At 39.1% G+C, this 66,918-nt stretch overlaps 4 protein-coding genes across 6 annotated transcripts; 2 read left to right on the forward strand and 2 right to left on the reverse strand.

Moving 5' to 3' along the window:
- Window positions 1-2,013: 2,013 nt before the first annotated feature.
- Window positions 2,014-21,550, reverse strand: reps1 (RALBP1 associated Eps domain containing 1). Of its 3 annotated transcripts, none has more exons than XM_053336931.1 (19): window positions 20,774-21,550; window positions 18,025-18,148; window positions 13,950-14,179; window positions 13,163-13,325; window positions 12,550-12,680; window positions 10,622-10,787; window positions 10,453-10,516; window positions 9,582-9,736; window positions 8,101-8,222; window positions 7,497-7,577; window positions 6,218-6,305; window positions 5,539-5,640; window positions 4,905-4,965; window positions 4,350-4,548; window positions 4,007-4,201; window positions 2,893-2,982; window positions 2,640-2,794; window positions 2,434-2,539; window positions 2,014-2,339 (listed from the first exon to the last, which is right to left on the reverse strand). In XM_053336931.1, exons 1-19 carry the CDS (start codon window positions 20,924-20,926, stop codon window positions 2,271-2,273), a joined length of 2,454 nt encoding a protein of 817 aa, XP_053192906.1. In that variant the 5' UTR covers window positions 20,927-21,550; the 3' UTR covers window positions 2,014-2,270. The 3 variants fall into 3 exon arrangements, with proteins under 3 accessions (XP_053192906.1, XP_053192907.1, XP_053192905.1); XM_053336932.1 differs by having other exon boundaries at window positions 12,616-12,680; window positions 13,163-13,328; XM_053336930.1 differs by having other exon boundaries at window positions 13,163-13,328.
- Window positions 21,551-27,135: 5,585 nt separating this feature from the next.
- On the forward strand, window positions 27,136-31,700 carry abracl (ABRA C-terminal like). The gene is made up of 2 exons (XM_053337237.1): window positions 27,136-27,198; window positions 29,149-31,700. Exons 1-2 carry the CDS (start codon window positions 27,138-27,140, stop codon window positions 29,331-29,333), a joined length of 246 nt encoding a protein of 81 aa, XP_053193212.1. The 5' UTR covers window positions 27,136-27,137; the 3' UTR covers window positions 29,334-31,700.
- A 3,213-nt stretch (window positions 31,701-34,913) lies between these two features.
- Window positions 34,914-46,507, forward strand: heca (hdc homolog, cell cycle regulator). The gene is made up of 5 exons (XM_053337232.1): window positions 34,914-35,256; window positions 38,202-39,267; window positions 41,489-41,655; window positions 45,068-45,222; window positions 45,495-46,507. Exons 1-5 carry the CDS (start codon window positions 35,118-35,120, stop codon window positions 45,657-45,659), a joined length of 1,692 nt encoding a protein of 563 aa, XP_053193207.1. The 5' UTR covers window positions 34,914-35,117; the 3' UTR covers window positions 45,660-46,507.
- Window positions 46,508-46,520: 13 nt separating this feature from the next.
- Window positions 46,521-50,715, reverse strand: mtif3 (mitochondrial translational initiation factor 3). Its single transcript, XM_053337233.1, has 4 exons — window positions 50,669-50,715; window positions 49,039-49,498; window positions 48,671-48,822; window positions 46,521-47,761 (listed from the first exon to the last, which is right to left on the reverse strand). Exons 2-4 carry the CDS (start codon window positions 49,493-49,495, stop codon window positions 47,513-47,515), a joined length of 858 nt encoding a protein of 285 aa, XP_053193208.1. The 5' UTR covers window positions 49,496-49,498; window positions 50,669-50,715; the 3' UTR covers window positions 46,521-47,512.
- Window positions 50,716-66,918: the final 16,203 nt, after the last annotated feature.

Below are 66,918 nucleotides of genomic sequence, written 5' to 3' on the forward strand. Positions count from 1 at the left end.
AAAAAAAAAATAGAAAAGAAATAAGAAGTGGGTTAAAGTTCAAAGTGCAGTTGGGTCATTCAGGTCTCCCATTCTATTGACTGGTCTCCGACTTTAATCCTGTTAAACTTCATCTACACCCAGAAAGGGTCATATAAATCATGTAGATTTCGGGGTGCCCTGATGCAACACTGATCTGGAGTTAACTTCCCTCTGGAGGCGGGACTGGGGAGGAGGGGGCGGGAAATAAACTGCTTGTCAGTACCAACAAAAAAACCAAAAAAACAAAATAAAAGGCAAAATGAATCACAAACATACAGTAGATGGTGTTCTGGAAGATCTAAGATACAAAAAGAAACAGAGTATACTGTTGCACACAGTTGCTACTATCATAGTACAAACAGCTAAGTACAGTTGGTCTGTGGAGATGTAGCGCCCCCGTACTTGCATAGTGCTGACTGTCCGACTGGAGGATGGAAACTCTATCCGCACCATCAGTTTGGATCTGTGCACGTTTGCCGATCGGGAAAGAAAAAGAAAAAAAAACAAAAAAAAAAAAAAAACTTCTCCCTGATCAGCAACACAATTCTTCATAAATGCCGCCTCCTGCAGTCGAGCAGCTGAAATACCTTTCAAACCTTCAAGTGAACGTATTGTTTTGCTTCTTTTTTTTTCTCTCTGTACAGGTGGAGTTAATAACCACTGCAATTGAGAATGAGTTTTTTTTTTTAAAGAAAAGCTGAAATGTTGATCCGCAGCTGTGTTTGGGAGGAAAAAGAGAACAAAAATGGAGGAAAAAAAAACCTGTAGGAAAGGAAAAAGAAGTTGCGTTTTTCTTTTTTCTTTTTTTTTTAACACAGCCCAAGTAGAGGCGAGAGAGCAGAGTGAGAGTTCAGTCATTTTGGCATAAGGTTAAACCATTCAGTCACATTAATCCCCAAACACTGTAACATGAAGGAAAAAAAACAAAAACACACTCACACATACAGAGAAAAGACGACAAAGCGCATTCGTTCACTGCATGATGCCGTCAAATGCGTACACACACACACACACACACGAACACGTAGACTTCAAGAGGGGGATTGTGGGGAGTATTAAGAGGGAGGTGGGCTGAATTCATGTCACAGGATGAGTCGAAAGGCCTTCACCGTGATGATTGGGCCAATAAAGGCCTTGCACAAACACACACACACACACACACACACACACACACCACAATAGTCCTGTCCAGAAATAGCCCGGTATATTCACTCTAATAGAGAGAGACCGTTCACACCAAACTCCATTTAAAAAAAAGGCTGTTTTAGTGTTTCTTTGCTCAGTGGCAAAAGCAGATACCTGGTTTTAATATGTGTTGTAACATGTCTCTTAAGATCCCACAATTCTTGTCCAGTTTTAAAATAGCTGTTTATGAGAAGACGATTAAAGGAACAGTTAGACAATTTGGAAAAATACTTTCTTTTCCAAGACTTAAACTAGAAGATGAACACCGCTTTGCCGGTAAAGCCACAAATTATCGTTTTTATACTTCTTCTGTACGGATTAAAACAAACAAAATACAACTAAGGCTAATCTCATTCAAACTACAATTAAAGCACATGAAAGTGACACTGAGCTTCTCATCTTTAACTCTCAGTAAGTATATTTCCAAAAAAGTTACACTGCTCCTTTAAAAGTTATCCAACAAGCTCTTTTTTAAAACAGGAGTTTGGTGTGACATTGTTTCTGCCCCGCCTAAGAGAGAATAACCATACTGGTGCTAGCCTCAAGTAAGTCACTTAACAGGAGCACAAACACAGTAACGGTCACACATACACACACACTCCGCCTCTCTTCTTCAGTCACTCAGAGAGTAAAGTAATCAGACACCAGCGTTTTTTTGTCTTCAGACCAAACTCGCAGTAGGAGCATCCTGTCCGCCGCTCCTCGCCATTTCTCAGACAGCTGTCGTCCTCGCCTTCACGTCTCTTTAGAGAATAATCGAAAAGTGCCAGTTTGTAAAAGTCACGCCCCCCCCTTCCCTTCCCACACTCCTCTCGCTCCCTCCCCCCCTGTGGTAAGACTGTGCTCTCGGTCCTTCGGGGGTCGACGATTGATAAGTATTCGATTTAGCGAGAGCTTTAACGGAACGGCCGGCGGCAGGTCGGAGCCTCCGGGGGAAAGCCGGGATGATGGAAGGAGGTAGGGAGGGAGGGATGGAGGAGGATGAGGGAGGAGGAGGGGGGAGGGGAGTCACACGGAGGGTCCAGCTTTGCTTCAGATGAACTACACAGTCTCCTCATTGTTGGTTAAAGATGAGAGAAAGGTCTGAGCTGCTCCAGCTGGACTTCCAGAGATATCCTCTCTTCAAGCAGATCCTAAAAAAAGAAAAGAAAAATCATGAGTGACTTTTCTTTTTTGCCAAAGAGGGAACAAAGAGACAGAAAGCATTTTTGGGTATAACCTTCATACCTTCAGCTGCTGCTGCAGTTCACTATTAAGTCGTGCCAACACTGTGTTTGTCTCCTTGTTTCTTCTGATTGAAGCTTGAATCGCCTTTTTGTCTTTTCCTACTGACCTGAGGACACACACACACACACACACACACACACGTCTTTCACACACAAATACAGATGCTAATGATGAACAAACTCATTAAACCAGCACCAGTTTCCTACCTGGGGATGGAAGGCTGAGTAGCCAGGACAGCAGCTATGACGTTTGATTTCTGAGGACCGTGCTGCTCGTCTTCTGGTCGTAGCTCATCTTCGGACTTCAACCTCCGACGCACAGGTTTCGGGGGAGGAGCTAGCGGGCCGGACGAGCCCTTCACCTGATGGGAACACAAAAACCACAAAACTGTCATATTTCTTTTATCCTTCATTTCAAGTCATCTGTGTGTGTGTGTTTTTTCAGAGGATGGTGACATACAGAGTTGACAGTGGTTGAAGTTCTTTCGTCTGCTTGGCTATCGCTCTTCACTGTTCTCAAAGGGCCGGCGCCCTCCGATGTCTTTTCCACCTGTGGACACAACAAGAAAAAGACATGACATGGTAAACTCTCAACTCTGCACTTAAATAACCCTCCAGACTACAACTTCTGACAGTCAGCTATAGAATGATGACTTTTGTGTGAAGAATTGGTGAGATTCATATGGGAGTTTAAAGGATAAGATCGGCAATTTTACTTATTGTCAACAAACCCAAAAATTTACTTGTTAAGTATTGTGTGAGTATTCTAAACCTGACACAGAAATCTGTCTTTGTCCAAGAAAAAGTCAAACTACTGCAATAGATAACATGCTCCTTCACCACAAAAAAAAATGGTCATGATAGCTTGTTCAGAAATGACTCCAAAGACCCCATCAGATTTGTTGAAGATAAGAAACATACAGAAAATCACATGCCAAATCCTTTAACTCCAAAATTCCAACATCATCACCAATGACTACCACCACCACACTTATTTTAGTGTCCAATGCACAACTGTTTTTGGCCTTTACATTATATTGCTACAGCTCATATTGTTTTAGTGAGATCACACGTTTAAAGTTACTGTATTGTGATCTAATCTTTAATTATGCTAAACCATAATGTCCTCAGTTGGTTTTCTTGATGGGAAAAAAAACCCTGTAATCCATTGCGTAACTATAATGGCCTTGAAGCTTAATGACATAATATTTTATCATCCCTTTATATTGCCAGATTTCTTTTCAATAGCCTTCAATCTCATCTGCTGAATGATAAATGGCAGAACATTTATCCCTATAATTTTATCCTAGCAAGAAATATGTGAACTATACAGCTGTAGGCCTGTGTGACTTGCCGAATTCAAAGCTGTAAATAAAACTCAGGTGCTAATGTAGCAGATTAGGATGCATAGCCCTCTGTTTCACTTTTCACAAAGCACTGATTGAATGATATGAATACTCAAAAGTAGAGGGGGAATATTGGACTTGTCTGGTTTGCAGAGTTATCAATAAATCAGTGAATGTTTGCCATCAACAGCTTAGAAGTAGAGGCAAACACTTCAGATAAGCACCTACCTGTCCGGGCTCGCTGTGTTTGTCAACCTCCGGCAGGCTGGAAGGCTGTTCGGATGCAGCGAAGGCCTGAAACTGACTGAAGTCAGCAAAATTGGGCTGCTGGGGGATCTGCTGGGGAGAGGTGGTGGTGAGGGCGGCGCCACCTCCAGGTGTGCCCTCAGTCTCTACACGATGCCCAGTATGTGGTGCCGATGTCTAAAAGGAGAGGACAGAGTAGACTGAAGGCCTTTAGACTGTCAAGATAATTCACTTTCAACTTTCTGTACCTGAATGCATCATTGGTGGGGGTTGACGAGTTGAGTGTGAATGTAAGATGACTTTAAAGCGCTGTTTCCTCTCTCACCTGTGTAGGGAGCGGTCGAGGAGGCACAGCCGGCGGGTAAGCTATCGTAGAGGGTTGCTGTTGTCCGGCGGCAGTTGCGGCGGAGAAGGTGCGGTTCATGTCCAGAGACGAGGAGCGGGAGTGAGAGGGGTGAGGCCGCGGCGGAGGGGGAGGCGGGGCTGTCACTTTCAGAGCTTCTGGAGACGCCCCCGACTGAGACCTGAACACAAATATTCATGTTTTTCAGATAGAGTACACATTTTTACACCACCTGTGAGCAATCAGAATGTGTGTTAATCCAAGTGGAAAGACAGTAAACGATACTATCTCTTTATCTATATCTACTGGAGATATGCTAATCAGGTGTTGAGATGTCTTACGTTCACCATGTGTCACAGCCAATCAATGTAATATGTATATATTCTGTAGGATTAGGAGGGAAACTGGTGCTCAGGTTACTTCCTATGTTGCTTTTTTGCTCCTTGTTCATCTAATGTCTCTTTCTCACTCATTTTTGTTTTGCGCACTCTTTTTTGTTTTGTGTTGCTCAAATGACATCAAACCACAGCCACTAACCTTTGTCTTGTGATTGGCTCCTGGTCTGAGGTGAAGGAGTCAGAGCTGCTGTAACCATCACCTTAATGGAGAAAGAAAACAAGCCTATTAAAACATGGTCAAAGTACATATATGTAAATAATTAATGACCCATCCACAAGTAGAAATACAGTATCAACATGATGACAACACTGAGTGGTTATTAAACTCATTGCAATTTATGACTCATCTGAAAAGAACAGCAAAACATTTCTTCTGACGTGTATAGCTCTAATAGACTAAATCTTTCTTTCTGTATCATGCTGCTAAATGTACTCAAGCAAATTCTTTCTTCCATTTTTTCCCTGTTTTTTTTAAAAGGGAGTTTTAACTTATTCAAAGCAAGGTGATAAGGACAAACGATCGTGTACAGTGTGCAGACTGTAAAGCCCACATGAGGCAAATCTCTTCATTTCTGACACTGGGTTATACAAATAAAACTGGCTTGATAACTTGTCGTGGTACCAATGTATTCACTTCAGGCATACTGATGAACATAAACCCAATTTACAATTTAAAGGGTTTTTTTGGAAAGTTTCTAAACAGCGTGCACATACGGAAGTAAATCTTGACTTCATCGTGAGTGCTCTTGTACATCAGCTCATTGTTTACTCACCTACAGTGTTGGCAGGTACAAACTTCATGGCTGCAGGTATGGTGGCTTCTTCGGAAAGTTCTGGAGGTTTGGCCAGCAGTGGACTGGTTGGGTGGTTGTGGTCTGAGGATTTGAGAAATAACAGGTAAGTCAAATACTGCAGCCAGTTATGTTAATTAACAATTTGCAAGTCATATTATCAGTGTGAACTCAAAGTATCTTCAGTTGCAGCTAATAAGCCTAAGCTCCAGCATATTAAAGATTAAAAAAAAAAAATCCTGCCTGATGTTTATGAATACTGACGACATGCTTCTGCCGTCATTACCTGTCAAGCACTGCAATGCAAACTCAGCAAAGGCACACATTGTTGTGAGCATCAACATGCGCTCCTGTACTGACTGTACTGTCAGACCAAACGTGCTTTCACATCTGTCCTCTGCTACACTGGTGGAGTCTCTTTCAGTGTGGTTTCTAAAGCAAGTTTTAAAGTGTTTTAAATCACACACACACATTTTCAAGCATCTTTCAACAACATCCCTAAAAACCAACGGATGAATCTCTGGAAAATCCTGATTTATGAGTTCATAGCTGTATACAAGAACAGTGACAGAAGGCGTTTGTCCAAACACACACAACGAGTGTGATTCATTTAGTTGTGAATGATGTGGACAGTCAGCCATGTGGCCAGAGGCTGTCTCACCGCTGCCAGTCCTCTTCAGCTCCATTTCCTGCATGTGGATCTTACTGGGCGTCATCCGGATGGGAACTGGGTGGACGATGGCGGTGTCCTGGAGGAAAGACATAGAGAGAGGGGGAAAAAAAGAGAGATGGGAAGTGAGACAGACAGATTGATGAAGGGAGATGGACAAGTTTCCCTAAAAGGAGGAGTGATTTGTGGTCCACAATAGGGCTGTAACTGTTGATTTATCGGTCGTTCATTTTCTCAATCGGAGCGAGACAATTTTGGCATTTTCTGTTAGAAATTCCTCAACTGATGAATTGACTAATCGTGTAAACCCTAACTCATCAGTTTACTTTGTCACATCTTGTCTGATACATAACAGCACTGCCTGGTGCATCAAATTCAAACACACTGAAGAATCACCTGAAGACACACCCTTTCATTAGCAGACATATATAATAGTGACATTGTGCAGTACTCTTATTGCTAAGTATTCTAATTGTAGTAGTAGATTGTGTCATATGTGGGCAGTGTTTTTAAATGATTTTAACAAGACAAGGCTCTAATGATGTTGTTGAACTGGTGAGCTGTTTTGTTGCAGCACATCTATGCGGTGGGAAAGTATCATAAACATCATTATGTGTTTATTTTACTGGCTGTTTACAAGCGGACAGAGTGACAAAACAAAAGAAAACAAAATTGAAAGAGGAGGTTCACTATAGTCACTATTGTGTATTATTGTTGATTCTGCCCGCTCAGACCTGATTAGATTTTTTTTTTCCCACGCTGGATTTCTGCCCAGAATTACAAAAGCAGGGAGAAGCAATTTCAAACAGTGGTAGTCAGTACTGCAGATTAACTGTGTGGTGCCGTTCCACAGTCATTTACTGCTGAGAGGAAAACAAAAGTCTGCCTGAGGGACAAATAAATAAAAACAACTACAATGATCCAACATCATCGCACTTTTTTTTTTACATCATGTACTTACATCATTGCCACTATATGGAAAGATTTATCTGTCACATTCTGCAAAGTGTACTATTGAAACGTGGATGTCACTGTAGGAAAAAAAAAGGTGATGTCCAATAGAAGCTAAGCCAGCCAAATCACAACACACACTTGCCACTGCTGATGCAGCGGACTGCACTTTGAAAGATCATCATGCATAGATAGAGTGACAGAGAGAGAGAGATAGATAGAGAGAGAGGGAGGGAGAGAGACAGAGAGAGAGAGATCCAGAGAGGGTTAATGTCTGTTCATTAATGGTGAAACCATGCATACTAAGTGATTGACTTACAGGGTCAGCTGGTGCAATGTTAGAGTCAAATTGGGTCAGAGTTTGTGAGCTGGAGGAGCGCTCGCTAAACGTCTCCCACTGCTGCAGGAGACAGACAGACAGTGAGAAAAAACATGTCAGTCAGCCAGTGCAGTGACATCACACATTTACATCATCAGTCCGAGCCGCTGTGCTGCCATGATGTGACGTCATCAGTCATCGGTGGTGGATGACTGCTGACCTGACATCATCATCATCATCATCATCAGCAGCAGCAGCAGCAGGCGTGGAAACAAAAAAACAAACATCCAGCAGCATCGCTGACTTTCATACAGAGCGGCAAGCTGCTGCCACCAGGAAGTGAGAGAAGAGGTGCTGAATTATCAGTAATTATGTTTGATAATGAAAAAGATGAAGTGGCAATCAAATCATGATGGATGGATGAAGAAAAAAAAACCAAAAGCAACTTAACCTTATTGAACCCTGAGCAATTAATTAAGATGAATCAAATGCAAACACAGCAAAAAGAAGAAAACAAAAACACACATGGAGCTCACAGTATGAGTGAAAATATAAATAGTGTGTGCGTGTGTGCGTTTGTGTGGTGTGGTGTGCATGTCGGAACCTCGCTGCTCTGGTTCATCTCTGGCCAGGCCTGGTTGAGTGAGGGCATGGAGGGAGACTTGTTGGGGGTGACCTCCACCGGGGAGGCCGAGTAACCGACGTCAGCAGTTGCCTCCGGGACTTCTGTGAACAAAACCATTAAACACAGGTTAACCAGAGAGTCCAAACACACATAATATGATACATGAACTGATAAATCTAACAATTACAAATGGATTTTTTCCCAGAAAGTAGTAATAATAAATAATCCTGTCTACTCAAATACAGTCATGCCCATAATGTTCAAGGATTTGACTAGAGCCCGACTGATACTGGACTTTTTGGAGCCGATACTGAAAATTCCAATATCAGCATATCGGCCAATAATCTGATATACATATGTTTTGCAATGATCTCTCAAATGTGGTTACCAAACATTTACATATTTGATAATTGATTATCGTTTCAGTCATTAAGCAAAAGAGTCAAAAAGGTGCTGGTTCCAGCTTCTCAAATGTAATGTGATATATGTGCTGTGAATGCCATTTTTTCACTATTTTGAATTAACTATTTGAATAAACTAAAGAATTAATGGACTAATTGAGAAAATAATCTGCAGATTAATCAATAATGAGAATCATATCTAGTTGCAGTCCAATTTGAAAAGAATGAATCTTGTTAAGGTTTAGTGCTGCTAGATAACATTTCCTCCTGTGAGTGATTTTCTGCTCAAATGACATCTAAAGTATATTAAAAGGTTTTCACCACTACTAAATACACACTTCTGTCACTGAATCAGCAAAGGAAGACAGCAAATGAATGTTCTTAAATATTTTCGATGTATTTAGAATGAAAGACAATTAAATAAGATTGATAGTACAGAGCTCAGTACAGAGTTGTCACTTCAGGACTGTTCTCTAATTCATAAACATGAAATACTAGCGCTGTGCTGTCAGTGAGAGCACCATCCATTCAGCTTAGTAACATTTTCTGTAAGTAGCTCATGAATAAAGCTGCAGTGTCAAAAAATGCCACTTGTTCTACAGAGGATAAAATACCTAAGTCAAACTTTTTTTGTTGTTGTTGGCATCCTCACAACATTTCAACGAAAAACAAACAAATAAGTATGTTCAATTTGACAATCCGTGACTAGGAATATTTACCTTTTTCCCATTTCAATGTCTGCTCTTCTTAAGAATTATTCATAATGTGTTAGAGATTCAGTCTACACCACGAATGAGCTTTTCTTTGCTTTTACAACATATCTAGAGTAAACAAGCTGGATGTTAAATAAGTCATATTTACATTTATAGTGTGAGCTAATGATTAGATGCCATATCAAAATGGGATCAGAAATGTATTGCCCACTGGAACTCTACATACTGAGAAGCAGGTTTTCTCTCCACAATGACATCACTGTTAGCTTACAGGTTTCATGAGACCTGAGGTGGGGAAAAAAAATGGAAAAAATCATAGAGAGAGAGAGTGGGTGAGGCAGCGTACCTGCTGAGTCATCCAGGTCAATCAGCTTTGGCATCAGGCTCTCAGGCAGCTTCTCTGGGAGGTCATAGCCATTCTTCCTGGCTACGACCAGGTGGAAGGCGGCACAGAACTCGTCCAGGGTCAGCGCTCCGTCTTTATCGAAGTCTGACAGCTCCCTTGAAACACACATTAGACAGTGAGTCTGCATTCCGGATAAAGCATAATGGGCATTCTGTCTTTATTCTCTCCTCTGTATTAACAGATGAGCTCCATGTTCATTATCAGTGCTGTTATAAACTGGTGATACTAGGAGCTACCAGTCCCGCTCAAAAACATGTTGCAACAACCAAAGTTGAAGCTCTCTCCTACACAAATCAACCTGATGGCAGACAGCCTGTGGTTGATAGGCAGTAATTAACTGTACAATGATCCAGGATCCATTTATTCCACTTCAAAACAATAGAAGGTTAGTAAATTAGGGTTTAACTTTATCAGACACCGAAACTCATTATCTTCAATTCATAATTTCAAGTTATTTATCAAGTAGAACCATAAATATTTAATGGTGACAACTTCTGAAATGCAAGAAATGTGAGCTTTTCTTCATTTTGAATTACATATGGAGATAGGTACGAAGTTTAATACATTAATAGCACTTTATTTTGAAAGAACCTCCTTTTGGGAGACTACAAAGTGTCTAAGTCTGTTTTGTTTTTCACTCCAAATGAATAAAGATGATCCTGACAGGTTCTTGCATAATGTCAAATGTACTATACTGGCTCTCCATATCTATATCTATATTTTATATTTATATATAGAAAGTGCTGAACTTTCAAAACAACAGTATCAGCAGAAAGCATAGACAGTAATTGTCAGAACAGCTATGACTCACCAAATATGTGACAGCTCTAAAATCGGTAGTTTTGATTTGGTGAAGAATTCTTTTGCTGCTGAACCTGCAACACACGAACAAGATGAAGATTAATAAATGACTTGGTTTTTCCAGCTGATGTTTTGTGTGTGTCTGTGCTTTTTTTGTATTTTTATTTGTATTTTCCTACCAGGTATAAAGCCGGTAAGGTCTGGCTGGATGGTTTTGAACTGGTTTATATAATACTGCCTCTGCTCGTCCGTGATCTTCCACGGGTCGTCGTAGCAACCGCTGGACTGTCGCTGGATCTCGTTAGTCGTCGCCGCCGAGGCCACCGTTCGTATCGTTGTGCTATCCTGTGAGAAGCGGCGTGGGACATTCACAGAAGGCTTTTAAGAAAGCGGCGTTGATTAAAAAGCAATACACAGGAGTAAGTAAAGCAGTTTATAATAAAACCCTGATTTACTTCAGTTTGGATTGTAAACAATTCAAACTGCAGAGAATGCTCATAAATTTGACTTTTATTGGCTTAAAAACTTCACATAATTAGAGGAAATATAGACAGAGGCTCCACATTATGCAAACATTAACTTTTAACATGTTTAGCTCGGTAAGAATTTAAAAACAAACAAGCGCCATGTCACAGAAGTTACTTGAGTTTGAGTCTTGCAGATAAAGCACTGATATGAAAGCGTTAGCTGACGTTTGAGGCACAGCTGTGGTTTGCACAATATGTCATGCTTCATGTGTGCAATGTAAGACGACGTTTTTTATCTGATCAAAGAAGTTGATGAACCAGAGACGGACTCATAATGTCGTGCACAGTCATGCTCGTAACTTGTTCATCTATACTCACTTCTAATTGTATTATCTCCTCTTGATCACTGGGTGGAAATGTGTTCCTCAGCAACATCATATGTTTGTGATGGGTTTACAACCACAGAGCCTGTTTCTGCCATGTGATTAGCTGTTTGTTCCGCAATCAGTAGTCTGTATTTTATGTCTCTATGTGGATTGAGCAAAGAAAGATTCTACTATTTTAACTGAAAATTACGCATCAGCATTTTTAGTTTGATTCAACGAGTCCAGATTTTGCTAACCATACTAAAGAATTTGAAGCTAACGGCATTTTTTTAAACCATAATTAGTTTTCTCCGGTGTAAATCAGTTGATGAGTTGGTAAACTTGGGTGTTTTCTCCTTGGTGCGGTTTCTTTTCTCACACACACAGAAATCCAATTGAACCAAAATGCATCACTACAAACTATGTAAGAACATTCACTCCTCTCATTGGCCAGATGTTTCTATGGTGGGAAGGTAAACACAGTGAGAAGGTCTTAAAGAAGGTTAGATTTTGGCCAAATGCAATGATTCGCTGCACTAATCATATCAATCAAACTTTAATTATATAGCAGGTAAATGTAGTTCAAAGTAAAATTAAATAAAAAAGAAAGTTTAATATTAGTTAGTCTAAAAAATAGGTTAAAAAGGATTTAAAAGACTTGATAAATTGATAAGAAAATATAAACATAGAATAATAGTAATTATAAAATAACATAAAATAAAGTAGAAACACAATTATAAAACAACATTAAAATAAATCAAATAAAAATAGAATAAAAAGACTATAAATCATTCTTACTCAAAAGCCAGGCTGAACAGGTAGGTTTGGAGTTTACACTTCCAGCTGTTCTCAGATCCTCAGGCAGACTGTTCCAACATAGCATAATAGCTAAAAGTCGTCTCACCATAGGTTTTAGTTTTGCACTTTGGAACAAAGTCAGACCTCAATTCATTCTCTGGCTTAGTGCAAACTTGCAGAGTACACCTAGTAGTTGGGTCAGATCGAGGTCAGATCACATTTCTGCCACAAACAAACCGCTCCAGAGTTTGTTTCTGCTGTGGTTGTTTTGGTCCTCACCAGAGTACGATTGCTGTGTTCAGACCTGCCTAAAACCAAACGCACCAGAGCGAGTCCAATTCAACCGGATTCAGGTCTAAAAACGCTGCAGTAAGTGAGTTCCCCACAAAATATAAGAGAAGTGGTTTATTAGGGATAATCAGTACTTTTAAGTGGCCCTAAAAGTGAGATCGTAAAGCGAAGGCAAGGCTGCCTCACCTGTACTGACGAGGGGTGCATTGCTGGGAGCGTGCTAGATGGCGGGGTGTCTGCTGTGAAACTGACCCAACTTTCCTGTCCTGGTAGAGGGGGCGAGTGCGATGGCCACATCCCGTCACCGGACACTGGAGCTGGAAGGAGGACAGGGACAGTCAATCATACAGTAATGTGCCATAACACAAGTAAAAGAAATGAATATGTTCTAAGTGTTATTAGGAGGAGATTACAGAGATTTTTTTTTTGCAATATTTAAACCGCACCTAGAATTGAATTGAGCAAACGTCCTTTGCAGTATGTATAAGCTGCACATAGCAACTTCTGTTCAATGTCTGTTGTGTTTGTTTTTTTATTATGCCAGTTATTGCTACTACCATTAGTGGTTTACTGAAGTGTAACCCTGCATTCTCCTTGCAATAATCCCCAAAGTGTTGTAGATAATATGTTTTCCTCTAAAAAGTTGATCATTTTTTCAATTACACTCTCTCAAAAAAAGAGGCCAAACATCATTCATCTTGAGGCGTCTTGCTATTGGCTTTAATTCCTAAAAAGATCCTCCTGAAATGAATGTTATTAAGGAACAACTATTACTCAGCAACATGTCAGAGGGTGTTACCCGTTTGTGGTTCTCTGAACTGCGTCCAGACAGCTCCGGTCGCGGCCACTACCGTCTGTCTGTCTACGTTCCCTCCGCTGTGCTGCCGTTTGTGTTTCCTCCAGGAGTGAGGGGAGGTGGGGGGCGACTGGTGAGGGGAGACCACCGGGGACGTCGGCTCGGGCTGCTAAACAGAATCAAAACACGCAAAATATGTATGCAGATTAGTTTTTAGAAAGAGTGTAAACAAGAGGAGATTTTAAAAATAATAGATGTCTTAACAATTTCAAATCTTCAACTGACACACATTTTAATCATCTGAGACAAATAAAGCCAATAAATCCATTAAGTTTTATAACAATCTCTTATCATGCAGCTTGTGAATTAAAAAAAAAACATAATTTCACAATAAATACAACAGACTCAAGGGAGACGTCTGCATACATAACTGACAACACGCTGTTGATGACAAGTCAGCAGCAGCAAACTTCAGAGAGTAATCTGAGCTACAAGCAATGAAACACAAACAGGAAAAAACACAGGAAACGCAGCAAGTATTCCGACAGCATTATCTCGAGTAACTGCTGCCTCCAGCTGTCTGAGGAAATAAAACCTGATAATAGAAAACACATATTTAATGCAGTTATTGCAGAAGTAATTGTGGAAAAATAAAGGATATTTGTATTCATTAATCTACCCTAAGATTAACTCTATATCTTTATTAATACTATAAATGTATGTATATAATGGTTTTTGTTACATAAGTCAAGAATAAATCAGCTGTTTTTAAGTAGACTCCTGCACACACCTGTGTTTCTATGCTGGGTGCCAGGGGCTGGATGACCTCGTGGACAGGAAGCGTGGTGGTTGGAGGGGGACCTTTCTTGTTCTGGAGACCCCTGCCTGGCGGTCTGGGTATTACTGCGGTGGCAGAGGCTGGGTACATCCCTTGATTGTCCGCGTCCTGGTAGAGAGCGGCGTGCCTCGCCTCGGCCTCGTTCTTCCCCACCACGAACCTGGGCAGCGGCAGGTCCTTAACTGGTGAAACAGGAATACATTCACAGGATTAGAGGAAATGATTTCTTTGGTTTTCTCTCACCTTGCATCACCTGCTTTTAGTTCCCTACGTAGAGTAGTGGGACTCTGGGTCCGGCAGCCCAGATTTCCCCTATCTTTTTCTTCTGTTGGTCGGGCCTCCAGACTCCCATAGTTGTGGTTAACTTGTGGTAAAATCTCTGACCTTTAAAACTAATTCTCAGGTATGGCGTCCTCTTTATATATTGCTGGTCACAAGGTTGAGCCATAAGTTTCTTTGTCGTAGCTGTAACATATTTGGGGATTCATCAAACACACTGTTCTGAGCATGTGGAGGTTCGGTGATGTGGTTTCACAACTTTTGGGACTACGGTCACTTGAGTTTGTGGTGGTATCCGGCCTGTTTCAGGTGGTGCTTTTCATGTTCTCACTTAGTCTGTGCATGTTACTTTGTTTTGCTTTAACAGTTTGTTTGCATAGTAGTCCCTTGACAATATCTTGGGTGTTTTGGGTGTCGCCATAACACTTTCATTGCATTGGTGTGTGTCTTGGTGCGTATAATATCACAGTAGTGTTTTATTTTTGGAATATTATATCACCTATATAGCAGCGTTGCGTATGGGGTGTTGTCCTTAGTCATAGGTTCATAGATTTCCTGCTTTTTGGTTGTCAAGAGTTGCTTTTTTAGTAACTGATCCTAAATCGACTGGTTTGCTCTACAATAGTTTCATTTGGAGGATTTTCTTAGTAGCCCAACTCATGACAAGTTGGAAGGAGGTACTAAAGAAAACCTTTGCTAATTGCTGAAAGTTTTGACATTTCAATCAGCAGGCAAGGCAAGAAACAACTGATAAAGAACCAGGTGCTTCTTTGGTGTGGCAAGGACTGTTGCCAGGTGGTGTGGGCGTGCTAGGTGTGGTTATTTCTCCTTAAATCTCCAGAGGCGGATCTTGCCGCACAGGTGAGGCTGAATTAGAGTTGCGTTGGTTATATCTAAAGGAGTAGGAAGTTGATCTTGAGGTAAGAAAGTTTAAAGAAGAGACTAAGCATGTTATATTTGGGGGAAATGGAACTGTGTCTCTGCAGGATCCTCAGCTTTCATCTCATCAATCACCTGTTTCTGATATCAGCAGGAGTATTCACCATGTTCCAATTTTTCATGAGAAGAACGTTGTTGTTCTGTCTAAAGCAGTGGTACCGAAGAAGTAACAGAACTCGGAAAGAACAACAAAGCTTGATTCTCACTTAGCTCGCTTGCCTGATGCTCAGCGTGCAGACATTGGAGTTGATTTAGTCACACAAGCCTCTGTTTTCTGATGTAGCTCCATGCACGGCAGTTTTGCAACATGATATTGATGTAAGTGACTCACACCGGTTAAACAGCATGCACATCATGTTAATCCTGACAGTTTATGTCGCTTTAGAAGAGGGGTTGGGGACAAGATTACTGAGCCCAGTTTGAGCTAGCAGAGTTCTCCCTGTCTCTTGGTTGACAAGTGTGATAAATCTGTACTGATTTTCAAAAAATGAAAGACGTGCCGACACCTGACACTTATCCTTTGCCTAGGATGGAGGACTGTGTTGATGATCGTGCTGGCAGTGCCTCACATATAAGCACACTTGATTTGCTTGAATGGTACTGGCAAGTCCTGTTAACTGACCATGCTAAAGCTGATGATGACTTCTTACAATACACAGTGATGGCCTTCGGGATGTACAATGCGTCCGCTACATTTCAAAGGTTGGTTGATATTGTACTGTCTGGCCTCTCGGTGTGAAGTCTATTGAGATGACTTGGTAATACTGGTTCCAGATGATACCTGCGCTGCTTGCGTGGATTGACTGGCTTTTAAAGGGTGTTTTGCAAAAACGTCTCTAAAGTTGCAGCAGCATTTACTGACCTATTAAAGCCCAAAACTTTAGTTCTTGTGATCTGACAGTTGTCAACATGCTTTACAGCAGATTAAAGCCCTGCTGACTAAAGCTCCTGTGACTGCTGCGACTAACTTTGATCAGCCATTTAAACTGGCAATTGAGCTGTTTTGCTTCAGGATGGTGCTGATGGAGTAGAACACCCAGTGTCCCACTTCTCCAAACGTTCAAACCTAATCAGAGTGCTTACTCTACAACTGAAAAAGAGGCCCTCGCTATGGTTCTATCTTTGGACCATTTTGAGGCAAACAGCAGGTCATCTAATGTTTCTGTCATGATTTATACTGATAATAACATGCTTTTGTGCTTTTAGCAAAGGATGTGTCATACATACCTTAGCTGGTGAGACAGGAAGTCATTCACAGGATTAGAGGAAATATTTCTTTGTTTTTTTTGCTGATGAGTTAACTTTTTGGGAGGGTTAAAAAGGCAAACAACAAAATGGACACAACAATGCCAGGTTCAGCACTGAAAGTAAAACTAAAAGTCCACACTGCTATCATGAACAGCACTGGACATAAATAAATAATCGAATAGGAATGTAGTGGTCAACTTATACTGATGTAGGTGAGGCAATCAGAACAATTACAACTGAGAAAAGCTACTGAGCTCATCAAATGGATGTACTAAAATGCATATAAACCCCACTGAGACATATCTGAATAAATTACCTAAAAGTTTCAGGCGCCTACAGAGTAAAATGATCCAATGTGTGGTAGACCAACAGAACTACATGAACGCAGCAGAAACACAGGACCAGCGTGTGCTATGAAGAAAGCACAAAAGGAACTGAATAAATATTACATTCATATTTTGAATGCGAAACAGTTTCTCTGGATGCTGACTGTTCACCTTTGAAAGCTTTGGCTCCTGAGATGGTTTTTGAATAAAAGAAAGAAAAAAAAAACAGAAGACAAAACAACTTTCTAGTCAACATCCCTGCATGATCAAGGTGACCTCCAGCTCTCCAACAGCACAACATTTAAACCAAATTGCATCTCAGCTGCAGCCTGAAGTATAAACCTAATTTATTACATCCACTGCTGAGACAGCATTCACTCTCGCCTAGACTTTCAGGTTTTTTTATTCAATGTAATGACCATCACATTGTACATCATGTCCATTTTGCTTTGAGGAAGTGGCCTTGGTGCTTCCTTATATTGTTTATCAAATTATGAAATCATTTCAGCAACTTCATGTTGCAATATTTCAAGCCAAAACAAGTAGCTTGTGCTTTTCTGAGAGAAGTCGCCCACAGAAAAACACAACTTTGCAGTCAGACCCTTAAGGGCTTACACTACACACTGTATTTAGCTTGGTTAAATAGAAACCAGTTGAAACAAGCTCTTAATAACAGTAACATAGTAACACAAATGTTACTGCAACCAAAAATGTGCTGTCAAATATATTACGCTTTACGCTCCACCTATTCAAATGGTGTTTGGCGGGCCACATCCAGGCCATGAGCGGTCGCCGAGTGGCCCAATAAACTTGATATAAAATGATTTGTTAACAGTAGTGTGATTGTGTAGCCTAAATAGTTACAGCACTGTGGCTGTGCTATAAAACCTAGAATCAATCAGGAAATAAAATCAGCATGAGAATCATATTCGACCTGTCACTACAGGAACTGCTGATGTGGGTCACGCATGCGCAAGCTGGTCTGCCATCTTGGACAGTCAGGTCCGACAACACCACTTGGACAAACCACATACCCAGATCTCATTAGGTAACACAGACTGCTTTCTTTAGAGTTTGAAAGTAAAAGATCTTCTCAATTGCTCCTTTCTTCCTGTTCCATGAGCATCTCAAAATATTAAGCTATCAATATTTTTGCCAACCTGGATACTTGATTCTGAAGTAAGAAAAAGCTTTTTAAAAAAAAAGGTGCCGAAGAATGATGAGGTTTAACTCACCCGAGTTGAGGCTTTCCACCCTCAAGGGCAGCCCGGACTGGGCGATGGCAATGAGCTTCAGAGCGATGTAGAACTGGCTCCGCCCAAAGTGACCCAGCCGAGTGGCTCCACATAGCTCTGTGATCTAAACCCACACACACACACACGAGGACAAGAAAGAGAGGAAAGAACAGTTAACAACATTGTATTCATGTGAAACTCTGATGTTGAGCATTAGTGAAGATTTAGTCTTCACTCTGACAAATAATGGAAGACGGAGAGACACGGAGGACGGAGGGATGTGGACGAATTAAACAAGACAATAAATATAGGCTTTTCTTTAACAGTAGGCTGAACGACTGATCTGTTCTAACTTTCTTCACCAAATCTATTTCACACCATATAAACCTGAGTTATTAAATATGTCTTTTAGGTGTGCTATGGGGGGGGGGCTCTTTTTGTATTGCACCCGGTAGAAACTCTAGTACGACTTCTGTGGCAGAATGACAAAACTTACAGGATTGAACTTCCCATTGGATCCACAAATTTGCTTATTGGGGAATCTTACAACCAGTAGCGCACATTTAGTGTACAGCAATAATAAGGACGTTTGATTCCCCGTCTCCTTATAGTTAGCTGGATTCTGGAAATGAATAGTTGTAGATGACATATACTCTTAGTCATTAATACATCACCTTTCTAACCTCTACAGACACCTTGCCAAGACTTCTATCAGATTGAATATAAAAATGTTATCAGAATTGTTACACCACTAGTCATCTGAATCAGTCAGGATTGTTTACATTATATCATGTCTTTTTATGCTGTATATATTTGTATATTAATCATTTATTTACTCTTACTTGAGTAAGGTCCTCTTTCAGTTTGGATGTAGGTGGGAAAGGGAGGGGATTTGAAATTGTTTGTGTGAGTTCATCTGTGTATTTTGTGTCTTATGTCAATTCTAAAATTAGAAGATCATATGCCTAAAAAGAAAAAAATCCCCAATCAGCTAAACTGTTTTCTTATTGTTGCACACTAGCAACACTGTAACTCTTCTGCATATTTTGCTCTAAAGTTCTCCTTCTTCTTCTAAATGTGATGCCGCAAAACAGGCACAAGCAACAGTCTCATTTATTCTGTTTGTTGGCAGATGTTCAGCGGGTCTCACCAGTAATAAGCCTGATTATCTGATATTTTGCTGTACTCGACATCATGCTGAGCGAGCTTAGTCCAACGTGGTAGGTGAGGCGGTACGGGGGAACGTACAAATTGTTCGGAAAAAGGTACGCGTAAGTTCAAGTGAGGGTATAGAAGTGTGTTTGAGTGAATAAGACCAATAAATAACCCCCAGGGGGAAGGAGTTGAACTTCATAACATTAGGATGACTTCTCAAGTGCCACAAGACCAACAGCCCGCCACAGCTGACTGATCCCTTTCCTGCTGACAAAGGACTTATTCTGAGTGTGTGTGGACACAAAGCACCCGTCACTTTACTCGGCCTGTTACGACATGACACTGGCCGTGCGTGTCTCACAGGCCGTCCTCAGTGTTCGGCGTGCATTTTGAAAGTGGAGGGATTACAACACTGCTTAATTCTTCCTCCACCACCACACAAGCTCCCCTTGTTGACCTTGAAAAGGATGCTGACTCACAAACTGCAAATATTGGCCTGCCGAGAGACCAGGAGTCGCAAGAATGGGGCTGCTGCCGATTACCAGGCGACTGACGAGCTCAACAGTTAGAAGACAGAACAGGAAAGAAAGGGTGGGTTGGATGCTATGATAATGTGGTGTGACCACAATAATAAACATAGCAATCTAGGGCAGCAATTAACAGTTATTTTCATTATCAAATCACCCAATGATTATTTACTCAATGAGTCAATTAGTTGTTTAGTCTATAAAGTGTCAGAAAATGGTGGAAAATGTTGATAGGTGTTTCCCCGAAGCTCACATAAAGTCAAATGTAATGTTCCACCACCCACAGATCATCAATTAACTATAATAGAAGAGTAAAGACACCAGAATGAATAACATTTAAGAAGCTTGAACAACATTTTCTTCTTAAACACTGACCTGAAACGATTAATCGATTACCAAAATCGTTGGCGACTAATCGATTAATCATTGCAGCTCTACAGCAATCTGACAAAGAAGCACAGCACGTGTTTGGTTCAACATATAGTTACAGGGCTTGTGAAATAAATAAGAACCCAATCAGACATGGAGATTTTTTTTTTCAAAGAGGCATATCAAGTGTGGTGGTAACTTGTGAATGGCAGACTGACAAGTGGACACTGCAACACTGGGGGTCTTGCAGTTCAACCCAGCGGCGAAATAAAACAGCAGATGTTGATTGAATCGGAAGACAGGAAAGAGTGGGCAGTGAGCTTGAAGCAAAAGGGCAAGATTGGCGATTTGATTGTGTAACAACTTGTGCACATCAGACACACGCCAACAAAAGATGAGGAGAAAACATGTCAGCTCGTGTGATGTGTATAAGACCTCCAAATAAGAGTGTAAACGTGCAGCTAAGGTGAACTAAGTGACTGTCTTTTAGGCTGAGGAAGCTAACACTAGCCAGAAGAAGGTGTGTCTCTCTTGCTGCGCAGCGTTGCTAACCACCACAGCTATAACCGTCTAGCTTTTACTGACTGACAGGTCAAGCTCTGACAGCCGGGTTAAGTCTTGTACAACACACGCACACACACACGGCTACGTACCAAACCATAACAGTTTAAAGCTGGCAGCCCGTGTCGCTAGCTTACCTGCAGGACAACTTCGCTGGGTAGCTGGGCCGCCCGGAAAAGGTCAAGAACTCTCCCGTTGGACGCCACTTTCTTGGTGTTGTCCGTGTCGCAGTAAACGAACAAATCCGAGTAATATTTCTGCTCGATATCAGTCAACGTTAGACTTTCCATTGTGGCACCAGTCGAACCTTAAAAAGCGGACTAGTTGGCTGTTGATTAGCGCCCGTAAGCCAATGGCTGGGGCAGGATCCAAAAAATGGGCGAGACTTCAGGATCCCAACTTAGCACAAGCTAACGCTAGCAGCAACAATGTTCGCCGCGTCGAAGTGGCGTCGTCTGCTCCCCTCTTCTCGGTAAAAAGCACTAAAGAGAGCTGAATAACCATGTAGCGAGTCGAATAAGGAATGCTTTCACACAGTTATTTACTTGAGTGAACTTGTTGGGCCAGCCAAGCCAAGTAAGTTAGCCAACAGCTGGCTAAGTAGTGCAGCGAGCTAACAGCTACCTTGAATCAAAGTCAGCGGCACTAACGTTAGGCTAACTAGTGCGTCCGCCTCTTCTGCCCGGATCTACCGCGAGAATCTCACGTTAAGACGCGTCTGCTCCCGTTAATTCCGTGATGGGGGACGGCGCTTCTGCGTTTGGCTACAGACGGATTCCTCTGCGGGGCCGCTACAAGTAAAGTTTCAGGGTCTTCGGGTTCCTTCCTCTAGTAATCATAGCCGCCATTCCTACAGCCGCCGTCAAGCCACCGAGTTGACAGAAGACTTCCGGTGGGGTTTTCCAAATTTGACTGTTTTGGCAAAAATTAAATGAAATGACTCAAGAGACATTTTCACGGGGTGTCTTCCTCTAAGGCTTGCAACCAGGTCAAGTCCCTGATCTTTTTTCACACCAACCTCCTCCACACAGGCATTAAGACATATTAAAAAACAGAATTGGCCAAATTTGACTCTGGTTTTGTGGCTGTCAATATACACATCAATATTCAAAATGTCAAAGAATGACTAGCCTATATAGCTGAAACAGTTTCTGTGGACATTAAACTCACAATACTTTGCTTGAAACAATAATGTGTGTCTGGTGTGGTTTTTCCACATTAGAAGTATGATTTCCACAATAAAATCCTTAAAATTACATTTCCTCCCTCCTTAAAATTAATGTCATTATCTCTGAATATGCAAATACATTTTATTTAAGAAGTTTAATTACTGGACACAAAATGTCTCCTACTTCATTGTAAAGTCCATTCTTAGTGTATGAATATTGGAGGCTTCAAGTTTCAACATCACTATACGTTCAACATAAACAATTATGTTGAATATTCAATCAGGTTGGCTCCACATTAATTTTGATGTCACAAATCATGCTTGTAGTCCCATCCCTAAAAACTCAGATTTAAGTTCAGCACAGAGAAACATTCCTTTTTCAATAGATGAATTTGAAAAATGTCTTTTAGTGTCAAACTCTGTACATACATTCTGCAAGGTGACACTTAAACATCCAACTGTAGGAACATGAAGGAAAACACATTTTTGACACTGATGACCCTCATTAGCCAAAGGTATCATATCTACAAGTGTTGAAAGAGTTTTGACTTCTGGTGTTCCCAGACTTTCAGGGCCCCCCCCATATTCACTATCCACATAGTTTGTGATCATTTGACTGAATGGAGATGTGTCTGGTATGAGGTCTTTCAGGATGGTTCTGCATTGTTGTCTTGCCTGCAAGATTCAAGATGCTGAAGAAGTTTTATAGTCACATGCACAGCAACACAGCAGATGGCAACACTGAGGGCAGTGAAATTTGGCGTCTTCAAGCTCTAGCTCCAATTAGAGTATATGATCAAATATTTATAATTATAAAAAGGGGGTGGGGGAGATACGAGAGAGACAAGTTAATATATATACAAATACACATTGTATTGTCCATTGCTGCACAGGTGCTGTGTTGTACATGGGCGATAAATAGATTAACAGTGTCACCTGTAATGTCTTGCAGAGAAGCCTTGTGTCAAAATTCACATGCTGCATATTGGTAAATAAAATACTGTATGTTCAATCATATTATTACCTGCATGGGTTTGATTGGGTCAATTGGAAAGAGATTATTAGACATTTATCGTTTATTAGGTTGCTCATTCATTGTTGCATAGGTAATAACTACTCTTCCTGGGGCCTATTTTCATTGGTGGCCAGAGCCTAGCAGGTGATTTTATGAGGCATAATAAAGACACATTTTGCAGGGATTCATCATCACCTGTATCCCTCTAAATGTTCAAATGTTATTTACTTACTTAGTAAATAATCAGATAAATAAATTAGACAAACAAGATTAAACAGCTCAATTTATTTTTTCATCCTGTATCCAATAAATATGTCGTTCCTTTAAAAAGACACAGTTGTGCTTTTGTTCTGAAGAAAAACTGAGGAAACTTCCGGTTTTGTGTTGGGTGACTTGATGCCTCATGACGTCACTAGACCTACGGTCCGAGTCAGCGCGAGTTTGCATGGCCTGCAGGGACCCGGATTAGTGATTTCAAAATAAAACCTGCGCTGACAACACGAGCGTGACTTGATAGAGAATACAGAGAATGAATTATTTAGAAATATAAACAAGTATTAAACAGCACCAGCTTGCTATATTGTTCATCTTCATTCACTGTTGTTCCTCCTTGTGTGTCTGATACTTAGCTGCATTCATATATAATGCTTTTATTCACAGTGGAGTGCTTTACAATGTTTATTATGCAAACACCAATAACTTATTGTGCCATAACCTGCTGCTTCTGTGTGTTTGAGACTGATACGGATATGGAAAGTTAACGAAAGTAGCTAAGTATATTTTGGTCAGTATTTGTTTTGTTTTATTTTGTTATGTTTTTTAAGGAACATGACATAACAAACATTTTTTATAAGGATTTTTTAGATTTTCCCAGAGACATTTTACAACATTTTACAACTGAAACTCATATGTGCCCTCTACTGGACAAACTATGTAACAACAACAACGCGGTTACTAGATAACCTCAAACATACTTTTTACATTACTTTTTTATATATATTATATATTATGCATCTGTGATTAAGTTAAATTAGCTAATAATATTCAACAACAACCACCAAGCCAATGTATCAATCAGGCTCTCAAATATGATTCCATATTTTCTAATCAAATTACAAACAGCATAACTTTCATAATTACATTCAAGTTACTTTTTTATACCTGCTTTTTAAAAAATAAAATAAAAGAACACGTGTTTAATATTTTATGTACCATGTATGTAAATGTCATATTGGATTGAAAAGCACACTATGTAGAAAGACATGGCGTTCCTAACAGTGTGATGAAGTCAATGAGAGCATCATATGTGTAAAAGTCAATGGGTCAAAGTAAGAGTGAAGTAAACAACGCAGAGTATACTGGTGAGACAGTTTTAACAGGAAGAGGGATGAAGAGAGGATGAAGAGTGAGGAAGACATGGGCTTAACAGAACAAGAATGGAAGCAAAGGAAAGGATGCTAAAATAGGAGAGGAAGAAGGAGGGAGATTATGGAGAAAAAGGAGGTTCTGTGACAGGAGAACAGAAATGTGGATGAGCAGGTTTCCTAAACAGGTCAGTAGTGACACCACACAAAAAATAAGTCAAAAAAGTGAAAAAATAGTTAAAAATATGCATATTCTAGGTGTTGGTTGCATTTTTTTCTGGTGGCCTGGTATGAAAATCTTTTGGTATTTTTGCAGAGGGACTGGAGTTGTGTTCTTATTGAACATCTGTTTAACAGGCCGTGTCAGACATTCTTGGAGCGCTTAGAAAAGGTAATTTATCTGCAGAAGCAGAGCAGAAGCACAAGACCTCTCCTACCTAATGCCATATATGGGGCCGTGCCCGTGAAAGCATCGCATTGTGTCACGATGAAGTCAGATGAGCTTTCGTGTTGCATTCAGGTACTGCAGGAAATTTTTGAACTCATGAAATACCCCAAGGCAGTAAAACAAAAAAACCCACATTTAGGACACCTGATGCCATATTTACTTAATTACAGGGCTGTTTCATAAGGCTGGTGTGTTGGAAACATCTCTTATATACATTATTATTCATGTGCATGCATTCCTAGATAAGCAACTTCAGTATCTCTGAGCTTGAAGGTTAAGAATTGAGCTTCAAAACAGTAATTTGACAAAAAGAGTTCCTACAATGTCACTTATTGGAGATAATCCTTAGTTCTCAGCCACATCCTGAAGCTCTCAGGAGCAGATGGAGTTTCCTTACTAAACCATGACAATTTCAGGCCAAGTTTCAGTAATGTTATCTTGATATATTTTAAGTTTCAGCATGTTTCATCACTTCAGTTTGTTTATATGATAGTATAACATGAGTACAATATATGATGCAACTCTGATTGATAGATGTGATGTCATAAATCAAGCTCAAAGGTCCACCCTTTCAAATCAGACTTTCAATGAATTCAGACAAACTTTTTACATTCATGAGATGAATGTGAAAACAGTCTTCAAGTGTCAAACTCTGCACATACATCATTCTGCACAGTGGAACTCAAACATCCAACTGAAGCAACAAGAAGAAACACATATTTTCTGAATGGAGGGGGACTTTAAGCAAAAACAAGGCCCACGTCACTTCTGTAAAGATATGAATGAACGTTTCCGAGTAGACCCTGAACACAACACATTATCCACCACCGGTGCCGAATCATCAGGAAGTCGACCATCGTCTTATTAAAATCAAGAAAAAACTAAGAACAATCAGGTAAATATAACATGTAATCGTTATGTATGAACTGTTTTAGTGTTTAAATGGTTTTATGTTTTTATCTGTCTCAACTCTCAGCCGATCATCTGTCTGGTGTTAAAGCTAAGATTACCGGCGAGCTCCCGTCTGCTGCTCAGTGCACTAGGCTATTTTCCATTCAAAGTCATCTAAAACATCAAGGAATTGTGAATGATTAACTCATCCATAAGAATGACCACAGATCAATATGAAGCACGGATTACAGTGAGCATGTGTGCCTTGTGATGGCTAACTGGGAACTGCTAATCTGCCGTTTCCGCATGGATGATAGTACGCCCTGTTCATGTTGGAGCTTGTTACATTGCCTCATAGCTTCACTGGAAATCCTCATTTATTAAATGCAGTTAACCATAAATACTAGTGGTTATGTGCAGATTTTATCAATGGGAATTGTATTTGCATTGCCTCCCAATTCATAATAATCTTTTACTTGAATGGAGAAAATACAACAGCCAGACTGCGTTCACTAATCAGGCTAAATAAGAATGGCCTTGCTGACAATCAAATGTAATCATGGTAAGAATAAAAGTTAAGACTTTTTATTAATTACTGCCCTCTTTTGTAAAATTCGGCATATAGTTGATCACCAATCAGCACTTCCATAAATTTACTCTTGAGTACAATTTTGAGTTACTTGTACTTTACTTGAGTATTTCCATTTGATGCTACTTTATACTTCATACTTCCACTCCACTACATTTCAAAGGGAAATATTGTACTTTCTATTCCATGACATTTATTTGACAGCTTTAGTTATTTTTCAGATGATGATTTGACACAATGGATAATATATACAGCAGTGTGTAGTCAGGCTCACATTTCAGATATCTATAAGTTGTTAACAGTTCTTCCAAATAGTGATTTTTTTCCCTCTAAACTTCTCACATGGTTTCATTTCAATTAATGTTCAAATGAGCCAATATTTCTTTCTGCAAAAATCAAAGATAAGAGAAAAAGTCCAGAAGCTGAAAACCGATTTGTGTATCAAACTTCTTTCCTCTTCCATTAATCATCTCACCATCCCTCTCATTTATCTACTGACCCTTTGGAGGGGCCCAATCCTTAAATTAGGAAACACCGGACTAAACTCAGTAACTGTATATAAAGTAGTATAAACTAGCTCCACCTCCAGCAGCTACAACAGTAACATGCTGCTCTAACACTGATGCTTCACTATTAATAATCTAATGATGTCATATATAATAATATATCAGTCAGAGGGACCAAACCACTACTTTTACTAATACTGCATACTATATCACTCATAATACTGCAGTACTTTTACTGTAATACTTTACTAATACTTTAACTGCATACTTATGTACTTAGATAGATAATATATTGATAGATAAATAATGTAGTATGCAGTAGCCCATATTCATTTTCCCATGCCCATTTTCCTTGAAGCATAGAGTTTGGTCTGGTGGTGTAATGTACTAGAGTTAACTGCTGCAATCCTACAATGTTTTGCTGCTTTTAAGAAATCAGCAGACTTACCTCAAGCTAGCAAATCAATTATCTTGACATGTTTATCTCATTCACTTCATTTTGTCCCCCTCTCCAACAGCAATGGATGTCTCTCATGAAGTAAATTTGCTGGTGCAGGAGATTCAGCGACTTGGCAGTAAAAGTGAGTCCAGACTATGATGACTATGATGTTATAAGATGATTAATGTTCTGTGTTTCCTGAAGCACTTTAGCATAGCAGAGCAGTACAGAAGCCAGTACATGCTGTGAATTCTAACACACCATAAACATACAATCATCTGATCAGTATTTCCAGCTCACCACTTCTAATGCTGGAAACATAAATAAACTGGAATGCCACAACACACTGCCTCCAGCATATTTTAGTCCACCACTCCCTGAAGCAGATATAGTTCCTCCTCTTCTTCAGAGTCACATATTAATGTGGAATATACCGAAATTGAGTCTCTGAGTGCTTGAATAGTCCAGTGAATGTTATTGATTGACCTCTGTATTATTATTGTTATTATTATTATTATTATGCATATGCTTTCATCATCATATCAGAGATTTATTGAGTGGGATGAATGGTGTGCTACAGAAGTGCTTGTGAAATGGCGGCAAAGCAGTCATTGCTGGCAGTTATGTTGAACTCAATTCCAATATAAACATCAATATAATTTATTCAGTCAATTAAAAAAGAGCAGGCCTCTGTATGTATTAGGTTTCACATATTAGCATACCACCACAAATATGCAACATGAGAGTAATAGCAATGGTGTAATGCTCATTTATCTGGTGCGGCAACAAGGCTAGACATGCACGAACGCTTTCAAATCTGCCAACTCGGCTCTTTTCTGCTGCCTTTCACTACTAGTGTTAATTACCTAGTCCTTCAGTTTATTCAATATAAGCTACTTCTAAAACAACAGTGAGGTGTCTTTATCATTCCTCCTGTTCATACTGACTGCTAAAAGATCTCCTTTAATGGTGCTTTCAATGTAAATGGTGGAGGCCAAAATCCACAGTGTGTCCAGTCCACATAGTCATTTAGTGCAAACATGCATTTAAAAGTAGATGTGAAGCTTATATGAGGCTTCAGCAGTCTTTTTAGCATCAAAATCCCTCTTTGTGTTTCCCTGTTGAGTTGTAGTGGAAGTATAGTAACAAAAAGAGAGACTTTGGCACTAAAAAGACTGTAACGTTGAAAGATGTCTGCTTTATTTGACTCATTTGAACGGTTGAAGCTTCATATTAGCTTCAGATCAACTTTTAAATTCATTTTTCCATAAAATAAGTGTTGAATTTGGCCGCCATCACTTGCATTTTAAGTGCATTATGAAGAAATCTTCTAATGGTCAGTGTGAACAGGAGGAATGATTATGGTAATAAAAATATGTTTCAACGGCCAGAGTCAGAAAACGTGCTTTTACTTCAGTGATTATGCAAAGGATTGTTATTTTAAAGCGGCTTTAATACGTATTTTTCATATTAACAAAGGATCACGTGACTGCTTGTTTATAATAGGGGTCTCCCAAAGTGATGAGTCTAGGCATGGGATGATAACCGTGTTCAAGGTATACCGCAATTTGAAAAATTGCGGTATACAGAGGCCGCCAAATTTTCTGTCATAGCGTTCCTAAGGTATGAGCTGTTTTTAGTCTGGTCAAAGACAGAAAGTGCTGGTCAGAAATCCCTCAGGTGGTGCAGCTGCAGCGTAGAGTATCATGACCCCTCACACTGTCATTACAGTGTATATTCAGGTTAAATGAACATGTCTGTCTTTATTTTTCTTTCTTTTAGGAACATTTTAGAGCTGTAATACCACCATACTGTGAAACCGTGATATTTTTTCTTATGGTTATCATACCACCAGAATCTCATACCAGCCCATGCCTAGATGGGTCCATAGAGAATTCACTCTCATAACTCTCATAACGTTGTGTTTTCAGCAAAAAAAGCTCTAAAAACTGACTGTTGCTCAAACACCAAACAGCAGGTAAATAAAGTTAGTGGCTAGCTGGTGAACATAGTGGAGCATTTAAAAGGTGATAATACATCAGTGTTGTGTTCACCTCTATTAGGATATAACTATATCAACTTCTTATTTCAGATGCTGACGGTCAAACCAGCGTGAAGTTCGGCGTGCTCTTCAGTGACGACCGCTGTGCCAACATCTTCGAGGCTCTGGTGGGCACCTTGAAGGCAGCCAAGAAAAGGAAGGTGATCACCTTTCAGGGCGAGTTGCTTCTCCAGGGCGTCCACGACAACGTTGACGTCATCCTGCTCCAAGAATGAGGCTGCAGTCGGGGACCAGACGGCCTCCAGCAGCTGTGTGGGTCTGACTGAATCCTTCCAGATACTGAGCTTCTGCAGTGTGATGGCTTGTCACCGAGCTTCTGTTTCCAGTTCTATTTCTCCATGTGTAAGGCTCAGTGTCTGAATTCAAACGTAATGACCAAACAGATTAGACCTAACAGTATACTTCTGGACCCAGCTGGTGGTACCCATACACTTTCATTTGATTTCATTGTGCCAAACAAAATCAGTCATAAAGGTATTTTCGGTTTTTCAGGAACTGAACTATAGCCATTGTTCATAGTTTCAGATGACAAGGAAAAAGTGGTGTTTCTCCCTTTCTCAGGCGCTGCCGTTTGATCAACCAGGGCTCTAAACTGTTTGATACACTTTTAAGAGTATAAACGCACAAATCAGGAATGTAATATTATATGTAACGCTTTCATTTGTTCATTTCTGTGCATTATCAGTACTGACTAATTAAGACAACCTCATGCCTCTCATTGGGCCCGGTCACACCAGCATTTGAAACAACAACATTTTTACAGTGAAATCAAACCATTCAGTGATTAGTGGATTCACTCATGGGAGAAAAGGACTCAAATTTCTACATCAAGTTCATCTTTGGTATTACCTTACAAGGCAGTTGGATTCACAACTCCACGCCTGAATCAGTCGTCTCAGGCACCAATCGGTATCGCAAATCCAGCTGCCTCGCAAGGTAAGACGGTGGTTCATCCAATCACCTGCTAAGTATTTTATTTCAAGTGCCTGCCCTTTTCCCAAACAGTTCTCCACGGACGACTTCTCAGATGGTTCAGTGTAACGAACCATTTGCCACATCAGGTTACCGTTAGTAACCTCTGACAGGCATAGGTATTGAGAGTGCTGAGCTTTTTAGGGAACGGAGAGCCACAGAGTCTAGAAAGGGGAAGCTATTATAGTTTATTAGCTGTATCGTACCATCCACTTTCATTTAACCTCCTCTGTCAGAGTATATATATCAGAGTGTATCTCTAAAGCAAGGATAAAGGAATGGGGGTAATAACGGTTTGTAGACAGAATGGATGGTACCAATACATCTTTTTAACGTAAATGATGGGAACGCCGTTAGACACCAACTCACTCTTTATTATTAGGTAATGAAATGATGTACAATCTTGGGAATAGAGTTCAGAGAGGTATTGTGACTGACTTGTGCTTGTGTTGTCTTGCCCTGTCAGTAAGTCACTTCTGTATGTCACCAAGCCTCTAGAAACACTGGCGAATTTCACTGTGCCACTTACTGGTGTGACCGGACCTAGAGACACAGAGGACAAAATGCTGGTTAGATTGAACAACTTGTAATCAGTGTCATACAAACGACGTCTTCAGTGGTTTAATTTAAGCATTCTGAATCTTGAAGAATAGTTTCTACTGGATGTGTATATTTAAAGCTGCACTACATTAGTATTCTTATTCTCTGTATCACAGTGGGAGACATTAAGGCATCATGGACTACAATGTGATGAGTATATGCACATCTAAATCTAGTGCAGGTTTAAAACAAACCATATTGTGTGTCCACCGACAGTGTCACCTGATGGCAATTCCATTTATTGTTTACATGAGCCATTTTTACTACCTCTGGACTTTGTAATAAGGCGTTATTAGAGTTCCTTTGGAGATCCAAGAACAATTCCTTCATAGAAACTACAAAGACAACTGCATTTCAAGAGAGACTTTTGCACCTTTTTGTATTCATTACAATGTGCTAGTGATAGTTTTTATTCCATCTTTTTATATCTAAGATTAGTGATGAATTGTGTCTTCTAAACAAATTCTAAAAGCTCTTGTTGTCTTTGTGATATCTAAGGAGAAAGAGTCTATAAACAAATGGCGAATGTATTTATTGTGCAATTTTTATTAGTGTATAATTACAGGGTGATTGGTGCCAAATGAATAAAGATGAATTTGTAAAGTTTCTCAGGACCAAAATCAACACAACCAAAATATGTTTAATTAATGTCCTGTGGCTTAAATTAGATGTCTTAGATGTGTGACAAGAGATATGCATTTATAGTTACATTCCCTTTTTTTTGGTTGTTTTTACCACTTATTCTGTACTGTACGTCAAATGAAACTCGCAGATCAGGAACAATCCCTTTGGTTAGTTTCCATCTAAACTCATCACTCGTGTCTTTTACTGGGTTTTTTTTTTTTTTTTTTTAAAGAAAGCACTCCTTTACTTGCCAGAATATCATACATAAGCACAGCCAGCTTTGTATGGAGGCTAAAAGTGGTCAAAATTAAATGAAGGATAAAGGAGACATGCAACAAATACATGTATAAACTCAGTCAAAATGTGAAATAGTGAAATATCTTTTTTTTTTTTCTTTTTTTTTTTTTTTTAATTTAGACCAAAATGACAGCCAATCACACAACTGGCTCTGCCCTGTTTTTCTTGATTGACTTGAAAAGTGGCATTCATAGGTAATTGGACAAAATTGCATTGTAAAATAAAACAGACTCTGGAAAAGAGACATTTTGAAAAAGGATTGAAATAAAAAATCCTAAAATTTGATATAATATTAATCAAATATTTAACAATTTATAGTCATTAGTGGTTATATTTCAGATTTTGTTGTAATTTTGAACACTTTGACTCTCCGTACATTTAAGCGGCTGCAATGATTTGAATGTAAGAGAAAAGGATTGTCTTTAATATCTACCAGAAGCACCAACAACCTCCAACTTTTTGCTTGAATGTGACATCTTGGCTGTACTTTTTAACTACATATCAGGCCTTGTTGGTGTTCCAGTTAAGAGAAGCACATTATCAACCCTGTGACTCTCCTGATCTGCAAGTTTCATAAGACCCATTTCACGTCCACTGCTGTCACATCAACTTAGGAAGATCTTTGAGGTCCAGGTGTCTGTTGTTTTTTCTGGTTTCATTTCAAATCTGTGTAAGAGACCATTCACTTGCCTTGTGATTGTTCTCAAACAGCATTAATAGCACAAATGGATCATTTATTGAAATCTAGAAAACTGAAATTATTAATGAGCTAAAACTGTATGAATGTCTCTTGAAAGTAGCCTGGAAAAGATCAGTCATGTGAAATCTCATTATATTAATACAAAGTAACGAGTTCAGTGCCGTAATAGCCTGTTTTTTTCAGAAGAGGAAACAGTTGTGGAACAAAGTTGTGGAAATTATGTAATAAATCACAAGTGAGGAAGAAACACGCTGCTTGCATCACTGTCATTTTGGAAAATGTAAGATTCTCCAACTGTTGCACTCACCATGTACACTGCTGCTCTGTGATTGACTTTCAGATGACTTGTTTAAACACAAATGCGGATCACAGGCCAACATGTAACAAGAGGAGAAAGTTATTGTCAGAGCGGCGCCGATATTTCGAGCCATTTCCACTCTGTTCCATATCTGTGAACCAGTTTGACGACTGCATGATGATGTGTTAAAATGTGTCATTACTGTCTTTTGTATTGGCAATAACACAATCCTATAAGAACAGGTTTTATGTTTACTGAGAAATAAAATCTTTACACTTGAAACCTTGAAGCAGCTTTTCTGCTTGTTTTCTTTAGTGACTTTAGACACTTAAAATGACACATAATTGTGATCATATTGTATTGTTAGAGTGCAGCTTAGATGGGGAACACAGTATCATATGCATCATCAGAATATTAATTTTTTAATCTTAAGTGTCATATCATATATATATTACTATAGTCTAGAAAAACTCTTAGTCAAATATAAATACGATTAGTATTTTTTATATATTTTTGTGGGGGTTTTCTTCAGTGCTTCAGTTACCTCAGGATTTCCAATGAAATCAATCAACAAAAGAAAATCTACTTTTTCATTGCAATGTGTGACAGTTGCAAAGGTATCTCAAGAAATCCGGCCTTGACATATCACGACTCAGGCTGATGGAACATCTCCAGTCATAAGTGCTGAATAGGACAGTGTGAAAGCTACCCACAGGTATGTGACACTGATCACCACTTCTCATCTGCTTCTTCAGTTTCCATTCTCTGAGCTGAGTGTGCTGCTGCTTTCAGGGACTGTGGGAATATGTGAGACAGCTGCTTTACAATTGGAAGCAGCACCCTCAAGGTGTTTGCATAGATGAAATCAAGACATTGAATTGTGTAGCTCCTGATCTCAAGTGTGTGCACAGTAGTTAAATCATTTTATTGCAATTTACATGTGGTAAGAAGAAGGAGCTGAACTGAATATAATCAACCTAATTGTTGAGACAGCCACTAAACTTTAATTTAGGGGGGGTGTATGTGTTAATCAAGAAGTCAAAGACCCACTGAAGTAAGACAGTGATATAATTGGAATATAATTATATAATTAGTTATTCTCTGTAGAACAATACAGTTTACTGTCTCAAATAATTAGTTTAGTCCTGTTTGTATCATATTAATCAATATGATTTCTCAGTGTTGTCCATTTTTCTTGTCTAATTATTGAAACTGTTCTCTGTAATCATGCCCATGAGCGCTGTATGTGTTTTAAAACCAAGAATGGCAGTTTGGCATGCTGTAATTTCTCTGTGTATTTTTGGCTCCTTCAACCCACCAATTTCCTTTTTTAGATGTCTGATTGCATTTGAATCAGAAAGTAAATTCATGACCTTGAAAATAATTCTGATATACAAACTTTTTCTCTAATCTTTGATTTTTGCTGAAATATTGGATCATTTGAAAATGTATTGAATTGAAACCATGTGAGAAGTTTAGAGGGGAAAATCACTATTTGGTTGAGCTGTTAACAACTCATAGACAATTGAAGTGTGAGCCTGACTACACACTGCTTTTTGTAAGACATCAAAAGACATAAAGGTTGGAAACCACTGGTTTCATCTTTAACAATGTGTCATATTTTAAAAGCTTGTTAATTTATCCATTATGTCAAATATCTTTATCGGAAAACTAACTAGTACCTACAGCTAGTGTATACATGCAGTGGAATGGAAAGTACCATATTTCCATCTAAGATGTAGTGCCTGAACAGTGACTTCAACCAGCTGAATTTATAACAATTGTGGTTAAGAGTGAAACCTCTGACTACATTTCAGTTGAGGGAGTGTTACTGAGTGAAATGCAATTTAAAATGTAATCATATATATTACATATAATATAAATGCAATATTTTTTTTGTTTTACTTTTGATCTAGTTCCTTATGTTGTGTTTTTGGAAAATTGTTGATAAGGATCAAAATAAACCACTACTACTAATGCTAATATTTACAGTAATCATACAATGCAGTAAAATTAAATTCTGCACATGTGAACCACTCAACCACTCAATGTGCTTTCCGCCACTACCAAATGGTTATTGATCGTTTTTACAATCGTTATTTCAGATTTAAATCAACCCAAATAAACAGAAACATGTTTAAAGGTGTAAATTACGAGGTTTCCCACAGGACGCGAACGCAGCACAAATCGTTGACAGCCAATGCCGGGGGTCCTGTGACGTCAGGGGGTGGAAGAAAGCAGCAGAGCAGGAATCAAAACAAGAGACGGACACGCCTTCGTCCTGAAAGGTTATAGCAGCTTTATTCCTCATGACTGCTGCTGTCAGAGCTGCACGAGAGCAGGCCTGTCGTCCACGAGGAGGCGAAAAACAACAGCAGCACCCCGCGAAAACACCTCTGCACAGATGGAGTCCACAGAAATGTACCACAGCGTTGACAGCAGTCGTTGATAACGGTCGTAAATAACCCCCTCCCCTCCTCTCCTCTACCCCCTCGACACTCCTGTAAAATGCCCAACCAGAAGAGCAACAAGGGAAAGAAAAGCAAACGCACTAACAGTAGCGGAGATGAGCAGGAAAATGGAGCCTGTGCGGCCGCAACAGGAGGAGCAGCCGCGGCCGCTGCACCCAGAAACGAGCGCTCGAATGGTAAGAGAGGAAACGGACAGATGGAGAAGTTTGCTGATGCTGCCTGCCTTCATAAGAGGGGGGAAAGCTCTGTCACTGATATGCACTGCGACGTTGCAAATGTTTCTTTTCTCTCTCCCCCCCTCTCCTCTCCTCTCCTCTCCCCTCCCCTTCCCTACTGTACTTCTTTATCTGGACAGCAGCCGTGCCAAACTTCGATCAAAAACACGACAGTTTAAATGCTTGATAGATTATCGGTATAAACGGGCTGCACTGATCGATCACGACTTCAGGCCTTCTGTGACAGGATGTGTTTTGGTGATCAGCTGTGTTTGTGTGAAGCAGCAAGTAGCTAGGGCTCCAACTGTGTTGCTGCTTTCCAATGTTTTTCTGAAGGAGTGATGTGTTTTGGTGCGAGTATATTGTTGTGTGGAGGGGGGGGGGGGGGGGGGGGGGGACGAGCAAACAGGTTGGAAATGCACTCAAGCAAGTGTTGATAGGTGGGTCGGATGTGAGCAGAAGTGGAGAACAGATGTTGCTGTATTCATAAATCGGCTTCAGTCATGATTAAATCCATTTAATTAGTGCCTGATGTTTAAGTCATTTTTAAATGGTGAGATTTATTAATGGAGTTTGGCGCGTCCTGTTGCTACTCTTGGAATAAATGTCACTTATGAGAATAATACGGCCTGTAGTGGGGATGTAGTGTAAGTTGCGGCTGTTGTGTGAATGCACAGTACTGAGAGATGGCTGCCTACCTTACATTGGTGTGTGTGTGTGTGTGTGTGTGTGTGTGTGTGTGTGTGTGTGTGTGTGTGTGTGTGTGTGTGTGTGTGTGTGTGTTGCGTTCAGGCCTCAGCTGTCTTCCTGACGCGCACCTTGTCCACACAGTGTTTTGGTCGTGGCCTTTCTCAGGGGTAATACTGATACCTCACCACTTGTCTGCGCACTCAAGTTCAACTTCATCACATACAGACTTAAAATAACTTAAAAACCCTTACACTCACACTTTCATATGGTACACATGTAGTGGCAGGCTCTTACTTTGGAAACCCCCCCCCCCCCCCCCCCCCCCCCCATATGTAAATATCTCTATTATTCACCTTTAGAGCTGTTATTACTTTATTATGAATTTATGGTGTGATAAATGTCTGTTATAACTGTATTGTTGTGTGAGGGTGATACCACTGATCACTGCACTGTTCTTATACAGCTGTTGAATTCAGTTAGTGGATGTAACATGAAGCTAGGGGTGTTACTGTAAAAGTACTTTTTAGTCATCATATGCAATATATAGTTCTGAGGTGTAGCTGAAACTATTCAACTATACTCAGTCTTATACTTATAGTCAATATACTCATATACTAATCAACTGTTTTGATAATCAATTTTCATTTTACAAGAAAACATGTAAAAAGAAATTGATGGTTCCAGCTTCTAAAACACAAGATCTGCTGCTTACATTTAAGTGAATTATCTTTAGGTTTGGGGCGTGTTTCACTGTTTTCTAATGTCATAGTAATTAATGATTAATCAATGAATTAGCTCATAAGAGGAAACAAAAAAAACCCAGTCTATATTTTTCAAAATGAGGAAAAGGGAGATGAAATGAATCACCTCATGTATTGATCTGTTAGATGAATGTATTCACAATCAATAGGCTAGAGACAGTTATTCATTTATTACTCAATGAATCAAGGAAGTGATGAGCAGATCATTTGGTAGCTGCAGCCTTAAAGGACAGGTTTGTCATTTTTCAAGTCTGTCTTAAAACAACAGTGAGGAGTCCAGATGAACAGTGAAACATGTTTTGAGATGAGGGACAGAACATCCACAGCCAAAAATCTCAAAAAGTTTATTTGAAGCCAATATGAAGCTTCAGCCATCCAAATGAGTCAAATCAAGTAGATATGTTTCAACGTTACAGTCTTTTCGGGTTCAAAGTCCTTCTTTTTGTTACTTTACTTCCACCACATCTCAACAGGGAAACACTAGGAGGGAATTTGATGCCAAAAAGACTCACTCAGACTGCTGAAGATGAATATAAGCTTCACGTCAAATGTGGATGCAAAATTTTGAGTGTCAGGTCAACTTTCTAACACCTCACTGTAACTCTTTCTTATTCTTACAGTTCTGTGTTAAAGCAAGCTTCATTCATGCAGAGCTGTGAGCTAAATGTGGATCAGTTTGAACCAGTCAAATGATTGCTAAAAATGTTATGTGGTGACTTAGAAACAGACAAAAAAAGCTGACAGTGTACCGGAAAAGGAAGGAGGAAACTATCCCCCTACACACTCACACACACACATACACTCACACACCCACACTGTGTTATCATGAGCTACTCCTTGTAGAGAGACTGTGTGCCCACATTCACTTGATCCACATCCAGACTCGACAATAACTGGCAGGGTTTAAGTAGAGCTGCTCACAGGCTTTTGGGTTGGCGGCCTAGTGGAATTTCATAAATTGATGCAAGAAAAGAGAAAGAAAATCCTTTTTTTTTTTAACATTTACATTTATTGTCAACGTGATACCAGTGATGCTGTGATTGTGATATTTTATGAAGAAGCGGCTTTAATTGTGTTGCTGTATATTGAAATCAGTGCTTTGGAGATATATAAAGACACAATTAAGACCGGAAAAGAGAAAAATGAGCATTATTTTGCTTTTTTAATGTTTTTTTTTCAGTGTAAATTGAATATATTTGGATTCCAAGACAAAAATATCAATTTGAAGACACTTTATACATTTGTGAGAGCATTTTGTTTACTATTATCTGAGCATTTAAAGATTAAAGGAATCACTTAATCCAAAAATAATCTTCCAATGAACCCATAATGAAAATAATAGGACGTTGCAGCTGTAGAATTTATTAAATATTAAAAGTACAAAGAAATGAAATCAGTCATTTGTTGCATTTTGATGAACACATCTGGTCTCCCCTCCTGTCTGTACCCACTCAGAGGTCCAGTGTGCGACCCCTCTCGGCTGCAGCCTGGCCCGCCCCATCGACCTGGAGAAGGACGACTACCAGCGGGTCCTGTGCAACAACGAGCTCTGTCCTTACGGTAACTGGATGCACCTGCAGTGCTTCTACGAGTGGGAGAGCTCCATCCTGGTCCAGTTCAACTGCATCGGCCGGGCCCGCTCCTGGAACGAGAAGCAGTGCCGCCAGAACATGTGGACCAAGAAGGGCTACGACCTGGCCTTCAGGTTCTGCTCCTGCCGCTGCGGCCAGGGTCACCTGAAGAAAGACACCGACTGGTACCAGGTGAAGCGCATGCAGGATGAGAGGAAGAAGAAGCCGTCTGAGAGGAGCGCGGGGAGGATGGCGGCCGGCGGAGGGGCTTCGGGGCCCGGGGATGGATTTTTTGAGGAGCCCAAGAAAAGCAAACCGAATTCAGGAGGAGGTAAAGTAGCTCACAGAGCGTCCAGTCAGGAGCTACCTCGCAGACAATCAATGGACCGTCAGAACTCTATAGAGAGAGGAGCAGTAGGAGGTTTAGGAGGAGGACATGTGACAGGTGGTGCTTTTCCTATGGGACCTCCTCAGAAGTCTCCATGCGACTCCCCGGGTCAGTCTCCTCCGACTGGCTTCTCCTCTCCTACTGCTATCCTCGCAGCAGCGGCAGCAGCAGGAGGAGGAGCGGCGGGGTTTCGGGGTTCCCGTCAACTGGGAGAGTTCCTCAAATCAGCTGTTCACATGGACGCACAGAGGAAGCACCTTTTAGTCGGGGGGGCCCTCGGGAGGAGCGGGGGGTGCTCCATGGGAGTGTCCGGCGGAGGGCCAGACGGTCCCCATCTCGGCCCAGGGTCTGTTATCCCTCTGCCTCTATCCTTCGCCCTCCCGCTTCATCACCGGCTCACCTCAGGCAGTGTGGGTGACGGCGGCCACCCTCACCCGGTGCAGTTCCTGAGGAGGCTGGACCTCTCGGAGCTGCTCACACACATCCCTCGCCATAAACTCAACACCTACCACGTCCGCATGGAGGATGACGCCCAGGCAGGCCAGGGGGAAGAGCTGCGCAGGTAGACCAACCCCCCTCTCCCCCAACACATCTCTTTTCTTCTTCTTTGTTATAAAATATGCTTCTCAGTCTTGATTGTCAGTTGTCTAAATTATTAACATGTATCTGAATATGAAGATATATATATATATATATAAAAAAAAACTCCATTGAGATTTAGAATAACATTTTTACACAGCATATAAAGTAGCAGTAAAACGTTTGGTAGTGTAATTGAAAAAAAGTCATCAATAGCCTATAAACTTCACTTCACTTCATGTTTTCATAAGTTTCATAAGTTTATTTTCTACAGTGCACCTCTCAGCAGCTTTAACATCACCCTAAAACACAAATCTCTTGAGGTTAATCACTAATTTAGAGCTTTTATTGCTCCAAATTTGAGAAACCAGACCACTTAGTTGAATTGAACACTTACTTTTTGTAAAACTGCTCTCAAAAAAAAGGTGGGATGGCTTATTGGGCCCAGAATCCCTCTATAAGCAGCGGAGCTTTATCCTCAGTGCCAGCAGCTTAGAGCATAACACACTGAACTCTCATAATGGCTTTAATGCTGCAAAAGGCCAAGCAGTATAATGAGATTAATAATGACACTGTGTATCCATGACAGGAAAGTTATCAAAAAAAAAAAGATTACAGCTGCAAAGAGTTGATTAATTTTGGTCTGCTTTATAAACTAAATCAACACTTAGAATAATTAACTTGAACACTGAGTCATGATTAATATTTAAGCGTCGTGAAACAGCATTTCAACTATTATGCTTCCTCCTGTGTTTCTCTGTGGTGCAGCTCAACAGCAGATGATCATTTTTAGTCCTGTAATTTCAACCTGAGTCTATTAATTAATAGATTATAAACTGCTGCTTATTTTCTTAATTAATACATTTTATCATTTTTTCAGAAAATAGTGAAAAATGCCTGTTATAGTTTCTTAGAGCTCAAGATGATGTCTTCAAATGTTTTGTTTTGTCTTGTAACACCCCAAAATCCACAGATATTTACTTTATTATCATGTATGATGCAAAAAAGCTTCATATTCTCCCATGTGAGAAGCTGCAACCAAGCAAATGTTTCTCCTTCGTCCTTAAAAAAGCGACTAAACCCATTGAATCAAAATAGTTAAATTCCATTGCAGCTCTTAGATACATTCATTTCTAGCTGTTTGTATTGACTGGCATGTGTTATGTTCTCTATGTAAGAAACCAGCCACACACATGCAGTTCATCTGTAACCAAGTCAAGTCAGGTTATTTATACAGCATAGTTTAAATAGAGCGGTTTACCAAAGTGCTTCACATAGAGAAAAGAGGTTAAAAAAAAACGTACAGTAAATGAGCAGCTGTCATCAGCTTCTCTTTTAAAATGTCATATCACTCATTTCTACATGTTAGACAGCTGAGATGCATCCTGAGTAACTGTCATCATCAAAAGGATGCTGCAGAGAACAAGGATGTCCTGTTTGGTAAATAAAATCCATACATCCTTCCATCTTTTCCTCATGTGTCCCTTTTTGTATCCCTGTGTGGAGGAGCTAAGATGTGAGGAAGGGAGAGAGACAATGAGCATCACTAGTCACTGAGTTGACTCCTTAGATTTAGTGTTATTCATCTTTACTGCTGCAACTAATGATTCTTTTCACATTCAAATTTAAAGAAGCTTTATTGGCATGACATACATATTGCCAAAGCAGTACAGAAGATTATTAGTGTTGACTTGACATGATTACACATGAATATACAATATGCAAATATCAACAACCATTATCAAATACAATATAGTAAAAGGCTTTTTGAAAAATATATCAATAAATATACCAATTGCAATACAGTATATTTATATTTTCTTCATTAATTGATTAGTTTTTTGGTTAAAAACGCCCGAAAATGGTGAAAAATGTCAAGAATATTCAATTCCCAAAGCCTAAAAAGCATCCTCAAATGTCTACTTTTGTCCAAGCCAATAGTCCACAACCCAAAGATATTTTATTTCTATCAAAGAAGACTAAAGAAGCCAGAAAATAAGCACATTTAAGAAGCTGGAACCATCATTTTAGTTTTTTTCTTTTAAAAAAGTACTCAAAAGGATTACTTGATCATCACAATCTGCTGCTTTTCTGTTTATTCACCAATGGTTGTTCAGACATCTGTACTAAAAACTGAACAAAGTCTGTCACATAAAAGTTCATTACAGGAAATAATGTGTCATCCTGTCCACACCGTCCTGTAGATTCATCCTGTCTGCCCTCAGCGCCAGCCAGAGGAACGTGGTCAACTGTGCTCTGTGCCACCGGGCGCTGCCTGTGTTTGAGCAGTTTCCTCTAGTGGACGGGACCCTGTTTCTCAGCCCGTCACGCCACGACGAGATCGAGTACGACGTCCCCTGCCACCTGCAAGGTCAGACCCGGTCTCTCAAAGATCACGCACGGCATCACCCGAGGTTATTTCTATACCAGTGTTCAGTTTACGGAGTTGACGTAGTTCAAATATTTTGTACATGGTAATTCACACATATGAAAAGTGAAGACAAATAAAGTCACCAGTCTCATCCTTTGCATACAAACTGATGCTGAGGTGCGCAAATTGTATGTAAAAAATCTTCCACAGGCTCATCTAATTGATTTGATATTCAAAGTTTATTCTGGGCTTGGAACGCCACAAACCACAAAACAATCTCACCTAATTATTTAATAGGCGCGCTGGTGGTTTCCATCAAGACATGCCCTCTTCCAGCTGTCATAACACTGGATTTGATTGCATTTGTTCAAATTTGAATATTTCAGCGTTCAGATTTCCATTTTTCTGAGCATTTAAAGAGATGGAAACTTAAAGAACTGCAGTTAAATGACAAGAGTGCAACTCCAGCTGCTGAGGAAGACCATGTGATCACATCAAAAAGCTCCAGAAGAGCTACTAAATGGTCCTTGTGGTGAGATAGTTTTAAATTGAAATTGTAATAACTTTAGATGATTAGAGAATTAACACATTTTAATGATGTTTATTCTATAAAGCTATAGAAAATATGTGCATGCATCGGGTCAATATACACTGTAATACTGTAATGCTACATATACTTATACTTTATCATACTTTCTGTATATTTCTAATTCTTACTTTTATTCTAATTATGAATTCCATATTGCAGCAGAGCCTCCCTGCATTTCACTGCACATATTATATAAGTATGTGATAAATAAAACATGTGAATTTATGAATCTGTACTACTTGCACTATAATCAGTATGTACACTTTGCTTTATGAGCCCTTCTATGAAGCAGTTCTTATAAGCTATGAGCTGTTCCAGTCATTTTTTTTTAGACTGTTACATTCAAATACATTTTTCAATGGGTCCTAAATACAGGAAGTGTTTAATTATCTGAGAAGCAACATTATTACACAATGCAATAAAAACACATGAAGCAGCCAAGATTACTGCTAATTAGAGTAAACTGGACATATTTAGTGTTTATGACCTTAATATTTTTTCTATACCTGTCATGTTCAAACTCAGCTTTCTTTTAAAGGTGTCTGGTTTAATCCATCTATACTGTGTCTATAGACATAAGGAGGCTCTCCTCTGGTTCCAGCACAGTCCAACATGAATGTGAATTAGCACAGCAGCCGCATGAAGCTTCTTTGATGTGCTAGTCCACCAGCTTTGATATGTATGATCCCTGATATGCATCAATATGAAAGGATTACTTATTCAGTTTTTCATGTTTTTGTGTCTGGCTGGACAGATATGTTGGTGCAGTTAAAAAAAGGGTTAGGATTAAGATTTGGTTTGTTTGATGGAGATTTGGTTTGTTAGTGTGGCTGTTGCTTTCTTTATTGTTATGTTTTTAAGTAAGACAGAAAGGTGTGGAACAGAGCTGCAGCCATAAATCGATTAGTCCGCTGATAGAAAATGAATCAGCAACTATTTTGATAATCAATTCTTTTTATTGATTTATTATGTTACAAGTTCCCGTCAAGATAACACACTGTAATAAAATAACAGTTTGGGACCAAAAATACATACATTACCCACACCTACACACACACACACACACACACACACTTAGGCCTGTGACGATATCAGAAAAAACACACAATAAACAATATTATTGTCATTTTTAAAATAATTTTATACCACTGATATAATGACAATATAATAGCATAATAATGAGTTATTTACCTTTAATTCCATATAAGCAGCGCTGCTCCCTTCTGCCGTTTCCACTCAGGACGTCACAGTGAGGAGTGGAGGGAATATTGAGGTTTAAAAAAATGATCAATGTCATGTCCATGTATCATACATGAGTTGATATATAGAATATATATATATAGAAATGATGATGCTGATAATTATGTTATTGTACGATAAGTCAATAACGTAATTTCTGTCTTTCATGATATTCATTTCTGTTTCTCAGAGCTGAACAAAGTCCTTCTGCTTGCCCTTAACAATGTAACTTAGTCTTTCCAGACCAATACAGTCCAAAAGCTCCTTTGTCCACTCTCTCAATGTTGGAGTGTCCATGTTTTTCCAACATTGTGTGATAGTCCTCCTGGCTTAAAGACGACCGAAGTCTAAAGTGTAGTCTGTTTCAATGTTTGTAAAAAGTCCTTCTGCTATATTGCAAGCACACAAAATCTGGCACTTAAAGGGACTGTGGAATTATATGTCTCTAACAAGCATTTTATAACATCCTTCCACATGTTTTGAATCTTTTGACATTTAGACAGTGGAATATTGGAACCGTCTCAGTCATTTTATGGTTCCAGCTTCTCAAAAACATTTCAAAGTCTTCTCAGGTTTTTACAAAACAAGGAAATGGAAGACATCACCATGTCCTCTGAGAGACTGTGAATGTCAAATAATCAAAAAACAATCTGCAGATGAATCGCTAATGAAAATAGGTGCAAACACTTCAGGGGTCTTAATCACTAACTATCTTATATCACCACTAGGAGTCCTCCCAAGTGGCACTAAAAGTTCCATCAATGAACTTGTTTACTATCTCCATAGTGATTGGCTGACAGGTGACAGGACTGTGTCAGTGAATGTTAAGGAAATATTCCCCAGCATGCAGCAGACTGATTACATACATTTAATAGGATTATATGTTTAGTAGTTCAGTATAGATAGATTTCATAAATGGAACAAGGTCCAATGTTTACTTGTACTGTAGATTGTATTTGACAAACACCATTTACATGTTGATACTGAGATTTTTGAGATTGGATTTTGGTCTCCATCACTTCCATTTAAAGCACATTTGAAGGGGATCTTCTAATAGTCAGTATAAACAGGAGGAAAACCTTTTTTACTGTTCATATGCACACTAGTTCACTATACTCTGTGAACCTGTCCTTTAAAGCTCTAAATAGGTTGCACAGATTTTGCAACCATTTTTGAAGCACAAGGGTAGGGTTAGGGTTAGGGTCAGGTTCAGGGTAACCCTAACCCACCACTTGACACGTTGAGAGTCATTCAAACCGAAGTTGTTCACAAGTGGGAAAGCTTCATTTTGACACTTGCTAGTCTGTTATCTTTTTAGGAAATGAAATTACATGAATGCGGAAATTACCATCAATTATAGTCAACTTCTCTTTGCGGTCAAGTCTTCTGACTTCCCAGTAACACTTGCTGATCTGATCCATCCATATGAAAGGACTCAGATATAGCTTGCTGTGTAGTTGTTGACGTTTATTGCATTGATTTTCTTCGCTGATTAATAAGCCACTATTTCTTAAATACAAACCAACTTACTGTACTCATTATTTTTCGACAATTGAACAACTTGTATTTCTTCATTTCTTACAGGCAGGTTAATGCACCTCTACGCCATCTGTGTGGACTGTCTAGAAGGCGTCCACAAGATCGTCTGCATCAAGTGCAAGTCGCGATGGGACGGGAGCTGGCACCAACTGGGCACCATGTATACCTACGATATACTGGCCGCTACACCGTGCTGCCAGGTACGAACGCCCATCTCTGTTGAGTAGTCAGTTACCCTATTATATTGTCATTATATCAGTAGTATAAAATGATCTTCAAATGACAATAATATTGTTTATCGCAATTATTTCTGAGACAATATATCGCCCGATTAGTTATCGTGACAGGCGTACTGCTGTTAAGTTACACAAATCTCAGAGATGATGGGATGCTATTTTGTGTTGTGATCTACACTGATACTGGAGTTTGTTGAACGGACCCTCGTCCCATCTACTCCCCTGTGTGTCCTCAGGCTCGTCTCAACTGTAAGCACTGTGGGAAGCCGGTGGTGGACGTCCGGGTGGGGATGCAGTATTTCTCCGAGTACAGCAACGTCCAGCAGTGCCCTCACTGCGGCAACCTGGACTATCACTTTGTTAAACCCTTCTCCTCCTACAAAGTACTTGAGGCTTATTGACAAATGTTGTCCGCGCATGCTAGTTAAGCTGCTTTTATTCTTTTTTTTCTAACACAATCTAGGAAAGATTTTATTTTTTTGGGCCTTAAGGTGGTTTTTAAGTTCTCTCTTCTTCGGTTTCTTTTGTATGTATAGAAAAAAGTATGATTATAGTTTAAAAACAAAAACAAAAATAAAGAAAAGTTCCGAGAAAGTATCTCTGCTGTTGCAGGAAAGTGTTGATAAAAATGTGGAGCTGACCTGCAGTCAAGCAAACACATTTATCTGTGACAAGTGAATGTATCTGTATGCCAAATTTGTTTTTATTTTTTACCAAAAAAAAGAATCTTGAATAAAGCAGAGAGAGACATGTTGGTGTTGGTTTGATGTCTGAAACATTTTCTCCATCAAGGAAAGCAGAGCGTTGTTATAAAAACCTTTGTTAAAAATGAGCATTACAGGTGAACTGACCGCCTCATCCACAGTATTCTCACAGTTTTGCGTTAATAATACATCAGCAACCTGATAATCTGCATCATCGTTACATCAAATCCACATTTCTTACATCTTCACATTTACTTGTCAGTGCTTTGTGTGTGTTTGTGTGTGCTTTAACATATTTTGGGTCCAAAATGTGGGGGGCTCACCTCCCATCTTGGGACACACATCTGGTCTCCATCTTTCTCCCATTTATAGACAACTAACAAATTAAAGGAACATGTCTACAGCTATGGTAGCAGCTCGGTGATGCTACTGGTACTCGGGCAATGCTGTACATCAAGCTAAATGCTAATGTCAGCATGCTAGCACACTCACAATGACAATATAAACATACTGTTGTTTAGTAGGTATAATGTTTACACCAAGTTCACTGTGAGGCTGATCAGTGTACTGATGTACTGTATTCTGCAAGTATTTGGTCATAAACCTAATAGCATTGGACATTTTGGCCTGTAGATGGCACCAAATTTCAATATAATCCATCCAAGAAATGACACTAAAAAACAAAGAGTCAACCTGCTGGTGTCACTAAAGGAAAGGTCAGATCACCAAAGTCATTAGGCTTCATCGTCCTTCATGAGGACCAACGAACATCTACATAATTTCATTTTTGATGCTTTCATACAGGTTTAAAGCATGACAGAAATGAGAAATAAACATCCTAACGTGTATAAAACTCTGAGGAGTTCAACATCAAAGAAAAGATCTGACTGACAGGAGTGCTAAATCATCTGCTATGGGCCTTGGAGGCTCTAGATGTTAATTTAACATCAGTGGGTCAGTGTCCTTTGTAAGATTCTCCAGTAAAGATCCAGAGAATAAACAATACTGAAGCTTTTCTGGAGGCTTGTTGTGGCCAGACAACTGAGTAAAACACTTGAAATACACTTTAGATTGTCACCCTCTCGTATGTTTTGTTGCATGATCTTAGTGTGAAGGGTTGTTAGGCAAGTAAATGTCAAGATAAGGCTACCAGCAATGAATGTAAGTCTATCGGAAGCACAGAAGTATGAGTGTAATCATCACCTGTACAAGTCACATCCTCCATCTGTTTTTACCTTAAATCCTACAGCAACTAGCGATCCAGTTAGTTCGCCTTTATGTTGGCTAGTATGGCTGTAATATGAGAACTAACTCATACCAAAGAAAGTTCCAGTGTAGCTCTGCCTCTTGTAAGAAACAAGGCCCACAAAGATGACACTTTCAGAGGAGTAAAGGATAGTCCCTCTTGTACCAAACTTTAAACATGACATTAAATATTTTCACGCTATAAGAAGAGCCCGACTGAAGGCTTTTACACCAAACTGTGACATTTAGGAACAGATGTTGACTTGTTTCTGAAAAAAAAAACCCAGCATTTTATTCCCATCAGCTCACTGCTGCGTAGCCCCTTCTGTTGTGTCTGTGCTGCTAACTGGAGATGTTTTGGGCTGAGCGTCTTGTGAACTGGAGCTGTCAGGTTGCGGCGGTGAAGTCTTATTTTTCTTTTTTTCCGACAGCTCTTTCGCCGATGGTGGTCGGACGATGCACATGGCTGCTCGACCGTCACGTATGATTTTTGTCTTGGAAACAAACGCCACAGGGACCTCCATTTGTTGCACCATCTGCTCCAGATTTGTGTCCTGTGGGAAAGAAAAGTACATATTCTGAAAATTTGCTGAGAGACTGACAGTTAGTGACATGCAACTTTTATTTAAACTTAGACTTACTGACAACAACACATTCACCCACTGATATATATCAAACTTGTATCTCAAATAACACAGCATGAAATATACCTGCAACTGTCAATCAGAAAATAGAACCCAATATTAATGGGAAACCATATTTTTCCCCATCTTTTTGAAAGGAAAATAAGACAAAAGAGAAAAGAAAACCATTATATCTCTCTTTATGGTCCTTTCTATAAAGTTGTCAGACACTTATATTAACAATCTGAGCCTATCAGTGGTAAAAACAAGCACTTTTAGAGGAGAGAAGTACATTGAACTCAATACTTTTCCAAAAATGTTGTCCTCATAAGTCACTAAACACACAAAAAGATGGGAAAATAGAAATCCTGAAAAACCTGGTCGTGCTCTCTGATTGGCAAATGATGTAAAGGTGACACCGTTTATAAATTACCTCTAAGCACAACATTTGAGGCTTATGAGGCTAACAGATATCTTACACAGTATTTGAATATTTTGAAACTGTTTCAGATGCAATAAAAGGGCATCATTTAACCACATTATTTATCATGTAAATAATTCTGAACTGCTCAAATACATACAAGAGGCACAATCATGCAACGGTTTTAAACAAGATTTTATTTCCCATGCCTAAAATGACAGTATTTTCTTTTAGCTTGAGCTGTTTGTATGCAAATGATTCTGTCAGCTTTTGTTCATTGAATCCAGAATATCCAGATTGGTTAGTTATAAATAATTACCCATTGTTCTCTAATTTCCTGTCATCCTCCCACTGCAGCCATCAAAAATAAAAAGCAAAAACATATGAAAAACATTTAAAATGTGATAGTTCTTCCTCACCAGGTTGTCTGCAGGACGCCCACGGCCTAATCGCATAGTGATCCGAATATGGTGCTTCTTCTCCAACCAGCTCTCCACTTGTTTCAGTTTGGTTGTGAGGTCATGAGTGCCGATGCCAGACGTAAAGGTAAGCTCTTTTATCTGGACGGGAGCTGTGGAGAGAGGACAGTTGAGCCCCATTTAACAGTTAGGTTTTGTTTCACATACTGTTGACCGGAGGACCTGCTGAATACTACCGCGCTGGGACAGATCTGACATGTCAAAAGGGTTATAAAAAAAAAAAAGAAAAAAGGTATTGTCTGCAAATTGTAAGAAGCTGGAAATAAAAGGTAGTAAAACATCTGACTTTGTGCCAGGACACCACGTACCTGCTTTTGCTTTCTGTTTCTCCCGAAGCTTCAGCTGTTCTTCATGGATCTGTTTGCCGGTCATCAGACGGTAGACGGGAGGGTCTTGATGTTCATTGAGCACCACCAATTTGAGACCATTCTCCGCCATGAGCTTGAGCACATCAGCGCGGTGCATGGTGCCCATGTTCTCTCCTGTCTCACTGATCACCTGGATGTGACGGTGCGGGATCTTGCGGCCAACGCTGGTGATGGTGTTCTGCGCCCGGGGATCCTGCTTCTTTTTCTTCGGTTCAGGTGTCGGTTCTGTGTCGTCTACCGCTGTGGAGAACGAGGACCATCTCCAGGTGGCAGGGATGGTGTTCGATCTTTCAGTGCATATGAGAAACCTTGATGCTGGTATCCTGTAGCCAAGACTGCCGCCACACACAGCTTTCACTGTGTGGCTGAGCATCCACCTCACGCAACCTGCATACATATTCTAAAACAGAGAGGGGACAACTGAGCTGCCAGATATGATAATGTGAAGCAGCATTCTTCAGGTAAAGATCATAATGAATCAGGGCTGCAACTAAAAATTATTATCATTATCGATTAACCTATTGATTATTTTCCGGATGACTTGATTAGTTGTTTGAACAATGAAATGTCAGAAAATTGTGGAAAATGTTGACCACTGTTTCCCAAAGCCCAAAAATGACGTCATCTAATGGCATAGAGGACTAATGAAAACAGAAAACACTCACATTTCAGAAGCTGTAAGTTTTCTTCTTAAAAATGACTCAAACTTAATTAATTAATTGAATTTCAAAGTAGCTGGTGATTCAGACTCTACAGGTTAGGCTTAGGCTTGATAGCACAAAAACACTCAGTAGATTTAAAGTCTAAATTTGTGCACCATTTGTAGAATCATTTGAAACTGCTAAACACAATACATCAATATCCAATACTACAATTATAGTTGAATTCTAATATTTCACTTTCCTTCCAGCAACACCTCCTTAACCTCTGCTTCCAAAGCCAGCTTTCATTCAAATATCTGCCAATTAAAGGTGAACTTATTTATATGTCACTGCAGACACCACAAACATCATCATTTAAGACATTTCCCAAACCATCAGGCTCCACTGTGCTATTCGGCATACAAAAAAAAATGTACTATATTTCTTTCTTTGTGGAATTTGACACCTATTTGGATCTCAGCTGAGTTGGTTGGGCTGTCATTTTGACAAGTGTCTGCAATTCAAACACTGTGTTCACTGCAAGCTGACAATTACTGGATGGTTCTTAAATAATTATAAGCTAAGCCGAACTGATCAGAAAACCTTAATGATTTATAAAATATCCTACAGTAATGTCTCTATGTCTCACTGGAAATGCAATAAGCTCTAAACATTAAAAGGCCAGTTTTTAGATGGGAGTACTGTTTAGAGCTGACTGAGTTATAGAACATATCTGAATTAATTAGCTTTATGTTTCATTGTCACTTGGCACAAGTTGTCCTCAACGTACTAACTCGGTTTCCAATTACACTCAGTCTATGTGTTACATATGACATCTATAAATGCACCTGAGCTCAAATAATACATTATATGAATATCGCTTTAACTAAATACCACATATGTATCGTTTGTTGTTGTTTTTTACTCACTGTAGATCAATGTCATGCATTCATGCTCTCTGCAGGGTGACTGTCTTCCTCATTTCATTAGTCTTCTTCTTCTTCTTTGGGTTATATTAGCGGTTGGCAAACAGCTTCCGAGTGCATTAGCGCCACCAACTGATGTAAAATGTGCATTAGCGTTACCCTCTAGTATTTCTACCAAATAATACATTAAAAAATGTAATAATTAAATCAAGCAAGGGAACCAAATGAAAATAAAATGAAAATATATAAATAACTAATACTAATAATTCACAGATGCTATTCATTAATCTTGTTGATCTTAAACACTCAGGAAGGAGTTTCCAACACTCAGTTTTTTTTAATTAAAAATATTTTGCTCTCCATTCCTTATTAGTGCATTCTTTAAAACATGTATCTCTGAAACATACTTCTGTCATAACACTAATACAATGAACATGGTTTCACTTATTCACTGTTTCTTCCTCTCCACAATAGTCACACTTTTCACACCCTCCATTACTATACTTTCCAGTCACATAAAGAGAACTGTTTAGATCTTGTTGTAATCTGGTAATAATTCTCTCCTATTTCCTATTTCATCCTCCACACCCTGCTCTCTCAACTAATGGTTTATTTTCACCACTTTAGTATTTCATTTGTATCAGAACAGATGTAATAAAACCACAATGCTGCCCTCTTCAGGACAAAGTAGGGTCCATCATTAGTTCATTAAAGGGTTGGTTCACTAATGGTTTTCCTTGCCCTCAGTCTGCTGTGCCAGGTTTTCAGATATCTGTTTATGAGATTTCAACCTCCTTCACAACATTGAAAAATGTTTTCAAAAATCAGTGACACTTTTCAGAAACCAATATAGTTAGATATTTTATAGATAGACAATTTTGGTATTATTGGAAATGCATAAATACCAAAATTATATACAATCACAAATATCAAAAAAGAAGTATGAAGAATAGAAACAATTCCAGTGTATAAATATAAATGAATAAAGAATCAAATGATCACAAATGATAACATAATATCTAATAAAAAACACAGAAATAAAAGTAAATTGCACAAATCCCAGATCACATAAATAAACAAGTAGAGCAACATACTTATACATTGTTAAATTATGTTTTAATTTGGCGTGACTACTTTTACTTTTTGCATCATTAGGCTACCATAGATTCGCTAGACTTGAGTACAAATTACCCCTGCACCTCTCCCCATCCCCTATTTCTGACTGTGGGATCTTCTCAGCAGGTAGAAGCTGCTGAACGCTTGTGTGTGTGTGTGTGTGTGTGTGTGTGTGTGTGTGTGTGTGTGTGTGTGTGTGTGACTCTCAAAATCTCGTTACCTCTGCTGTGAAGTAAAAGTCCTGTGTTCAAATGTATACTTAGTTAAGCTGAATGGAGCTGCAGGGTGGGGTGATAACCTGTTGTTGATATTACTATTATAATGCAGCTTTAATATTTTGGTTGAAGGAATAGTTTTACATTTTGGGAAATGCACAAATTTGGTTTATTGACAACAACAGTGAAAACAAGAAGTAGCTGAGTCCCACACATAGATTGAACATATCCTACCATAAAACCACAAATTCTACAATTTGGTTTTTGTATGAATTGTGTGAACAGTGTCTACTGTCTCCCAGTGTTTCCAGTCTTTATTTCCAAGCTGAGCTAACCAGTTGCTGGTCGTAGCCTCATATTAAACAGACAGTTATGAAAGTGGCATCGACCTTCTCATCTAACCATCTATATCACAAAATATCAAAGTCATTTTAAAGTCATGAAACTACTTGGTATTAAGAGGGACAATTTCATATTACTATAAGTTGTGTGATACTCTAAGTAGTTCAATAGCTAGATTTGATCAGTTTACACTAGAACTAACAGGTTCTTTGTTTCCCCTGACAGTAAAGTGCATTACCTAGCTTGGAAAGATTTATATTAATGTGAAGTGTGTTTTTTTCCCCTAATTTCATGACAACCATTTGCTATAGTTTCCAGATGTATGTGTGATTCACTGATACAAATAGGTTGAATCTTAAAAATGTTACCCCTACCAACAGCAGCTGTTGTAAACCGATGTGCTGATGTCCCTGTCACACTGTGTAGGTGCTGATGTGTGATATTAGTGACCCATAATAAATATAATCTGGATTTAATTTGAATGATCATAGTCTTATCTTTGCAATTTCGTGGGTTTTTTTTGTATTGCTTTGTATTTAGGAGATTACTGTATTTAGAAAACATTATAGGTGCAGTGTGTAGAATGTATTTTTAATAATAATAATAATAATACTAATAATAATAATGCATTTTAATTAAAGGCGCCTTTCAAAGCATTCAAGGACACCTTAGTGGCATCCAGCAGAACAGACGGCAGAAATAGAATATAATACAGTTTATACAGTAGCCCAGAATGAACAAACCAAACAATGGTCCTAGAGCGTTTCACAGTCATGTTGGTTCTATATGCTTGGAAAGTGAGGGTGAGGTGTATTTCTTTGGTTGCAATCTGCAACCTCACTACTAGATGCCATTAAATCCTACACTATGCACCTTTAAAAAGAAGATTTAAGATTAGAAGTTTGTTTTACAGCACATCCTCTAGTCTCAGACTCTTAATTTGGAAAACCTAAAAGTCCATGAAAAAAAAGTGTGATATAGACGAACAGCAGAGGAGGGGTCTGACTTTTTGGACAGACAGACATGGGACAGGTTTCACTGTTGTGGAAAGTAGTGGTATCAGTAGTGTTTGCTGTGACAAGCAAAGAACTAAATCAACATAACCAAATCAAAAGGGGTGTCGTGCCTGTGGGAGAGACAGCAGCCGAGTGTCACAGGTTCAGCAAGAGATACAGGTTAGTACCAGATCAAACCCCAGGATAACACCAGGGTTCATCTCACATAATATATGAAATATAAACATACGTAGTAAGGAAATAAACAAAATGCAGCACAGCATTTGACTTTTGAAACATTTCAGTTACTGTACATTACAACCACCATTTTTTCCTCTCATTCTGTTATGGTATTACTGTACATTCATGCAAATGTAATATTTTTTTCACAGTATATGTGACTTCATTAAATCCTCACGACCTGTAAATTTGCAATGCAAATTTTAGCTGTGTATAGATGCAAAGTCAGTTTGAAGTCAATACCCAAACTTGGAACATTACTTATTATTGTCACTCATGTACCGTAGAATTGGAAGGATCACACATCCCAGTCGATACTCAGTGCCATAAAAAAAACATGACACAAAACAGCTGGACGACTTGGGTTTTGCTGGTGGGTCTTCTGTGGATTTGTCTGGTTTGTGCAGGTAAGTGAACACATTCTCCAAAGTATTGAAGCCTGATGGCAACGTTAGTATCTCTGTTAAACTTCAACATGTCCATGCATTCCATTGAGCTAAGAAACTACATTTTAAACCAAAAAAGAAAATCTGAATATGTATTATTGTTATTGTTAAAGAATGTGGTTTCACTTTTATCTGATTTATTACAATTATTAGGAGGTCGCTCACAACAATCGGGCAATGGTAATAAACCAGCTCAACCCAAAGGAGAGATGGGACCCAAGAAATGGAGTAAATCCCTAGGGAACATCAATGATTGTGATCACAAGAGAATCTTTGTTGTTAGTGATAGCTTCAATGGTCTCTTCCGGCTAGGGGAACATCACCAGGGTGAGTCAAAATTATTTTAAATATCTTAAGTAGTCATTTATTTTTACAAGCTGTTTGTACGTCATGCTTTAGTGTATTTATTACCCTTTTTTTTCAAATGACTTCTACTTACAGTACAGAAACTTGTAGGAGACACCGCAAGCAGCTCAAGTTTAATATTAAAAATATGTTGATGATGTTTATTTAGCTTGAACCGGCAACCTTGGCTGATGTGAGGGAAATCCAGCTGTGTTTGGCTTTCAGGCACTTCCATATTATACCACATTTCAGTTCATGTTGTTGTGAGCGTAATAACATGCAGCATTAGTCACAAAAACATGTTCAATCCAAACGCTACCAGTATTAACCCAGCTAATTCAAAAGAAACTATCCTGAATTAGTTTGTATCTGGTATCGCTTAAGAAACTGCACATTTTAGGATTCACCTCTATGTCTTCGTTCTATCATCTCTGTTTAGCTAACTCCCCTCCAAAATAAGACATACTCATTATGAATATTTGTAGGCAAATGACATATTTGATCAGATTTTGAAAACAACAAAACCGTAAAAACTGGTGTATAAGAAGACCTTAAATGCGTCTTATACACTGGTGTGTTCTTTACCAGTAAAATACAGAGAGTGGTTGGATCTGGATTGATTATAGGTATGTAAAAGGCAATCCACACTAAGAATGATAACTATAACAATAACTGTAAAGATAATTAAAGCTGCAAGCAGCGATGATCGGGCCCAAGCTCCCCCGCCCCGCCACTAATGAGCGAGACTTGCTGTGACGCATCTTCTGAGTCAAATGGAGACAAGCAGCGCCAAAATTGCAAATTCACTTCAAAATGGCCGACTTCCTGTTGGAGTGAGGATATGGGTCCAGAAACTTTTTTGTACCTCTTTACATGATACATATATATACCAAGTTTTGTTCATCTACGTCAATCTGGAGGGAGGGGCTCAATTTTATTAATCTTCTATGGGGTGCAGTACCCCCATTTGGCCAGCTGTTCCTGTTTAATGGCGAAACGTCAAAATTCCTCACATGAGCATATGGGTCCAAGAGACTTTTTTGTGCGTCTTTACATGATACATATGTGTACCGAATTTCGTTTGTCTATGTCAATCTGATTCGAGGGGCTCAATTTTTTTAATTTTCTAGGGGGCGCTATTGAGCCATTTTGTGTAGTGAGGATATGGGTCCAAGAGACTTTTTTGTACCTCTTTACATGATACATATATATACCAAGTTCTGTTCATCTATGTCAATCTGGAGTGAGGGGCTCAATTTCCTTAATATTGTATGGGGTGCAGTACCCCCATTTGGCCAGCAGTTCCTGTTTAATGGCGAAACGTCAAAATTCCTCACATCGCCACGAAGAAACTAAATCCCTAATCAGAAAGTTTTTGATAACTTTTCATCTCCAATGTGTCAGATTAAATCTCTAGGAAGAGTTCACTCAAATGCGATGCGTAGAAAACGCCAAAATGGCGCCAAAAACGCAGATTCGACACAAAATGGCCGACTTCCTGTTGGAGTGAGGGTATGGGTCCAAGAGACTTTTTTGTGCGTCTTTACAGGATACATATGTGTACCGAATTTCGTTTTTCTAGGTCAATCTGGAGGGAGGGGCTGAATTTTTTAATTATCTAGGGGGCGCTATTGAGCCATTTTGCCTTGTGAGCATATGGGTCCAAGAGACTTTTTTGTGTGTCTTTACACAATACATATTTGTACCGAATATCGTTTGTCTACGACAATCTCAGTGGTGGGGCTCGCTTTTTTAAATTTTCTAGGGGGCGCTATTGAGCCATTTTTTCTCCCCCATTTTCGTGATCCTTAAAATATCAAATTTTTCGCCGGGTCGAACATGATTGCAAATTTTGGTGACTTTTCGGGCACGTTTAGGCTGTCAAAAACGCGTTCGTTTTGTGAGACGAATAATAATAATAATTAAAGCTGCAAGCAGCGATGATCGGGCCCAAGCCCCCCCATGCACCGCCCCGTACGCGCATGTCGGTGCGTGCTGCAGTTACACGGCAGACGCAGCGGGCACGTAGACGTCTTGGCACCCGGGCTCGTATTGAACGTTGTGTGATGGGGCTAAGTCATATCGCATGTGTCCACTAGGTGGCGCTAGAGATCACCCACCAATTATATGTCATGTTGCAGTGTGTGATGTGGAGAACACATCCTGTAAATTTCATGTAAATCGGATAATGTTTGTCATATGAGGCTGACTTCCTGTGTCCAGTAGGTGGCGCTGTGTATATGAAGCAGTATTGATGCATAGATGTGTTCAGGGCGGGACCCTCTACATGTGTGATCAATTTGGTGTAGACGGGACAATGTCTGTAGGAGTTATAAGGACTTCCTGCTTCATGGCGAAGCATCGAAATTGTTTGCACAGCCACGCCCAACAGGAAGAAGTCATAAAAAAGCTTTTGATAACTTGTCATCTCCAATGTCTCAAGATGACTCTGTGTGAATTTGAAGTGGATGGGATGAAATCCCTAGGAGTAGTTGGTTCTAATATGAGGCCTGGAAATGACAAAAAAACTCACGAAAATAGAGCATTTTTCCCAAGATGGCCGACTTCCTGTTGGATTTAGGGTATGGGTCCAAATGGCGATTTTGTGCGTCTGGAGATGATACATAAACCTACCGAGTTTCATTCTTCTACGTCAATCGAGAAGGCTGAGGTTCAATTTTGAAATATTCAAGGGGGCGCTATTGAGCCGTTTAGCCACGCCCATCCCATTGAAGTATATAGGATGTTAAATGAACCCACTCCAGACGTGTGTGTTGAGTTTCATTACCATGGAGGCATCCTTTGCCCCTGAAAACTGTAATCGTATTTTCATGGCGTTGAATGTGTTGTCATGGCAACGGTATTTGATGATGGGTCATGAGTTGCAGAATGTAGCATCACCAAGGTCTTATGTGTCAGCTGAGTTAATTTCAGGTATAAATACTTAAGATTATGGGAGTAATCAGTGAAAGACTGAAGCAAGTGACTTCCTGTTGCCAGTAGGTGGCGCTATGACTGTCACTAAATATGAGACTGTACATGTGTTCAGACCGGGACACTGAACAAGCATATTAAATTTGGAAAAGCTCAGACTATGTGGAGTCAAGTTATGAGGGTTTGAAATTTCATGGCGAAGGATCGAATGGTGAAGGAAATTGTCGGCGCCGCCACGGCCAAACCGGATCCCTAATCAGAAAGTTTTTGATAACTTTTCATCTCCAATGTCTCAAGATGTTTCTGAGTGAATTTGAAGTCGGTCAGATTAAATCTCTAGGAGGAGTTAGGTCAAATGAGATGCGTGGAAATCGCCAAAAACGCATATTCGATAGAAAATGGCCGACTTCCTGTAGGAGTGAGGGTATGGGTACAAGAGACTTTTTTGTGCGTCTTTACACGATACATATGTGTACTGAATTTCGTTTGTGTAGGACAATCTCAGGGGTGGGGCTCGCTTTTTTAAATTTTCGAGGGGGCGCTACAGAGCCATTTTGCCACGCCCATTTATGCAAACCATAAAATATCAAATTTTTCGCCGGGCCGAACATGATTGCACATTTTGGTGACTTTTGGGGCACGTTCAGTGGGGCAAAAAGGCGTTCGTTGTGGGAGACGAATAATAATAATAATTAAAGCTGCAAGCAGCGATGATCGGGCCCAAGCCCCCCCACGCACCGCCCCGTACGCGCATGCCGGTGCATGCTGCAGTTACACGGCAGACACAGCGGGCACGTAGACGTCTTGGCACCCGGGCTCGTAATGAATGGGGCTACGTCATATCGCATGTGTCCACTAGGTGGGGCTAGAGATCACCCACCAATTACACGTCATGTTGCAGTGTGTGATGTGGAGACCACATCCTGTAAATTTCATGTAAATCGGATAATGTTTGTCATATGAGGCTGACTTCCTGTGTCCAGTAGGTGGCGCTGTGTATATGAAGCAGTATTGATGCATAGATGTGTTCAGGGCGGGACCCTCTACATGCATGATGAATTTGGTGTAGATGAGACAATGTCTGTAGGAGTTATAATGACTTCCTGCTTTATGGCGAAGCATCGAAATTGTTTGCACAGCCACGCTTAACAGGAAGAAGTCATAAAAAAGATTTTGATAACTTGTCATCTCCAATGTCTCAAGATGACTCTGTGTGAATTTGAAGCGGATGGGATGGAATCTCTAGGACTAGTTTGTTCAAATATGAGGCCTGGAAATGACAAAAATTCAGCGAAATATAGCATTTTTCCCAAGATGGCCGACTTCCTGTTGGACTTAGGGTATGGGTCCAAATGGGGTTTTTGTGCGTCTGGAGATGATACATAAACCTACCGAATTTCATTCTTCTATGTCAATCGGGAAGGCTGAGGTTCAATTTTGAAATATTCAAGGGGGCGCTATTGAGCCGTTTAGTCACGCCCATCCCATTGAAGTATATAGGATGTTGAATGAACCCACTCCAAACGTGTGTGTTGAGTTTCATTACCGTGGACGCATCCTTTGCCCCTAAAAACTGTAATCGTATTATCATGGCGTTGAATGTGTTGTCATGGCAACGGTATTTGATGATGGGTCATAAGTTGCAGAATGTAGCATCACCAAGGTCTTATGTCTCAGCTGAGTTAATGTCATGTATAAATACTTAAGATTATGGGAGTAATCAGTGAAAGACTGAAGCAAGTGACTTCCTGTTGCCAGTAGGTGGCGCTATGACTGTCACTAAATATGAGACTGTACATGTGTTCAGACCGGGACACTGAACAAGCATATTAAATTTGGAAAAGCTCAGAGCATGTGGAGTCAAGTTATGAGGGTTTGAAATTTTATGGCGAAGGATCGAATGGTGAAGGAAATTGTCGGCGCCGCCACGGCCAAACCGGATCCCTAATCAGAAAGTTTTTGATAACTTTTCATCTTCAATGTCTCAAGATGTTTCTGAGTGAATTTGAAGTCGGTCGGATTAAATCCCTAGGACGAGTTCGCTCAAATGCGATGCGTGGAAATCGCCGAAATCGCGGCAAAAACGCAGATTCGATACAAAATGGCTGACTTCCTGTAGGAGTGAGGGTATGGGTCCAAGAGACTTTTTGGTGCGTCTTGACACTATACATATGTGTACCGAATTTCGTTTGTCTCGGACAATCTCAGGGGTGGGGCTCGCTTTTTTTAATTTTGTAGGGGGCGCTACAGAGCCATTTTGCCACGCCCATTTATGCAAACCATAAAATATCAAATTTTTCGCCGGGCCGAACATGATTGCACATTTTGGTGACTTTTGGGGCACGTTTAGGGGGGCAAAAAGGCCGTCGTTTTGCCAGAACGAGAATAATAATAATAATCGGTACGATTACAATAGGGCCTTCGCACTGTAGTGCTTGGGCCCTAATAATAATCTTGACGATTACAATAGGGCCTTCGCACTGTAGTGCTTGGGCCCTAATAATTTCTACAGATACAATAGGGCCTTCGCACTGTATAGTGCTTGGGCCCTAATGATGGTTTCATGGAAACATTGATTGTGTTTCAAATAAAAGAAATTGAAAAGTATAAACACAATAAACTATTGTGAAAAATGTGTTTTTAATTTGAATGCACCAGTAGTTATTTGTTTATATATATATATATATATATATATATATATATATATATAAACAAATAACTACTGGTGCATTCAAATTAAAAACACATTTTTCCTCACATGACATCCCCCAAAATAGACTGCGTCCCTTCACTATTCCTGACTAACCAGGATACAGCTCAATGTCAATTAAGGTCAAAAACTCCAACAGGCATCACTTTAATAATAAATTCCTACAAAAAATGTGTAGAATGTGTTGTAACATTTCTAAGTAAAGGTCAAAAATCAACATTTAAAGTCACTGTGGTTGCCAATCAAGAGTCTCCTGTGTATGTTTCTCTTTCTGCAGACATCATGGGAACACAGCAGTTGTGTGTTTCTGGCTTTTTCAGTCCTAATTATGACTCTGGTGTATGTTTACAATTTGAAAACTGCAAATTACAGTAGCTAAGATACAACATGAACCTTTGAGTTTGGCCATGAGAGCCTTTGACTAACTAGACTGCTGACATGTGCTAGGTGGGTGTGTCTGTCTCTCTCTCAGTTGTTTTATTATTTGTGGATGTTGCATTGTGTTCAAAGTAGCCTAATTCTGCTTTTTTTCAGTAACTGCTTTAAAATATTGTGTAAAAGTAAGTAAGAGATTTATGTGGCAGAAAAATAACCTGCATTGTTCTCCTTTCGACAGTTAAAGCATGCATAATATTTGTGAAAGACGCAACTAAACGTGAGTACAGCCAACTTGAATAAAGCATTAAAAAAGCCATATCATTTTATATTGGGTTTTTTTGTTTTGTTTTTTTATCTAACTGTATTTCTGTTTTTAATAAACAGGATCCTGGGATAAAAGGTGGCCTGTATTGAATTGGCCTCATCTGTTTGTTTCAAAATGGCACATCAACAAAAACCTGCATCTGTGTGTCGTGATTGGGAAGCAGTGTTGTGCCACAGTATCTAGTCTCCTAGGTGATATTACATAACTGTATTTTACATTTCCCAGTGTCATTTTTCAATGATGTGAGCACCACACAATGACTTCTTTAACAGTTCCCACTGAGAGAACCTGGCTGCAGAAACATGGCAGATGACATCACAATGGTCATTCATAAGCAGGAAGTCATGTGACATTTCGAGGCCTTCAATCTTAAAGCTAAAAGGACTGGACATATGTTGAATATTTTTGTTGAATTGTGTGCTTACATTGAACAAAATGTTTCCAACAATTTTCAAAACCAGAGAAATGTGTAATTTCAATCAAGTTAACGATTCATTTCATTTGGTTGTCTGTGGATGGTGTCATACCCCATCAAACTGTTCAACTATTTTAGTTAGTTTCTTACGTTTAATCATTATTCTATTCTATTATGGTGTTTGCATTTATCAACCTGTTATCATTCATAATTTATAGATATTAAAATAATATTTTATTTGCTTGTGCTCATTTAAAAAATGTTTATTTTTATGTATTTGGCAAATTAAATAAACATACAAATCCCCTGTATTCAACAAACACCCCCCTCTGTATACATGAAATGATTCAGTCCAGCCTCCAAACCCATTTGCTGAATTGGAAGTGAGGAGATGTGCTATACTAGATTAATGTCTCTACAGCTTCATAAAAAAACAAAGAGGGCTCCAAAAGCAAAGACAAAGAAAAGAAAGACAAGAACTGAAAGGGCGACAACGGGCGCTGTCACCCAATTTTCCATAAAAAGTTGGGTTTAGTCCATAAGTGGTGGAAATTAAACTGTTAGTTAAGCTTTAGTCCACAGTGAAGCAAGCTAATGTTAATGTTTTGCTCTTCTAACATTAGATACTGCTGGTGCCGCCACAGGAAGTGAGGCTATGAGCTGTGAAGAAACAACTGAACCCCCTGAAAATGGTGAGCCACACTGTATTGAATGACATGCCACTTAACATAACTGAAAGGGCTCTATGGGAATTTCTTCTTCTTCTTCTTCTTCTCATTATCATTATCATTATTATTATTATTATTATTAGAACATTAGTCAGTATCAGTATGATCATCATCATTATGATGATAATAATAATTATTTTTATTATACGAAGAAAAAATAAAATTGATTGAGTCCTTTTCAGTGATAAGAATTGGTAGTAGATTTAGTTCAAAATGTGCAGCTGATTTTATCATTTTGATCATTATATCATTTATAGATGATAATGTTAATTAATTTTAATTGAAGGGGTTCATTGATATTTAAGTTTATGCTATTTGTTTATATTAATGGGGATTTTCCATTTAAGAATGTTAACATTAAGATTACATTTATAAGTAATGTCTAAAGCACATTACTTATAAATGGGTATCAGCTTGCATCAAATAGTAAATTCCACTGTATGCAGAAAGTTACATTCATGTCTGCACAGTGTTATATTATCACAGCTCAATGTCAGTAAGTATTGTACAGTTAATATTGGACAACAAAAGAGTTGCAAGCATGCACAAGTAGAGTCATTTAAAACTTCAAATGGGTCAGCCATTGAGAATCAATTAACTTTCTTACAATCACATTGTTAAGTCTGGATCAAGCCATGTTGTTTTGTGTATTTTACAATTCAACTTTAAGAGAGACATGTAGACATTGTTAATAATACTAGATTTTACAACTATGTCCCACTAAGACTATGTTGGTCTTTATTTCTTCTTTATTGGTTGTAAAATACTGCTTTTGTTTTCATCAATAGGGTCTTGCTTTGCTACACATTTGGATATAAGGGCTCTGTGTGAAAAACCTATTTATACAGAACACTGCAATATGGGTGAGTTCCCTTTAGATGAGCAAAAAAGGTCAAAGTGTGAAGGTTTCCGCACCTCATTTTCAGTATATTGCATTAAATGTTTCCTCATCAGAAATTCCAAATCGACAGAAGTACTTCATCAATTTAGAAGATAAGCTGCATCAGTGCTTCAGCTGTGATAATCCAGTGAAAGAGCCTGAGGTGACAATTCCATTGGATACAGAATTAAAGATTAATGAAGAAGGAAAAATTGACCCTGCTCAAGCTGTGTAAGACATACTCCATTCATTTTTTAAAGGGGCAGTGAGTAGAATTTAGTGGCATCTAGCAGGATGGACTTGGCAGAAAAGGATTAAAATATTCATTCATTCAATGTACATTCAAGTTTGTTTTAATTAATATTTAATCAGCTGAAAATAAGATGAGTCCTTTGTATCTACTTAGGGGGCAGGTCCTTCCTCACAGAGGCATGTTTCTACAGTAGTCATGCATACTTAGAAAGGGAGGTGGAAGGGAGCGGTTTTCATTTGGTTGCAATATGCAACCTCGCCACTAGATGTCATAAATCCTACGCTCTGGTCCTTTAAAGGAAGGAATTTTGGGAAATATGCTAGTTCGCTGTTAGAGTTAGATGAGAAGGCGGAGCTTTAGCATGAAGACTGAAATCAGGTGGAGACAGCTATTGTGGCTCTGTCAAGTTAAAAATCGTGTGCTACCAACACATCTAACGCTCTCTTACATGTTATATCATGTTATACTGTATAAGTAAAAACAACACTTTAACCTCATGGTGACAAGACAGTTGAAATCAGTGTTGTTTGCTAAGTAATTATTTGTCTATGTATAAAGCATCCAAGATACAAGCTGTTAATTAGTGAATTGCAGAGGCGCTGTTTGGTGTATTTTTAAAGCCCGCTGTTTCACCTGCTTCCTGTATTTATGGAATACTAAACTAAACTAATGGCCTCCCTGCTCCAGCTCCATTTTTAACATGCAATCAATCTTCTCATCTAACTTTCAACCTTAAAACGCAACTACCAAAATGTCAAACTAATCCTTTTTAAAACAGAGAAAATGTATTAGTGATGTATAGCCTATATTTAGATTTGGACATTAAGTCAATGCCTCAAATATATTGGAAATGCTTTTCCATCTGTCAACAGTAATTTGATAAAAGATATGGCTCGCTTCGCCGCCACTATCAATGTGTCTTCAGCTACATTGTCTACGAGCGATGGATCCGCAGGTATCTTAAAGAAGATGACAGAGCCCGAGGATGTAGATGATGTGTCTTTTGGTTACACATCTCCGAATGACTCCATAAATGTGGGTGAATTACATTTATTTGACCTTCATTCTCATTTCAAGGAATAATTGATTTCAGAATAACATTTAGTTTTCTGGATGTGATGAGATGTATTTACCATGTTAGTTTGGAACGTTAGCATGCTAACATTGACTAATTAGCACAAAACACAAAGTACAGCTACAGGCGGATAGTCACAGAAATGTATCATTTAACCTGATGAAGATTGGTAAAGGTTAGGGTAAGAATATTAGGGTAAGCCATGAGAGGCACAGTTAGGATGGATCATAACTTTGCAATCCTGAGGGGGAAAATGATTGCCTCTGATTGGGCCCCAAGCCCATTTACTGAAGGCTTAAATCTTTAAAAACAAATATTCAATATTTCAAAAGGCAAAATGATTCCCTGTGTTTTAATTGGATTTAATGGTTGTTATAATTTCTCAACTTTAAAATTGTAACTTTAAATCTGGTACACTATACGATGTTGACAGCAAACTTGTTACACTCTTTCTTACAGATTATAGACAACACAGATTATCTGAGTAAATTTTCAAGATCTGTTACAGTATCAAAAGAAGCTCTTGAAAAAGTTGATCTGAATATGACTGGAAAATTCATAACCGTCTTCCGATTCCTCAATCTGGATGAGGTAAGAAAAAGAAACCTGTCACCTTCATTAATACAGTTTACATATGGCATTATTTTATATATGTTTGTTTTTTCTTTCATTTTTCCAGGATGAGAAGAAGAGCACTATTTTAGGTAATGAAGTGTTAGCAGTTGACATAGGAGCTCCTGTTGCCAATCTGACAAACAAAATATCCGTCAATTTACTGAACGCGACATACGTAAGTAAAACAACCTAAAAAGGTCAGTATTAAATGTTGATCATCTGTACTAATTCATTTATCAACCAAAAGCACATTTTCAGTGCAGTTCTGTCGCTTTGTTTGCAGAAAGGAATTCCAAGTTGCCAATCATGGAACGGTGAAGGTACTTTTTCCCCATTCATTTGTATGTTGGTGTTTAGTCTAGGTTCCCAACAGCTTCAGTTATCTTTATGATGTTATATGTAAGGGTCAGTGACAAATGAGGGTTGGCAAGATGAGCAATACAGAAATATCTTAAAAATTGCCTTAAAAGCAGCATCAGGTTCATTGAACCTCCTAAAAATGTCAGATGGTGTAACCACAAAAGAATGATAAGTATTAAATATTTGATCACCTACAGTGTATTTAAATGTACGTATACAAATAATTACTTCATTTAAAAAAAAAAAAAAAAAATTCAATGGTTCCTGATTGACATGATTCCCCAGATTAATATCAGAGTAATATTTAGAACAGTTGTATTCCATTACCTTTATGTAATATAAAAAAGTTATGATGAAGATCATGACAAAGTAGTTGATATGGTGTTTTATTGAGAATTTAGTTTTTTTAATCAAGTTTAATTGTTTGGTATAAAGTTTTTATGGTCATCACTTAAACATTTTTGCCATAATTCTAATATATTCTTTCAAAATGGATTAAAAGCAGAAATGTTATGCTCGCTCCACAAAAAAGAATGTGTGCAAGGTAATCATATAGTTATTTTCAAATTTTGACCCCTTTACTTTTTGACTAAACCTCATGGACACAAAAGACCGTTATGGATCCTTATACATATATATTTTTTATGTATTTTGAAACACATTTTGTGATTATTATTTTGTTTGATAATGTGTGTTGTGGCTGCTCGGAATTACAGGAGGTTGAAGGTAGATAGTAAACATGATCCAGTGAAGAACTCCTGTGGGATATAATGCACTGTTAGCTTGCACAAGGCTGGGTAGTCTGCACACAACTGTGGTACTTTGATTTGATTGGAGCATGCCCCAGATGTGCAGATGTTTTGTTCTTAATTTACACCCTGACTTTAACATATAGTAACAATGGTGTTTTTACTTTTAAAGGTTTGAACTATTTTAAAGTGACTTGTAAACCACTTTGACGTTTATGGATATGTGAGCTCTCTGATTTCACTGTGTACATGTTCTGTTCCTGTCTCATAGGAAGCCGGCCAAACTGGACAGATGACGGTTGTGAGACACAATATGATGAAGACAACATAACGTGCCGGTGTTCGCATTTGACATTTTTCGCTATCTTACTGGTGCGTTTTATTCATGTTGTTATATTTGAATGATGTACTAAGCTGTATCGTCTTTATTTGCATTCCCAGTACAATATTTGAATTTGTCCTTTTTAGCTGATGGCACTTTCTAGTTAACCCAGTTTTCTTACCACATGATAATAATACCATAATCCCATACTAATGCCTGTAAATAAATACTTATAAGCCTTTATTTTCTTGTCTCTTTGCAGACTCCCCTTAATGAAACCATTTCTAGTTACGACTTGAAAATCCTCACCATCATCACTCAAGCTGGCTGTGGCTTGTCCATGTTCTTCCTCACCATTGTCTTATTCATGTACTTCCTTCTGAGGTAGCAGTAGCACAACTTTATTTACGTGACACCCTGCGTAGATGCATGCATGCAAGTGGACATATTAAAAAAACAATATATGAAAATATAAAGTTGCATATAAGAAAGGAGACATCTAAAAAAGAAATTAGATTATACCACACAAGGCATCCACCCAGCACTCATACACATCACACATAGCAAAGGTTAATGATGCTGTATGGTAGCTATGTGTGGTGTAAATGTAATGTAAGTGGGTGTGGGTGTACATCAACCACATTCAAATAAAACAACATATCATCTACCAACTTCTTCACCATGCATGACCACAGGAATGTTGCAAGTTCCCTGATGAAAGTAAGCATTGGAAGTTAAGATTTTCTGACACGATATTTGATGGTTTTGAATAGACTTTGAATAGAGTTTGCATTAGATACATGCATTTTT

The sequence above is a fragment of the Scomber japonicus genome, chromosome 17 (genome assembly GCF_027409825.1).
Source record: "Scomber japonicus isolate fScoJap1 chromosome 17, fScoJap1.pri, whole genome shotgun sequence".
Taxonomy (NCBI): domain Eukaryota; kingdom Metazoa; phylum Chordata; class Actinopteri; order Scombriformes; family Scombridae; genus Scomber; species Scomber japonicus.

Coding starts and splice junctions, on each gene's coding strand:
- reps1 (XM_053336930.1), bottom strand. CDS start 20,926: ATGGAAAGTCTAACGTTGACTGATATCGAGCAGAAATATTACTCGGAT. Junction 14,180..18,024: donor GGTGGAAAGCCTCAACTCGG/GTGAGTTAAACC, acceptor CTGTTTCACCAG/TTAAGGACCTGCCGCTGCCC. Junction 10,517..10,621: donor CCTTACCGGCTTTATACCTG/GTAGGAAAATAC, acceptor CGTGTGTTGCAG/GTTCAGCAGCAAAAGAATTC.
- abracl (XM_053337237.1), top strand. CDS start 27,138: ATGGATGTCTCTCATGAAGTAAATTTGCTGGTGCAGGAGATTCAGCGA. Junction 27,199..29,148: donor TCAGCGACTTGGCAGTAAAA/GTGAGTCCAGAC, acceptor TTCTTATTTCAG/ATGCTGACGGTCAAACCAGC.
- heca (XM_053337232.1), top strand. CDS start 35,118: ATGCCCAACCAGAAGAGCAACAAGGGAAAGAAAAGCAAACGCACTAAC. Junction 39,268..41,488: donor CAGGGGGAAGAGCTGCGCAG/GTAGACCAACCC, acceptor ACCGTCCTGTAG/ATTCATCCTGTCTGCCCTCA. Junction 45,223..45,494: donor CCGCTACACCGTGCTGCCAG/GTACGAACGCCC, acceptor GTGTGTCCTCAG/GCTCGTCTCAACTGTAAGCA.
- mtif3 (XM_053337233.1), bottom strand. CDS start 49,495: ATGTATGCAGGTTGCGTGAGGTGGATGCTCAGCCACACAGTGAAAGCT. Junction 48,823..49,038: donor GAAACAGAAAGCAAAAGCAG/GTACGTGGTGTC, acceptor CTCTCTCCACAG/CTCCCGTCCAGATAAAAGAG. Junction 47,762..48,670: donor GGCGTCCTGCAGACAACCTG/GTGAGGAAGAAC, acceptor TCTTTCCCACAG/GACACAAATCTGGAGCAGAT.